Source organism: Perca flavescens, chromosome 13, assembly GCF_004354835.1.
Source record: "Perca flavescens isolate YP-PL-M2 chromosome 13, PFLA_1.0, whole genome shotgun sequence".
Taxonomy (NCBI): domain Eukaryota; kingdom Metazoa; phylum Chordata; class Actinopteri; order Perciformes; family Percidae; genus Perca; species Perca flavescens.
The window spans coordinates 5,210,603-5,271,550 of NC_041343.1; the positions used below are offsets into that span (position 1 = coordinate 5,210,603).

The following is a 60,948-nucleotide window of genomic DNA, read 5'->3' on the forward strand; positions in this document are numbered from 1 at the left end:
TTGTTCACTGTATCCTTGTATCAGTCATCACACCTCTCTCTCTCTTTCTCTCTCTCTCTCTCTCTCTCTCTCCACACATAGGCTTTAGACTTGTCACAACAGTAGGACTTGACATTATAGTGAAGGTTAGACTCTGCATGTTAAGGGTCTGTGTGTCTCCTGCTCTCTGTAGATCTGAACGTGTAATCTGTCCCTTTCTCAATATTTGTGATACACAATATAACCTCATATTTGTTTTATTTTATATTTTTCTTATTCCTCGAGATTTTCAGACGTATAAATAAACTGATCTTTGTATTTTCCAAATTTCTCATATTATGGTGGTAATAAATGTTAAAACAAACCAATGCTAGTTGGAGTTATTTATTTCACCGAGTCACTGATGATGTGTGTTAGTGGCTATCCAAAAGAGGTTGGACACATGAATGCATCAATAATTATAATCCAGTGAGATAGATAGATAGATAGATATATAGTATCTCACAAAAGTGAGTACACCCTTCACATTTTAGATAATATTTCATTGTATCTTTTAATGGGACAACACTGAAGAAATGACACTTTGCTACAATGTAAAGTATTAAGTGTACAGCTTGTATAACAGTGTAAATGTGCTGTCCCATCAAAATAACTCAACACACAGCCATTAATGTCTCAACTGCTGGCAACAAAAGTGAGTTAAATGTTAAATTCCCATAGAGGCAGGCAGATTTGTATTTTTAAATGTTATTTCATGGATCCAGGATACTACAGTGGGGAGAATAAGTATTTGATCCACTGCCGATTTTGCAGGTTTTCCCACTTACAAAGCATGTAGACATCTGTAATTTTTATCATAGGTACTCTTTAACTGTGAGTGACGGAATCTAAAACAAAAATCCAGAAAAATCACATTGTATGATTTTTAAGTAATTAATTAGCATTTTATTGCATGACATAAGTATTTGATACATCAGAAAAGCAGAATTTAATATTTGGTACAGAAACCTTTGTTTGCAATTACAGAGATCATACGTTTCCTGTAGTTCTTGACCAGGTTTGCACACACTGCAGCAGGGATTTTGGCCCACAGACCTCCAGATCCTTCAGGTTTCGGGGCTGTCGCTGGGCAATCAAGCTTTCAGCTCCCTCCAAAGATTTTCTATTGGGTTCAGGTCTGGAGACTGGCTAGGCCACTCCAGGACCTTGAGATGCTTCTTAAGGAGCCACTCCTTAGTTGCCCTGGCTGTGTGTTTCGGGTCGTTGTCATGCTGGAAGACCCAGCCACAACCCATCTTCAATGGTCTTACTGAGGGAAGGAGGTTGTTGGCCAAGATCTCGCGATACATGGGTCCCCATCCATCCTCCCCTCAATACGGTGCAGTCGTCCTGTCCCCTTTGCAGAAAAGCATCCCCAAAGAATGATGTTTCCACCTCCATGCTTCACGGTTGGGATGGTGTTCTTGGGGTTGTACTCATCCTTCTTCTTCCTCCAAAAACGGCGAGTGGAGTTTAGACCAAAAAGCTATATTTTTTGACCACATGACTTTCTCCCATTCCTCCTCTGGATCATCCAGATGGTCATTGGCAAACTTCAGACGGGCCTGGACATGCATACATCCATGATGGCGTAGTGTGTTACTAATGGTTTTCTTTGAGGCTGTGGTCCCAGCTCTCTTCAGGCCATTGACCAGGTCCTGCCATGTAGTTCTGGGCTGATCCCTCACCTTCCTCGTGATCACTGATGCCCCACGAGGTGAGATCTTGCACGGAGCCCCGGACCGAGGGAGATTGACCATCATCTTGAACTTCTTCCATTTTCTAATAATTGCGCCAACAGTTGTTGCCTTCTCACCAAGCTGCTTGCCTATTGTCCTGTAGCCCATCCCAGCCTTGTGCGGGTCTACAATTTTATCCCTGATGTCCTTACACAGCTCTCTGGTTTTAGCCATTGTGGAGAGGTTGGAGTCTGTTTGATTGAGCGTGTGGACAGGTGTCTTTTATACAGGTAACAAGTTCAAACAGGTGCAGTTAATACAGGTAATGAGTGGCGAACAGGAGGGCTTCTTAAAGAAAAACTAACAGGTCTGTGAAAGCCGGAATTCTTACTGGTTGGTAGGTGATCAAATACTTATGTCATGCAATAAAAATGCAAATTAATTATTTAAAAATCATACAATGTGATTTTCTGGATTTTTGTTTTAGATTCCGTCTCTCACAGTTGAAGAGTACCTATGATAAAAATTACAGACCTCTACATGCTTTGTAAGTAGGAAAACCTGCAAAATCGGCAGTGTATCAAATACTTGTTCTCCCCACTGTATGTATCCTGATAAAGTTCCCTTGGCCTTTGGAATTAAAACCCCCCCACATCATAACATGCTCATCACCATACCTAGAGATTGGCATGGGGTACTTTCCATAAAATAATCTCTCAATGCAAATCAAACCAGCTATTAGGCTAACCAACATAAAACCATGCCAATCTCTAGGTATGGTGAAGGGGATGTGATGATGTGTGGGGGCTATTTTAATTCCAAAGGCCAAGGGAACTTTATCAGGATGCATAGTATCCTGGATCCATAAAATAACTGGCCTTTAAAAATAAACATCTGCCTGCCTCTGTGGGAATTTAACATAGGGGTGGACTGACTTTTGTTGCCAGCGGTTTTAAAGATCCAATATGTAATATTTGTACTGTAATAAATCCAGAAATGACACCAATGCCTCATCAGATATTAAGGAAACATGTTAAACTGAAATACTATCTTTTCTGACAACAATGCTAATGTCAGTATTTTTTCATTTTGAAATTTACATTCCGTGACGGAATTTATGTTTATGTTTTTATCTGTGTGTTGTTATCAACGGCCCAGTTTGACAGGCCGGCCAGGTTGCCAGATATACCTGTAAAAACGTAAACCCAGCACGCTACAGCTGTAACGGTAGAACAGCCATGAAAGCAGCAAACAAACGAACAGGATCAACGGAGATAGATTCTACCTGACATAAAAAAAAGAAAACAGCATGTTTCTAACAGTTGCGTGACCAGAGACGTAACAACACCCTGGTAAATATTGGAGATGTATTTGAAAGATGGAGACAGCTTAGATCCCAAAAGGACACAGAGTTAGCTTATTTTCTCCTGAACCGGTAAGCATTAGCTTCAGGCTAATTTATCACAGCTACTAGGGACGGGCATTTTAGGTCATTTCAACATTTGTGTTCTCACATTGAATTATATAGCTAGAGTACCCGAGTTGGTTACTCATAAAAACAATTGAGACATAGCCAGTAAAGTGATCCCGACTGGTCCTGGCTAACGCCGCCATGCTAACCCTGCTAACTGCTAACGTTATCACATGCTTCCCCTGTCGGGGTCACAGATTGAAGTCCCAACATCACCTCAGTTTCCGAATTATATTCCTGTGGAATTGTGGGTCTCTGATTAAAGTCTAATTAAAGGTCTAATCACGTCTGGCCCTGCAGGGAGTGGCTCCCCAAAACCAGAAACAATAGTTACCTTTCCTGTGGGGACAATGAGTCTTCTTCATATGCTAAATGTCAGACATGACCTGATTAATTCTTTAGAAGCTAGGTTTTAGGTGAGACACTCAAATGCTGTATTAGTGTACCTTATTAAATTTAGCTGCAGGCCCCATTAAACATTGTTTTCAAAACATAAGCCGGGTTTTAACTTTTTAACTTCAACAATCCCTCATTTTTCACACCTTTGGTGTGAAAACACTATGAATGTTAATGAAAACAATGTCATTACATAAACATAAAAATACAAAAAAAATGTAGACATTAGCAAAATGTGTTTGATTTATACAAGAAATTATTTTTCATCTCTGACCTCATCTTATCTGACTCCATATCTTGTATCAAGAAGGTTATTTTCTCTTAACAAAATATGTTTCGCTGGTTTTACTCACAGTGATTAGTGACTTGCATTCCATTTGAAACAAAAACAGAAACACTTAATTAAATCAGAAGATATTAAAGCTGATGACCAGGTAAAGACAATGGGTTTGATCTTAATCTCAAAAGGAGCTAAAAAACTGATACACACACTTCAATATATGCTGTCAGTTCAGATGGAGTGAGCACAGGGAAACAGCACATCAATGACCTTTCTGTAATGAAAGATGCAGACTGGGGAATGTTCTGAAATCCAGATTTTGAAAAGTTCTTTGTTCAGTCTTGTCCAATCTGAAAATTTGGGACAAAATCTCAGATCGCTGCTGGTTCATTCTCATGCACCCAGCACAGGCGGCAACGTCACCAAAAACCTTAGCAGGCTATGGCGCACTCTTGACGTCACATTTGCGCGCCTAGCTTGGCTGCAGCTGCTGTAAAAACTGCTCTTATCCTCCTGAGCATTCTGGCCCTTTAACTGTTGAAACATGAAGGTGACAGATCAGAGGGGAGCCCAGGGTCTCCTTGTGGATTTACTGCTGACCCAATTCTCCTCACTCCCCTTGTTGGCGTTGGTGTCCATCTTAGTGTGCTGGCATTCAAGCGTTACATCCTGTAGGAAAAAGCCATCCTTAGCTTTTTTGGTGTGTCAGCAGGCCCAGGGTCAGGGGGTGGGATCCAGTCTCCTTGCTCTGTCAGGAAACCACCGCAGGAATTCAGCAGCAGTGATGCTCCATGCTCTCCGTCAGCGTCTGGTCAGATGAACTGGGTTCCTGTAGGCACTCTGCTGGGCTTGAAGTTGAAGTGTGAACCTGGTTCCTTGTGATGCGTCTCTCCCACTCCACTGCAGCGCTGGTGTCCAGCAGCACCTTGCATGAATCTGACCTGCATTCCTTGATCTCCTCGATCAGATGTAGTCATCAGGCTGAATGGCTTCATCAGCAGGAATCTGGAGGCTGCTTTCACCTATGAATAAAATTTCTGACATGCCAACACACTGCCTTGCGAAAAGTCATATTATTGATAGTTTGTCCTTGATTTGTCCATTAATTTCTCATAGAGGAGAAATTTCCTTTGTCATCTGTGTTTTCCAAAGTCCTTAAGACAATGGGCAAAAAGCTTTAGTCCATAACATAATAAATGATCCCAAAAAAATCATGAGTCCATTGTAAACATACAGTACAGATCATCAATTACAAAAACAAAAAATTAAAAATAAAAACTCCACAATTTTCTTTCTCAATGGGAGAATGTGGGCTGCGTGATTCATCTTTTACTATTACTTAAAACATTTTTGACAAACTTGGTAAGCAAATTGCTTTTTTTTTTTTTTTTTTTTTTTAAATCAATTTCTATGTCACAAATCAATCTTTTGTGCCACTTTTAATATTCTGAGCAGAAGATTTGCATAGCACTCTGTGTGGCCAGCACAGAGGCTTTACTAATCCTCTGATCTACCCCCATTTTTATTTATTTTTTAACAAAATATTTACAACTAGGAAATAAAAATAATAAAATAATCAACAAACCATAAAGAAATATCAATGGAATTACTACTACCTTGACTCTCTCAACCCTATGATTTCTCAGAGACATCATCAGAAACATGAAAAAGAATAAAAACTAACAAAACAAAAGATAATAGTGGAAAAGATTAGCTACAGTAAGATCAGAATGCTTAAAAATACAATTAATTCCATGTGCCTGTTATTTATCATTTTTAGTGAAAAACAAACCAATTTTTTAGTCAAAATGCCCAAAATGCAAAATGCATCTACCAAATGTATCCATTGAAAACCCCCTAAGACTCTTAAATTCTTTTTGTGACAATTTTAGCTAGTGTTAAATTGCTTGAAGTAGCTCAATTTATTTCTCCATACTGCTACATTTATCACCACCCCCTATTGAACTCTCTTCCCAGGTAGAATGGGGGATTCACATCGGTGAGAGTGTAAATTCAAACAAAAGCACCTTTTGTCTTGGTTTTGTGTGAAATAAAAGAATATGTGTGAAAAAATGCAAACAGCTGCTGTTTTGACTTGCATTGGGCTTATCAATCACTCAGACACAATTCTACTCAATGCAAAAACCAAAAAATTACAGATGATTCAAAATAAAATGCACTTATCTCAACTACCTGAAACATTGGAGCAACAAACATTAATTCACAAAGACTGAGTAAATTTACATGCAATCTGTCTGCTTGTGTTAAAATGAGGTGTGAAACCCCCCCTGTGTCTCCTAAACAGTCCTCCATTAACACAGGAGACTGATACTGTAAGAGTTTGTTTGTTGGAAGAATAACTGAAGTTTAGTCAAGGAACAGGAAAATGGATTTAAAGTTTAAAGAAATCTAAGACTAAGGTATTCCCAAGGTTGTCCATTTAAGACAACACTAAAAACAAACAGGAAATGTAATCAAATGAAACTAATCATTTGATTACATTTTAATTTTACTCAGTTCATATTCCATTCTGTTTTACTGGTAAAACTTTTGGTTCAAATCAAATGAGATAACTGTGGGACAAAATTCAAAAAGGGTTCTTGAATGAGTTTACCAAACTACCAGAAGCAATTTTTTCTGGGCGGCTGTGTCTATTCATAATTCATCATTATGCCAATCAAAACCTACTTTTTGTTCACAGCGTGGTCAAATTAGTTCTAACCTTTTTTAGTTTGGGAGGGGGCCTGTCCTGAGTTGGTGTCGCTCTGTGGTGCTCCGGGGACAGATTTGGACCTGTGAAGAAGAACTTGAGTAAAATTAGAGAGAGTCCTTATTATCTGCTGCTCTTATCTGCCACAAATCCAACAATGAGCTATCTCTGGGCAGCCCTGGCAGTTGTAGAATATCCCTTCCCTGTTAAGTATTTCACTTTTTACAGTTATTTAACAAATGACAGAGTTTTGCAGGAGCCACCACGCGGCCATCATGCGATCTCCAAAGACCTTGTTCTGACTTTTTTGCACCTTTTAAAAGCCACTGGTTTTGCTCACAGATGCTTGCCTGTTCCTGCATTCTCTGTATGTTTTCTTCAGTTAATTCAAGGCTCTTGTTTGTCTGTGGGCATACCAATTGTCTGTTGTAATCATAAGGTATTTGTGCTGGGGGACCCCTGATAGGACAATCTCTGGCCCAGTGTGTAAGCTGCCCGCAGATGAAGCAGCCAAAGAATTTTCTTGTTCTGTTTCTATGCTTTCCTTTTTTGTGGGGTTGCTGGTACTGCATGAGGTTTGGTTGTGGCAGGACTGGTTCTGCCATGATGTTGATTAGTCTATCCCTGACTTCTAAAAAAAAAAAAATTAAAAACAAAAACAAACTTGTAAACAAATAACCTATGTAATTTTGCTAAAATTGGTTACTTTGTCCACCTGTTGAAGCCACTGTTCGTTCTGCCACACAGGGACAGGCAATTTTTCTTTGTACTTTGCAGTGACAAAATGTGATTAATACCAAGTATTTTTAAGCCCTTTTCTCCACAGAGAAAAGTTCAGTTTTTTTTTTTTTTTTTTTTTTTTGTTTAAGAATCCACCCCACATTTTCAGAATAGGTGCTAATGGACACTTTTTCCTGTTTGAAACCACCCTGCTTGAGCTTGCACGCTCAATTCAACAACCCAATCTTATTTACCACCCTGCGCTTACAATTTCAAAACATCTTATTTACACTTTATCATAAAAACACACACTGCGCTTAGTCGCTGTCGCGGACTCAAATCCCAACACCACAATTATATTTAAAAAAAATATATATTTACAGTAGGCCTCTGTACAATTTCCTAAGTGTTTTTTACACAATTCGACTATACCTATATTAAATTGATTTTCCTATTTCCATGCTATGGTCACGAGAAAAAACTGGGGGGTCTTCCACTGACGCCTTTCTTCCACCGCCGCGAAAGTAGCTTCTCCAGGGCCTACGTCCCCACAGCTGTTTAAGCTGGCTTTGAAAAAGTCTTAATCTTTCCTCCGTGCCTTACAGAGACTTACTCTGTCGCCGCCCTCGCGGTCTTTTATTTAAAATTTTTCAGAGTCTAACTCAGACTTTTACTCATTCTTTTCAAGGTCTAATACCCCAGCCGACTCCACGGACATTTTAATATTTTTTTCAAGGGCTCCACCCCGGCCGACTGTACGGACCTCTATAGACTATGCACACGGTACCAACACTTTCAAATGCTTCACCTTCGGCCGACTTCTACAGACTTATTGTGTGTGCATTAGCCTAATAATACCATGGATTTCACAGGCCATTTAAGCTTCCCATCACCACATATATCACACAAATCACATACAAGTACTTTTGACTTATCGTTTTCAACGTGTTCTCAATTGGGCATTACTTTATCATTACTTTTTCAGATTTTAATAGACTTACCAGTTGATGCTGCTGAATTTTCACATCTAAAAACGTTTCCTATATAAGCTTTGCAGCGTTTTGATAAAACAGGTTTTCTGCTCACCTCTCAGTTGTCTGGGCCCATGTGAAAATTCAGCAAGTCACCATGATTCAGTCTTTCAATTTGCCTTTTTCCTTTTGTCCTCCAAAAATCACGTCAGGGTCACCATCTGTTGAGAATTTACTAAAAGACGTGTTCTTCGATTTCTGGAGGAGGAAGGAGAGGCTGTGGTCGAATTGAAAGTTAAGCAAAAGGTTTAATGAAACTGCATGAAAACGACAAGACAAAACACAATTAAACATAAAACATGAAAACACTGCAGCTGACAGCGGACTGATCTCATGCTTCTCCTTGCGGAGTGCGACATGACAAACAATACGCTGTAAACAGCGGACTTCAACGTGCTTCCCCTGTCGGGGTCACAGATTGAAGTCCCGACATCACCTCAGTTTCCGAATTATATTCCTGTGGAATTGTGGGTCTCTGATTAAAGACACACCTCTGATTTTAGGTTTACCCCAGGTCACAGACAAAGGTCGTTTCACATGGTAGTGCCGATTCTGTCTAATCACGTCTGGCCCTGCAGGGAGTGGCTCCCCAAAACCAGAAACAATAGTTACCTTTCCTGTGGGGACAATGAGTCTTCTTCATATGCTAAATGTCAGACATGACCTGATTAATTCTTTAGAAGCTAGGTTTTAGGTGAGACACTCAAATGCTGTATTAGTGTACCTTATTAAATTTAGCTGCAGGCCCCATTAAACATTGTTTTCAAAACATAAGCCGGGTTTTAACTTTTTAACTTCAACAGTAGTGCAGTAACTATTTTAACCGCTAGCTGCCAGTATTACATACAATATTACATATTGCACCTTTAATGGCTGTATGTTGAGTTATTTTGAGGGGACAGCACATTTACACTGTTATATAAGCACTTACACTTAATACTTTACATTGTACCAAAGTGTCATTTCTTCAGTGTTTACTAAAATGTGAGGGGTGTACTCACTTTTGTGAGATACTGTATATCAGGGGTCACCAACCTTTTCTAAACTGAGAGCTACTTCATGGGTACTGAGTCATACGAAGGGCTACCAGTTTGATACACTCTTCTGAAATAACAAATGTGCTCAGTTTGCCTTTAGTTAGGGCTGGGCGATATAGCGATGTTAATATCGATATCGTGATATGAGACTAGATATCGTCTTAGATTTTGAATATCGTAATATCGTGATATGACATAAGTGTCTTTTTTACTGGTTTTAAAGGCTGCGTTACAGTGAAGTGATGGACTTTTCTGAACTTACCAGACTGTTCTAGCTGTTTTATTATTAATGATTATTTATCTTAAATCTAAGCGTGAAGATATTTTGCGAGAGCACCAACTGTCAACTCTAGAATATATCGCCGCAATATCGATATCGAGGTATTTGGTCAAGAATATCGTGATATCTGATTTTTCTATATCGCCCAGCCCTATATTAGAAAATATGGGACGTAGAAATAAGCGCTGAAAATGTGTAGAAGAAAAATTTAACAATTTAAAATGTTGGAAAAAACTAAAACAAACTGAAAAAAAGGCGTCAAAAATATTGACGGGAAGACAACACAAGGGTTAATCAGAATTTATGTTTACATTTTATTGTTATTTGAACAGCTGAGCATTGAACCAGGTGAAGAAACCTGTTTTATTATTTATTCATTTTGATTTTGCAACTGTTCACTGAAATAGCCGGTTTCTATGAAACTACTTGTGACATGTCATATTTGGCTTTGACTGAACATTTGCTCTCACTTTGCGGAAAAAATATCGGGATATATATCGTATATTGATATTAAGCCAAAATATATCGGGATATGACTTTCGGTCCATATCGCCCAGCCCTACCTTTAGTTATATATTATTATTAATGATTAGTGATAGTTATATATGATTATTAATAATTAATGATACTCATCTATGTGAAGACACTGATCATGTTAATGATTTCTCACAATAATTATCAACAATGACTTAACAAGGTGGGAAACTGATGATATCAATATTCAATTTCATTTTTAGAACAGGCCTGAGGGCTACTCATGTGGTCCTTATAGCGTTGGTGACCCCTGCTGTATATATATATTTTACTTTTGGTACTGTAAGTTGTTTTGATGATAAAACATTGGTACTTTTGTTTAGGTTATGATTTTGAATGCAGGACTTCTTATACTGGTATTGCTACTCTACTTTTACTTAAGTAAAAGCTCTGAGTACTTCTTCCTCTTCTGGTGGAGGGAAAGAGGGCCTGAAGGCTTCTTCCTCCCGTGTGTGGTGTTTTCGTTTTGTGGCATTAACCTTCCTCAAGGTCTGCCTCGTGCTGCCATCCCCCATCACATCTGCTCCTCTGTGGGATTACAGCGCAAATGTCTGTCTGAAACTCTCCGTGCTCAGTGGGAAGATTACAAGTGCACTGCACCCTTCAAGAGAGGTTAACCAATCAGAGGGTGCAGACGCAGGGATTAACCAATCACGCCATGGAAGGGGAGGGAAGAGGGATTAAACCAGCGCAGAGTGGGATTAGGACAGTGTTGAGTGCAGAAAAAAAGCTCTGAAATGTCTCTCGGTACCCATTAACATCTCTCAGTGCAGCAGATCTCAGTTTATAATGAAAATGTTGTGACAGTTGACATGGTTGGAGACAGGGATCAGATATGATTTACACAGCCACAAAAATAAGAATTAGATTTGATCATTTCTATCAGAATTACATTAGAGATATCTCTAGGAGGAGTGATACTTTATCGAGCCCTTTATATTGCTTTAGCTGACGTGAAGCATTTATCACATCACTTGCACAAATGAAATCTGATTCTAAACAACAACACGTTTTGACAGTTTAGATGTGTTGGTCGTTAGGAACTGCTGTAAAATGACAAACCAGAGAAATTTAATTTAGCTTTAAAAAGATGGCAAATTATGTCATGGAATTCAATGGGAGGGTGGTCAATGCTTTGGAACATTAACAGAGAATCAGTCTTTTCTTACTGCCCTTCTTCTACACAAACAACACACACCTCCATAAAACATGTTGACATATTTGATGTCATGGGTAAATTTGCGTGGCAGTAACCGGGCCACGTGGAGATACCCAAATTGTCCGAAGAGTTCGGGAGATCGGTGGTGGGTGGAGGAGGGGTTGAAAGAAGGGGACTCACTGCTCTGATAGAGAGCTATCTCAGAGATGGGACAATTACTGAAAACAACTGAAGTAAAAATGCTTTATTAAACTGCATCGTTTCATTGATTTGGAACATGGGTTGTTTTCGGGGGATGCACAGGATAAGTGGGATACACGTGAGCTGACACAAAAGGCCGACAACCTGAGAGAAAACAGGCAGAGGTAAGAGAAAAGAGAGACTGCAGAGTTGAAGAGGGAGTGAGGGAAGATGGCTAAAGATCGAAAAAGATGGAGAAAAGGAAGGGGAGGATGAGAAGGCCAATGTGAGTGAGGTGGGTGAGAGACACAGAGAGAGACAGAGGGGGCACAGGGCAATAATCCTAACTAATTCACTTAGGGCATTGCTGAAGGTAGGCTAAGAGGATTGGGACACTCCCCGAATCAGATAAGCTAAAATAAGCAAGATGGAGCGGCGAGGGCCATGCAGGCCACATGACCAACGTGACGGGTCCAGACCTGAGCATGGCCACTTTACCTCCGCCGTGTCCAGTCTTCACCCGGGCCTCTAACTGTGGCCCAATAACTCTAAATGCATTAGAATCAGCCAAATTCCTATTGAGCTACAAACTATAATTGATTTCATACAATGATTGCCAGTGCACAGCGTGTAACGAAGAGATCACTTTAATATGTCACACAACTAAAAACAGAAGATCTAATGTTTCCATCAAACAGATTGGGGATGATAACACTGAAGGCTAACACTGTAATACGTAACACAAATGCTCAAAAATATCTAAACGCAACCAAACTACATATTTAAATGTAGCGTAAAATAATAAGAATAAATATAGCTCAAAAGAATTAAACCCTGACGGGGGGAGGTGACCTACAGGACTCCAGAGCTCCTTCCTGTCAAAGCAGCACTCCGTTCACTCTATGACAATGCACGTTTAAAACAAAAATGAAACACGTGTACGCCGTATGTGTGTGTGTGTGTGTGTGTGTGTGTGTGTGTGTGTGTGTGTGTGTGTGTGTGTGTGTGTCATGTTAAAAGAAGAGATGGCTCAGTGTGTTTCCATACATACGACTCCAGTATTTTCCTACAAACTGATTAAAGGCTTTTGCTCCCTTATTTAACTTAACATGAAGAAGACAACAGATCTGATTTGCAGTCTGGCAGCATCGATGACAGTCGCTGGTCCATTCATCTCCAAAGTCGTTCAGATAAAATGCGTTTCTACAGCGGTCCCCTTTAGAAAATAAAACAAATTCTTACAAACAAGAAACTGAAAAACCAAAGAGAACAAGTCCTCTGGCAGAACTGCTTCACACTATCTCACATGGGACTCGTTGACACACACATGAACGCCACCCTGTCTTGCTTTCTTAGAGGACCTGGAACTTCCAGGAGTTTTGGTCCTTGTGGTCCAGGCAGTCCATTGTGGTGAAGCCCAGTTTCCAGGCCTGCTGGTCCTTGTAGTCCAGGCAGTCAACAGAGGTGAAGCCCAGAGAGGAGGCCGTGCTGTAGCCCTGTGAGGACAGCGAGGCCGGGGACTGGCTTAGGGAGCCCCCCATCGAGGGCACAGTGATGGGGCTGAGGGCGCCCACGGTGCCTGACAGCTGCGAGTGCATGGGGGACAGGTAGGCGCTGCAGTCAAGGCCGGTGAAGTAGGAGGTGGTGCTGGCGTAGCCTTGGCTGTAGGCCGACGGCTGGCCGTAGCTCATAGGGTAAGGGGAGGGCCGCTGCATGCAGGGGGCCGAGGAGGAGGCAAGGGGGTCGGGCAGGGGCGAGATGGCCGGGCTCCAGATGGACACGGCTGCGTTTCCAGTGCTGGAGCTCGGGACTAGGCTGGGGCCCGACTGGACCGAGGATGGGCTGTAGGAGCCCGATGGGTTAGGAACTGGATCAGGGGCGCTGGGTTCCTGCACTGGGGAGGCCTTCTTTTTGGGAGGGCGGGGCTTAGACTGCCCAGTGCTCTGCTGCTGCTGCTGACGACACTTGGCACGGCGGTTTTTAAACCAAACCTGGAGGCACGGAGAAAAAGACACAACATGGTATTACAGAAAACAACTTTTAGACATGCAAATAGCTTGAGTTGTAAATACATTATGAAAAATTAAAATAAAGTGTGGGGTACAGAGGTGAGAATGCACAAGCGTGACCTATAAATGCATATGCAGAAGGTAGCATAAATACGCTGCTGTACTCTTTCTGTAGAAGAGGTCTGTCTGACTTTATGTCTAGTCTCACTGTTATAGTAACAAACACTGAGCAGTATGGCCTCCATCTTGGCTGGCCTACTTCTCCAGTACCTGCACACGTGACTCAGGCAGGTTGATCTTGAGGGCCACCTCCTCCCTCATGAAGATGTCTGGGTAGCGGGTCTTGGAGAACAACGCCTCCAGGATGTCCAGCTGTGTCCGGGTGAAGGTGGTGCGCTCTCGGCGCTGCTTCCGGGGAGTGGCTGCAAAGCCAAGAGACACAGAGGGGATTATTATTCTGGCAGCAACAGAGGGCTGACCTGAATTATGAGCTGGTATTTCACAGACAATGTGACATGTCATTTAATGATCATTTTAGGTTGTTTTTTTTATTTATTTTTTACCAGCTATGTAAAATGGGCACACATGCAAATACGAATGGGAACTCCACAGTACATTATGGTACTGTTAATAATCCTGACATGTTTTCTACGGTCTGCCTGTGACCACTATGAGACAAAGTGTAATTGCTCATTCAATCAATAGTCGCTGGGTCTTTCAAGTGTCAGTTTTCCCAGAGAAGGAGACACATTGTATTCATGTAACTATAGTTTGAACAGTCAAAGTCATATTTGTGTGGCACACGGCCAAATGCCTGTGCATATTTGTTTCAGAACAAGTACAGTGACTCCCCGGTATTTAGCATGTATCACATAGTGTCCCCATCTACAGTCAATCTATATTTATTTGAGCTTCAGCGACGTGAGAACATTTGAGAAGCCTTTTGGGGAAAAGTGAGAAACGTTAAAAAATACATACAAATCGTGTCTGATTCCTGACAGACTTTGAACTCAGCAGAGCGCACAGATGATCTGCGTTTCCAAAGGTTCCATTGTATCTGCGTATTAACTATCTGTACCAATACATTCTCTCTACGACAGCAGTGTAACCTAATGTAGAGATGAACTTTTCTTAAAATCATCAATCTCTCATAACGACACTTATTCTATTTCCCCCCTTGGTTAAATCAGTGTATTCATGATACTTTTTATATTTTACTATCTCATTATTATTATTATTATTATTATACAAACTTTGCGTCAATACATGGGCTCTTATGAAACAAATTATTTGTCATTGTTTATCCTTTAGTTCATTTCCTTCGCTACAGCGTTACGCACAGCCTGCGTGTCTTTACGCATCATTTTGGGTGCAATATATTCTAAATGACTAGAACAGCAGGAGGTAAATACGTAAAAGTAAAACAAAACCAAGATTTCTTTTTTTTTTTTTAAAGAGAACAGTTTATACTTACATGGATAAGCGATGGTTGTGTGTAGCACATCCATTCCGGAGCCAGGCAAATTTAACCCGTTCATGGTGTAATGGGGTTGCTTTATGTAGGACATCATCCTGACAGCAGGCTTTTAAGTCCTGTCGCTGACTTGTATGTCGGACACGCAACACAACAACCGAGGGCCCCCTCAGAGCTCTGCTGGGGCAACAAGTCCGTGCGTCGGGTCCAACCCGCTGCGGAGAGAAGTTCTCTGGAGAAACCTCAAAGTGTTTTTTTTCTTTCTTTCTACTACCTGCAGCTTCAGCTTTGGATTGTCTGTCTTGTCAGCTTAACAGCAGAGCACACTGTGGCGCTCTGAGCATCCGAACTGCCTCTGCAAGTCCTCTTTCCCACTGTTAAGTCATCACACAGGTGAAGTGGCCCCCGGATGCCTTTGCGCCTTGGGGAGGTCGATCTACTGAGTTTCTTTACCGGCACACGCTGCTAATTAGAGGGAGCAAGTGGTTTCGGCAAACCCCTCCCACCACACACACACACACACACACACACACACACACACACACACACACACACACACACACACACACACACACACACACACACACACACACACACACACACACTATCTAAAGCAACAGGCTACAAAATAAGACAAACCATTCTTACACAAAGTTAGTTCTTGTAAATTCTAAATGATTTGTCTGTTTCTAGTCTTTGATTACTCATTTGGAATAAATACATAGGTACAAGCTTAAAAAGAAAGTAGTTTAACTATATATAATAATATAATAATAATAATAATAATAATAACAACAACAGTAGTCCAAAAACTAAAATCTATACATTATATGACCAAAAATAGTTTTGAATGTTAAAATAATGAAATATTTCACTTTTTTAATGAAAGGTGAAAAATAAACAGCAATAATGTCTGTTCCAGAAATTACAATGTTGATGAAAATGACAATCTCCTTTCAGTTCTCATTTTGTCCTCCTTCCTTTCCCTTTTTCCCCGCTGCTGATCAATGAACCTGCTGCTCATCTGCTGCACTTCACACATTCACCCATAATTGACAGATTACATTTATCTCCAAAACAGCTGCATACACACACACATGCTGCCTTCACACACACACACACACACACACACACACACACACACACACACACACACACACACACACACACACACACACACACACGCACACATGCACACATGCACACAAACACCCAGATGCACAAAACCGACAAAGCTCATTTGATTTATCATAATATGCTTTATCTGAAAAGTAAGTATCTTATCTCTAGATAAAGGGAGGAAAGACAGAGCAATCCGTTCAGTGGTGGAGCAGGAAAGGAGGCCGGAGGGAACTATAGCCTCACACAAAGGGCCAAATGGATAAGTCAGTGTTCAGAGGGGGGAAAGAAAACACAAGAAAACTGCAGAAGATAGAGAACGTGGCGACAGGAGAGTCGGAGGTGGAGGGAGGAAGGGGAGAGAGAGAGAAGCGTGGACATTCAGAGGATCCAGAGCAAGCAGCTGGCACCTAGAATGGACACCTACACGTGGACACGTTCTGACGTAGAAATGGATCCATAAAAACATCCTGGAGTTCCACTTTGTTTTTGTGGACTACATTGTTGCCACTGAGAGAATATTGCTCAGGAATGAGTCTGAGATATACACATGTGCATGTATTGTGACTAAAAGGTGTGTACAGTATATGTGCCTGCATCGCTGTGCACGTTATAGATTTATATCAGGTCTTTGACACACTTTTTATCAATTCATCATCATCAGTTATCAATTGTTAAATTATAACTGCTTTTATATCTTTTAGGCTTTTAATGTTGAGCTTTATTTACAAATGACTTTTTCATTTTGAACATTAGGTCATTAGGACTATCTGCTATTTTTGAAATATTGTTGAATTATTAATATGAGGTATTGCAATTACTGGCCAAAATGTGGATTCTGAGGTGAGATTTGTTTTTGTTAAATGTGAGAACTTTTTTGTGACTTAGTTTTATCTGGTAACAAAGATCAAATATGTTATATGAACACTGTTTTATTGATGGCAATGCAGTCCAACCCAATAGTGGAAGGGCTTGCAGCTGCAACAGCAAATAGGGTTGTATAGAGAAGAGGACAGAGCTGGTGTAATCCCTGCCTGACTGCCCTCCCCCCCTAAAGCTGGACTCACAGAGACACATTCAGGATGATGCAAGCCAGCGCTTTTATTTCAGGACCGAACAGTTTGTGGTGAACATACTTTTGGCCGATTGAGGCCTGAAAAGTCAGGGAGAAGGGAAAAAAGAGAGACAGAACAGGTAGATAGAGTGGGAGGAAGAAAGGAGGGAGAGCAGGTACAGTGGGGGGAGGGGGGGGGAGAAGCAGGTGAAGGGGCAGAGCGGGGGGGCAGAGCGGGGGGGCAGAGCGGGGGGGAAGAAGCTCCGGTTCTCGCCGCCACTGACACACTGCTGCAGTTAATCCAGATTATAGCGTCTAAAACAGGTCGGCTAAATCTGCAGGCCAGCCAGCAATACAGAGGCTGCTGTCAGCCCCAATCACTCACCCTGCACACACACACACACACACACACACACACACACACACACACACACACACACACACGCACACACACGCACGCACACACACGCACATGCGCGTGCACACACACAAACAGACACACACACTGTAATAATCTCCTCTGTGCAAGCTAGGTGCCACCAGCAGCTCTGCACAGACCTCCACTACCCCCTTCCGGCCCTGTTAGGACTCATACCAGTTTGAGCTCCATACTGTCACACTGAACACACACACACACACACACACACACACACACACACAAAAGCACCGTATCCAACTCTCAGTTATATTGTGGTTTCAACATCACGTTCATGCCCTTCTGGTTTATCAGACAGTCCACATAGGAGCTAGACAGCTCTGTGTGTGTGTGTGTGTGTGTGTGTGTGTGTGTGTGTGTGTGTGTGTGTGATACCGGTCCATCCTGAGATTCTTCAACCTGCTGAGTCACCATAAAGCCCAATATGACCTGCAGATTTAACATGTCCTGTGTCAATGAATCGGACCCTCTGAGGGTAGCACTAGATCACAAGTCTATCTTCCAACATGATCCGTATGTGGTCTCAATGTTCTAAAGTAAAATGTCAAACTTTTATTCCTTTAAGATATTTTTAGGCTATATTCTACTTAGTTTTTTTTTAGTATCATCTGGAGTATTAAATGCATTATGATATTATTGTTTATTTTATATTGTACATGTGAACAGTAGATGCCATTACAGTCTCAATCCACTGCATGGCATAAAAACAGATTTATAAACCATTTTTCTCCCAAAAGATCATGACATATTCAACCCTCACATATATATATACATATATATGTTTTGAAAAATGGGTTAATACCATTGCTTTTGGACATAAGTACTTGAGACATATTTTCCTTCCCTGTTATACATTGTGACGTGTTTTGCCCACTGCAGATGTTTTATTTTAGCTCACATTTACAACATAAGAGTGTTCTATTTGTAACAGCAAAGATTTAATTTCATTTTTTTTTTTCCTCATGAGATAATATCTTCACATCACTTCAACGGCAACGCTGTGAAATGGCATTACAGAGAGAGCGAAACATTTGTATTACATATTGTCTTATATGACAAAACATTATAGTTGACTTGCTGCCTGTGGGCAACATTATAGTCTTCATAATGTCACAGAGTTTATCAGATCTCTCTCCCTCTTGGATGTAATGCATGCTGGGTGTCTGGCCATATCTGCAGAAGATACAGAGATTCTTTCCCAGGTGTATTAGAGTACCAGAGAGGACAGACACTGAAGACAGTGCTGACTAACATTGTTGGACTTCTATATCTGTAGCTGTCTTCTAACAGTCCATATAACTACAGCCATAATAAACTTCTTATGCAAGGTACATGAGCATGTGTGTGTGTGTGTGTACGCATGTGTGTGTGTGTGTGCAGGTGCATGTGTGTGTGGTGCACGTGTGTGTGTGTGTGTGTGTGTGTGTGTGTGTGTGTGTGTGTGTACTGAGTCAGGAGTTGCAGAGTGAGCTGAGGTGGAGGATGAGTGATTACAGTGGACAGTAATCCTGCAGATGGATTAGCAGGTGGTATTAGGGTAGGGGGGGTGGGGGTGTATTACACTGCCACCTCTGAACTGTCACAATATGGAGAAGCAGCTCGCAGGGCCTAACGTCCGTCTGCTTCACCCCAGCAACACACACTGGACATTGTAACACACACCAGTGAACCGGTCAACGGGTTATCAAGCCCACAGTGTTGAGGTTGCATCTGTTGTTATACAGTAGTAGTAGGGAGAAAATGTGGTGTATCTCCACAGAGGAAATGATTTATTTAGCTTGATGATGACCACCCATCCCCCCCCCTGTTTATTTACTTGGTTTTGAAAATGTAATATTTAAACATTTAAAAATGATGTCAGAGGCTTTCCACCTGTGGGCAATTATATCCTTTTGCTATTTCACTCTTACTGTCACTTGAAGGTGCAATAAGTAACATGTTTTACTGCCCCATACTTATTATGACCTCCCCAGGAGGTTGTGTTTCAAAGCCAGACTTACAGTTATCTACATTCCTCATTTGTAAATTATAACTTTGTAGAATGTATTACAGTAGTAGAATGGTTCTCTTCATTGAAACTGGAAATGAATGATATTTGTTTTGATGGTGATATAAGGCCTACAGGACGTACACATTTATTTTTTAATATTCATTTTAGTTTACATAACGGGGTCACACATTCAACAGCCTCAACAGTTTGTTGTTCAAATAAAGTCATGTGACAGGGTTTCCATGAAGTTGTCGTGAGAGATTATACATTTAAAACCAAGAGTGACAATGCTTCTGCAATAACAATCCAGGTATAAAGTATGTCATGTCCTAACATTTTAAACAACCTATTAATTGCATAGAAGAGTAAAGAAAAATAACCACAAAGCAAATAAGAACAAAAACTACTGATCAGGGGTGCTGATTTGCGTACACTTTTTATGCAACAATATTTCCTGCCCCTTAATAACTCTGATGTTGTTTTTTTATTGTGAATCTATTTGACTAATAAAAGTATGCAGTATGCAAGGGGTTCAGATATATGACCACTATAGCAAAGCCATCCTATAGAAACTATGACATGTATCATAAGTGAACGTGCAAAGACTTGATTTGATGTTTGGTCAATGTCTGGGCCATTCACCATGTCGAGTGGTACAGCATATTCCAGTGTGATTACTGACCTCCTCACAGGTGCTGCTCACAAAATGATAATTGTCTTTAATATGCTTTTTGTCTGCTTTCTTTGTCAAACACCTGGTTGGATGGTTTCTGAGTAGAAGGTAAGTCGTAATCACCTCAGAGGTCAGAGAATGGCAGCAGACAGTGATGGCTGCACCAATGTTTGGTAGAAGTCAGAGCCTGTCTATGGAGAGCCTGTTCACTCCCTATGTCACTCCCTATTAGCCCCATTGTACCAACCCGGAATTTTCCCAAGAGTGGAAGTTCTCCCCTTATTAGACATTCTCTGGTAGAAGTATTCAGGAGAAGCCAGACCCACGTGACGCATTCGTCCAATCAGCTGCCGGTTTTCATTTTTTGGGTGACAATACAGATTAGCACCGCCTGCTGCTATCGAGACGTATTACGGAACTTTTTGGACCTCGGGGAGACTGATCAGTCCGACTGGCTTTTCTGCCGACGGTCGGCCATCTGGTTGGTGTGTCAGAGCCTTTACTGATGCTACAGGGAAACATAAAAAGCATACTACAATAAAGGGGTGGGTCTAGGGGGTTGGGTGATGGGGTGGGGATTTGGCACCCGACCCCCCCCGAGATATGATTGCCCCCCCTCCTTGCCCCCCCAATCCATTGGTCTAGAGTGCTGTCAATCTGACAAATTTGATTTCCATTGGATCAGAGTAGCTTTGCTGCCAATCACTGCCTTTCCATTTGTTAAATTAATATATACTTTAAAACCACATTGTATGGCAGCTGTGTATTTTGTTTTTGAGGCCAGTTTAGAAGTAGGAACATATTGAACTCACTGCAGAGCACTTGTTGCTGTAAGAAATAAATTATGTATTGCACTTTATTTTCTTTGTTGAAGTTTGAGGCAAGTTTATTGTGAGTGTATTGTACTTTATTTGTATATGGTTCTGTGACAAAAAAAACCTTCCCAGCCCTGGTCACATGACCAATTAATGTTTCCATGATGACTATGTAAATTTTTGCCTCAAGAGCCTATAGAAAATGTGTATTGTATTTGGATAATACAATTTGTTTAAAATAAAAACAAATGAAATGTGATGTGTTTTATTTACCAAAATTACATTGTGTTGTTCTATCCTATCCAATATTTCCTATATTTCTAAGCAGATTTTCTATGCTGTATTCTGATAAATCCTCTGCCCCCCCCCCCGACTGACTAATGGTTCCCCCCTGTGCCACACCACTTAACAAATCCTGGAATCGCCCCTGCTCCAATAAAGTATTGGTCCCATTGTCAGACTTCCCAATCCATTTGATGAGAATTGCCTTTTTAGAGAGAAAGGTCTGACTTCAGAGATGGGAACAACCCTTTCTGCACCTCAATTTCACATCATTCATGAGTGTTTCTCCATGGCTGTCCTTTGGAGAGGCTGAGGACGAAAGAGGTTTCTCAGATTCACTGCAGCAGAGGAGGGGAAAGCAATGGCTGGTAAGGCGGGCATTAGGTCAAGTTTAGGCTGAGCCAAGATGACACTCGTCCCAGGCTTGGCATCAGACTGAGAGCACAAGCTTCACCCAAACCCTTTCGTGACACTATTTACTTATTGACTTACTTAACACTGGGTAAGAGAAAGCCTAACAGCTGAGGAGAAAGTGATGATATTGAAAAGTGAAATAAAACTGTGCATTTCTTCCTAATTATTTTGTCTGTTTCTTGATAAAAAAGGAGGGGGGAGGGGGTGGGAGTTCTCTCTTTGTGCCTTTGCAGAAATACAAGCTGGTGGTGACCAGCAGGAGGGCAACTACAGCTTCCAACAACTTGATGAGTGAGTTTTCACTGACATCTGGTGGACAAACACTATTAACCATCTTTAATGTGACTGGGCTGCAGCTATACTGCATAGTTTGGTTCAGTTTATTGGCACGAGGATATAAAGTACATACAATAGATGGAAAAAAGAAGAAAAAAGAAGCAATTTCAGTGCAGGAGAGGAAAGAAGCCTATTAGGCTTATTCAAAGTCCTCCCTGAATACAAATAAATAAATAAAAACTATATTATAAAAAAAAATTATAATTACTCTACAAAAATAAAACGAGCAATACAGCAAACAAACAAACATAATAGGGAAACATAACACACACAAAACATACATATTGAAAAAAAAAAAGCAAGTAAAAAGACAAGGCAAACAGACAAACAAACCATAGAGGTTTAAGATGAAATGAGAAACTTCTTTGACGTTATTCATTTTCATCTCAGTAGACAGAATGTCTTTATTTGGATGAAGTGAGACTGGGTCATACATTTCTTTCTGTAAATAAAGTGCATGAAAGAAGAGAAGACGTGAGCAGAGATAGATGCAACCACAATAAAACTGATCTTTTGCTAAAGTAAAAGTGGCAATACCACAGTGTAGAAACACTGTCACAAGTAAAAGTGCTGCATTTAAATATTACTTATGTAAAAGTAAAAAAGTATTGCCATCCAAATATGGGCAACTTAAAGTATTAAAAATGTAAAAGTACTAAAATTAAAGAATGGCCCATTTCAGAATAATGTATATGATATCATGAAGTTATAATCATTGATGCATTCATGTGTATGTTACTTTAAAGAGTCAGTGCTGTGATTTGGGGTGTAACAGACGGACAGTACCGGTAGGGGGCAGGATGATGAATATGATGCGTCGAGTCTGTCATCAATTTACAACATGAAGTAGGAAAGCCATGGTGCCTTTCAGAACCCCAGGTGGTCTCGTTAGGCCGCACATGTTTGTCCATAGAATGAATGTACCGTATTATAGACACGTAGTCCTTTAATGTGAAGAATTATAATGGTTTGAACTTGAAAATGATGACCAAATTCATTCTGTAACAGGATGGACGACGTTTGAAATCCATCAGCACGCAGCTCTACGTTTCAGCGACAGAATGAACACTAATTGCTACATTTCCAATAAACATGAACGCACCTCCTCCCAACCCGGATGTTTTGCTTCGTGACGTCCATGGCATAAAACGTCCATGCTTATTACAGTCCGAAATATACCAGAAACTTTGAATTTCTGTCTTTGAAATAAAATAAAAATCGTTATTACTGAATCAAGCGTTACATATAACAGTTTATCGTAAGTGTTAGCTATATTTCGTTAAGAATGGCCGGAAATGTCTAGTTTAATTTGAGCTAATTTACATTGAACGTGAATGGAGTTGGAGAACGGAGCAGCCACGGACCCACAGTGAACACACTTCATTCTTGGCATTTCTGATAAAACTAAACTAGTGAGTTCGGCTTCATCCTGCAGCATGCTGCGAGAGTCGTATCCCTTCGCGGAGGACAGTTTCAGCCGCTTCCCGTCGCAGAGCAACATTTACGGACTGTGTCAGGCCGGGGAGCAGGAGCTGCTGGCGGCCACCCTCAAAGGGAAGGTGCTGTGTTTCAGATACCAGGAGCTGCAGCACAAAATCCGGCCGGTGGCCAAGGAGGTTCAGTTCACCTACATCCCTGGTACTCAGCACTGTAACATCTACTTAAAGTACACATGGAGGTCCACAACAAACCCATATCCGAGCAGGATTCTGTGTAAACTGACTGTGAAGTTTAGTAATAGCACAGATGAGCAGGGGTCTTTAACATATTTTAAGCCAAGGACCCCTTAGTAGAAAGAGAGACAGAGCAGGGACCCCCCACTACATATATTGTATAAAATTAAATTGCATAATAAACTGGGCCTACAATAACTTGTAGGGTGGCCTAAAACCATTATACATACCTTTTTTAGTGCATAGAATTTTTACATAGAACTATTACAATAATTGTTGCCATTATTTTATAAATCATGTATTAATGTTAAACGGCCCAGTGAACCCTTAAGATTACCTGTATCTGTGGATGGCTACCTTAGTGACTACCTTACCCATTAGGCCAGTAAGAATATCATCAATGTTTAAAAATAAAATAAAATAACTTTACAATTATTTGGTGGCCCCCCTGCAGTAACTCTGACTCTGGACCCCACCCCTGTTGAAGATCCCTGCTCTAGAATATTATAGGGCTTTTTCGTGATTCTGTGAACCCTAAGCGACGTATCTTTTCCAATACACATTACATACAGGGGAGTAGTGAGAACCTAAATCAGTGCATGCCAGCACACATGCTCATATACAGTATGTTCACTACATATATACAGTGGCGCAATGTAGACAAGCACACTCAAGTACTGTACTTAAGTACACATTTGAGGTACTTTCACTTGACTTGATTATTTCCATTCGAGGCTGCTACTTCTGACGTTTTTTTGCTCTATTTTTCTATAAACTAAGACAAAAAAGTGTCTTTCGCGATTTGTCGCAACCTTTCATGAATTGTTGATTGCCCCAGTTGATATCGCGGTGATTTTCTTTTAGTAATGTACTTTTGGAACTCTGAGTGATTTAGTCCTGAAACTTGTGATGCAACTTGTCTTCCATACATACATACCATGTCTTCTTTATGTAGTCGATGCAGAGATTGTCTCAATTGATGCCTTCAACAAGTCTCCGCCCAAAAGAGGCCTGGTGGTGGGCATCACATTTGTAAAGGTATTTGCATGCTGTATATTGAAGTTGATATGTCATAGCATGTGTACACTCTACTGTTTGAACCCCTCCCCTTTGGCAGGAGGCTGCGGTCCATGCTCAATAACCCTAACCCTAACCCTAACCCTAACCATTGCCTAATCCTAGTGCCTTCCAGGCAGCGCTGCCGACGTTAGGGGCTTAAAACACCAAACACAGTGGTCCATCAGGACTCTGCAGTCAGCCTCACCAACAAGGCCCCGGCCCCCCCACTGACTGACTGCATCCCTAGCTACTACACTTGCACTTACCTTCATCCTGGACTTTACATCTGCCCATTGCATATACTAAATATTCTTTGCACATTTTGCACTCAACCCAGTCAGCCTTTTTCTTATGCAACTGTTACTTTGTACAAACCCCAATTCCAATGAAGTTGGGATGTTGTGTAAAACGTAAATGAAAACAGAATACAATGATTTGCAAGTCCTTTTCAACCTATATTCAATTAACTACACTACAAAGACAAATATTCACTCATTTTGAATTTGACGCCTGCAACACGTTCCAAAAAAGCTGGGACAGGGGCATGCTTACCACTGGCTTACATCACTTGTCCTTTTAAGATTTAATTAATTGTTGAAGCTTTGTAGGTGGAATTCTTCGCTTCCGTATTTATTTAATATTTAATGTTTGTTTGTTTGTTTGTTTATGTATGCACCTTTCACCAAGGCAAATTCCTCATAAATGTACTTATTGTGGCAATAAAACCATTTCTGAGGGTTGTAAAAAAGTTCTACATTATAGAAGCATTGTTGGTAACGGCTGAACTCCTGCAGGACTCTGGTGACAAAGCCACGCCATTCCTGAACATCTACTGTGACTACGAGCCGGGCTCCGAGTTCAACCTCGAGTCTATTGCACGTGAGTGAAGCCGTGTCCTGCAGCATGCAGTGCTTCTCTCCACTGGTTGCCTGTCGCTCTCAGAATCCATTTTAAGATTTTATTATTTGTTTTTAAATCTTTAACCCCTTGACGCCTGAATTTATTCACAATTATATAAACAGAATATTATGTGTGTTTCTGGCTCCAAGCTGATGCTAAATTAAGTTGAGATTGTTAATTTGTCTATAGCATATGGAATAGATATAAATTTAGGTATGATGCAAATTAGCGACAACAGGCATTATGGTAAAATTCTTTACAAAATGGTAAAATTAATAAAACACATAGTAGATTTCATTAATGTCACAAAGTTGTTAGAACTTCTAAACTGTAAATGACAAATACATGGATCTTGACAACGGCAAGAAAGAAAACACTCTCCTACTCCCTAACATTGACAGTAGTTTCTTTAGGGTTAGGGGTAGGGTTAGGTTTAGGGGTAGGATTAGGTGTAGGGGTAGGGTTAGGGTTAATTTCGCTTACGTGAACCGGATGTATCTCCCACTCCGACCGGTCCTACGAGAAACCAGTGCATGCAAAAGGTTCCGAGGTATGTATCGCATGTAAACACACCGGCATTGGGGGAATACACACGCTATCTCGCCTGCAGTCGGAATGGAAGGGGTTTGATGCAAATTAGCGACAGTCGGCGTTAAGGGGTTAAATGGTTTGGCACCTTCTTATTTAACTGATATGTTGAATTTACATACCCCAGTCAGAGCACTTAGGTCAAATGACCAGTTTCTTTTGGACTGTCCCAGATCCAGACTGAAAACCAGAGGGGACAGAGCTTTTTCAGTTGCAGGTCCTAAGCTCTGGAATGCTCTTCCCTTCAATATTAAAGCAGCTAGCTCTATTGAGTCATTTAAATCACTTTTAAAAACTCATCTCTTTGAAATGGCTTTTAACACAAGCTGAGCTGTGACATTGTTAATACTGTTTGTAATCATGTTTTTCATGTGTTTTAATTATTATTATTTCGGGGATACTATGTTTTTAATGGGTTTTTACTTTTTCTTCTTGGCTAATTGTGTTTTGTGTAATTGATGTTTCCCACATGCTGATGTGTGTGTGTGTGTGTGTGTGTGTGTGTTTATGTGAACAGAGAGCTGCCTGAATCTGGAGCTGCAGTTCACGCCCTTTCACCTGTACCACACAGAGTAAGTAGGGAACTAGTGACGCAACGATACACTCAACTCACAATTTTGATCCAGTTCACGATATTAAGTTCACGATCCGATCTTATCACAACTTTCTGTCTCAGTAACAGAATGTGCTGCAGACAAATGACTGAAAATGATTCCTTTATTAATATTAAACTGTCATCAGAAGTGCAACTGTAATTGTATCTTATCTTAAAAAACAAACCTTAAATACAAAATGAATGATTAGATTATTAAAACAAACCCCACATCAAAATAACGAAATAAATAGAAACAAATCTCTTTAAATAAATAAACTAAGAAGACGTAGTGACGTCTGAAGTCAAACAAGTGAAATCAAACGTACAGCATGTTTACGCCCCAGGCCGTTTAAAAATTGCATCGTGATACATTTTTTTCATCTCAACCGGTTGTAATCTTTACACATTTCTGTCAATTTGTAACCGATTCACTGATGCATCGTTCCATCCCTACCGTGAACCAATAAATAGTACATGCTAATGCCGAGGCTTTCCGCGGCTATCTCTGGGCTTCCCCCTGGCTTTTCAGTCCCACAAACATAGCTTGGGTTCACACTTCAGTCGGCATGGTAACCACTACTGCCGGCCAAACCAGCGGGTAGCTCACATTCAGGAATACTAGAACCATAGTCCAGTCAGTGTCCAACTATGGTTAGAAAGCATGGCCTCTATAGCAGGTAAAATATTTGATGATAAATCAAATTTACAATTGAACTTTAGGAGGCAACTTTCTGAATGGAAAATGTTTTTTTTCGTAGACTCAATGATATGACAATATAAAAAGTAAAATGTGCCCCCTTTTGTTTTCTTTAACACGTATCCATTATCTGCAGTACTCGTTTCTACATCAACAGCACTTCATGGTTATTGATTATAATAGATTTAAGCAGCTCACAAAAGCTTAAACACCAAGCCAGCAGCATTCCTTCAAAAAAAAAAAAATATATATATTCACACTGCTTTTAGTATTTCATAACCTCATTTAATATGTTGCGCTCTGGATCTGTTTTATCCTAGTGTTCATGAATGGGTTATAGTGTTGTTATGGGGACCATTGTCAGTCAGCAGCTTCTGTACAGACAGGGTGTGTCAGAAAGCATGACACAGTGTGTCTGCATGGCAAATGTCAGCAACCTGTTCTCTCTCCGTCAGAGTGCAGTGTGACGATGGAGGCAGAGAGACGGTGTTCCTGCTCAGTGGACATGACCAGAGGATCCACCTGTACAAGGAGGTCAGATCACAGAGTGTGTGTGTGGGCGTGGGCGCGTGCATGCGTGCGTGCGTGTTTGAGTGCAAATGTATGTTTGGAAATCAATGTGTGTGTGTGTGTGTGTGTGTGTATATATATATATATATATATATATTGAATGAAAGTCTGAATATATTGAATGAAAGGCGTGTTGACATTAGCCTGATGAAAGGGACCTGCTGACCAAAGAGGTTCCTTTCATTTGGTCTTCCACGATGAAAAAAGTGAATAAACTTCTTCATTGGGAGAACGGTACTGGACACGGTACTGTTACCAGTGTTTTTAGCCCGTACATGCGTTCGCCAGTGAGTTAATAAGCTCTTCATTGCTCAAAATTGCTGACACTAGATTTCTTCCTGATTCGCACATAGTGTCACACTTCGGTTAGGATTAATCACAACGAAAACACAAGATGGTGGCAGACAATGACGTCAGATTCCATTTCAACTTTCATTCAATATATATATTCAGACTTTGATTAAATATAGTCAGACATTCATTTAATATATTCAGACATTCATTTAATATATTCAGACTTTCATTCAATATATTCAGACTTTTATTCCATATATTCAGACTTTCATTCAATATATTAAAACTTTATATATATATATATATTTCCTAAACTGCATGCCATAATATATATATTTAAAACCTTCAGTACCAATGAAATAATTGCTCTATTAACTTACATTGTAGCTTGTTTCGCTGCTGCCGACTGCAACGGTCTCTCTTGATACTGGACCAATGTCAAAGATTGTTGTTCCCATCAGTCACTTAGACACAAAAACATTCGGTGGCGAGAAGTCCTCCACAACAGATAACGGGCTTCCTTCCTGTGTTTCCGTGTTAGCTGCTGTCATTCTGGTGGGGGAGGGTGGCGCAAATGTCCACACAGTGCCTTTGACTACTTTAAACGGCATTCAATATGCAAAACAAGTCCCTCCCCAGCTTTGTGTTTTTACCGGAAATACGTAAATACGCTGAAACAAATGGCGCTCTGACTTGTTTCATGAGGCCTTGAACATAACTAATTTTAGTATAATTATATAATTTATCATAAGATATTTCTACAATGGCCTTTAATTGCATTTATTTATTCAAGTATCTATGAAAATGAAATGGTATTTGTCCTTTTGTGGAGATATGAAATTGAAACATGAGAAATCTATAGAATGTTTTTAATCCGACATTTTCTTTAGGGATTTTACAGGTAATTACGCCAAAAGACACTCAAAATGTCTTCTCTTTTCAATCAAAGTGTATAAAGTACAAAACACCAGATTCATTTGTTAAAACGGTCTCACCTCCGTTTCAGAGCTGTTTTCCATCATGCGATCTTCTTTAGCAGATGGAGTTTTCCCTGTTGTTATGGAAACGTAGATGCTCATTTGAAGTTCTCCTCGTCCACGTTGGCTGAAATGAGTTTCAAAGTTCATCCTTGACCTCGGAAAGTTTGGTTCTGTCAAAGGAAAGACTCAACACTAAGACACTAAGGCTCCTATCTTGCACCTGGCGCAGCACAAAGCCCGACGCAGGTCTCTTTGCTAGTTTAAGACCGACCCAGTTGTCAATTTCTCATCCAGCGCCCGCGTCGTTTAAATATCAAATGCACCTACGCCCATCTGTGGCCCACAGACGTGCTGGTCTTACAGGGAGGTGTGTTCAGGTGTATTCTTGGCATCTTGAGACAGCGGAAAGTGATCGCGCCATTTCCTTTAACCTGGTCTAAAGTCAATAACGCAGCGTTTCATTGTTATTTTAACAGCAAATGAGTAAAATGTGCCTAGGCTCATGCACAGCGTGCGCACACTATGCTTTTTACACACACAGGGACGCACAGCAGCACACACACATGCAGAAGATTACAAATAAAAATATTACGGTGCAAATCCTCCATCATAATAGCAATGCTCCAAGGTCCAAACGCGCCTGGCTTTTAAAGGGAATCGGAGATGACCCTTTGATTCGTTTATTGCATGTTATGCCCAAAACACACCTCTGATTAATGAAGACACTAAGTACAACCCTTTTGAATTTTTCCGCCGTTAAACTAGCCCGAAACGCACCTGCGCCATGCGCTTAGATTGTTAAAATAGGGCCCCCAAAGTGATGAAACTTACAGGAAGGCTTTTTTTTTCCTAGCAATAGAGAAAAAACAAGATGGTGATGAGTTTTGCATATCTGTAGTAGACGTTGACTTTGATTCATCATGTGACATCAGAGCATAATCCAGCCTGACTCTGGTGTTTCCAACAGAACGCCTCCCTCCACCAGTTTGAAGAGCAGCCAGTGGAGAGACTCTTCCCTGAACTACAACAGCTGCCCAGCAAGTCAGTCTCAGCTCCCTTTGGCTCTGCTAGCTCTGTATATGTTATTGTTATTTTTTTGGGATTAATCATTTTTTATTTTATAACAAAATGTACCATTCGCAACATGAACATATCTCCCCCACCCCTTCCGTCATCCCCACCCACCCAGACAAAAATCAAGAAAAGATGACACAATAACTACAGTATTCCAGACCATTCAACACAATAGTAACAAAATAGATAATAAACCAAATAAACATATGTATTTGTGATATGAAATGGAGCCCTCCAGAAAGTTCAGGTACTTTCCCCATTTTCTAGTGTAGACATCCAATCTAGCAAACCGTTTTATATGACAATTTTTCAAACTGTATCTGTTATGTTTTGTTTGTGTGTGTATGGGGGGAGGGGGTGTAATTGGGTCATTGAGACCATTAGTAACATATTATTCATTCTATGTTTCTGTGTGTTCATCAGCCTCATGATTTTTCAGCATAATCCAATTCACTATATCCTCCAATCTTGACATAAAACACTATTCTGTTCACGCTCAGCCAGTGGGTTTGATATGTAAGCGAATGTCAAAGTTAAAACCCCCTAGATCTAATATACAAAGGCTTTCTGTAACAGAGAGAAGACGTTGCGAGAATGTCTGAAGACAGCAACAATGTCATTAATAATATGGAAATAAAAGTAACAAAAGAGGACAGCAGCAATATAAAATGCACCAGACAGAGAAAAGAGAAACGAGTTGACAGCATTCACAATAACGCAGTGAGATACATGGAGAGTAAAGACAGTGGAAGTCTGAAATCCCCAGCGTCAATGTTACATATGCTGCAATCTGAAGGTTTTGTGGCGTTTCACTAATGTCCTATCAAAAAGCAAAAACCGCATGTCAACACATTTGCTGAGCTAAATGTATGTTATGATCCCTAACCCTCTGTGTGTGTTGGTTATGTTCCCCTCCCTCCATGCAGTGTGCTTTGGCTGGATATGTTGAGTATAGCTGGTGGCCGGCGGCTCTCAGCGTTTGGCTGTCAGAATGGCTGCGTTGGACTGGCTCTGGTCAACCAGACAGGCCCAGGTGAGGCAGACCAAACACAGAGTAATGGTTCATTTCTATACATTCTGTGTGAGTTATGTGGTCCACTGTGGTGTTTATTCTTTCTTTTATTCTTTCTATGTTTTATATATATATATATTTTTATGTTCTGAGTCTTCTGTGAAGCACTTTGGAAACTTTGTGTTTGTAAAATGTGCTATAGAAATAAAGTGGATTGGATTGGATTGGATTACAACCAACCTTTTTACTCTTTTTAACCTTTTAACATGCATGTGTTGACAATTGTGTATGTGAGTTGCATGTGTGTGTATGCAAGATGTTTTGAAGAGGTATATTTAATGTATTTCATTTTGTTAAAAGGATATTTTTGAGCACCGTCTCAGGTAGTGCACCTAAATCTCATTGTATGTAAATGCAATGACAATAAAGCTTATCTTATCTTATCTTATCTTATCTTATCTTATCTTGACGACTTTTCACAATGTTTTCCTCCGAAGTGTGAGGAACACAGTGAAGCCCCCGCTTCCTTCCTCCAGGGGTGCTGAAAACATCTGACTCCTATGTTGCATTATTTATGTGGCCAGCATGGATATACCTTAAAGGCACTGCACACCCACACAGGTGTCACTTATTGTGGCTGATTAGACCTCTGTGGAGCTATGCTGGGAATTATGTGGGGTCACTAGACTCATATACCGATGTGATGAAGGTAACATTTGTCCCACCCTTACAGAATTAGATTTATTGCCAAGCAAGTCTGCACTTTGAAGGAATTTGCTATTTTATATTAGGTGCATACAGTAAACAATAAATCTAAAACGGGAATAAACAAAGCAAAGTGCTGCCACAGTCAAGATAAATATAGAATAGATATACAGTATATAAAAAAAGAAATCATGTAAGGAGTAGGGCGGCTCCCTCTTAGTCTCTTAGTCGAATAGTCAACTAATCGGTCATTTTGGTCAACTTAGATTTCTTAAGTCAATTAGTCATGTTTTATGCTTTTTTCATGCTGAATGACTTATTTCCAAGAAACGTACGAGCACATCTTTGGTAAACAAGAATTAATGTGGTGCTTTTGCATGACTCTTTGCGGAGAAACTCAGATTTACAGATTTTTCGATTAAATCAACTAATCGATTAGTAGATACAATTGAATGAGTGTTAGTCGACTAAGAATTTCTTCAATCGAGCACAGCCCTAGTAAGGAGACAGTATAACTAATATGTGCAATATAACTGTTGTAGAAAGGAAAAGAAGGCTGTGAGGTTTGTGCAAGGTGTGAAAAAATATTATTCAGGAAATTACACACTATACATAATATGTGCAATGGTCCCATGGCTTATACACACTCCCACAGTGCTGAGAAGAGGGCTGCTCCCACATACACTTTGTGTCACTCACACCGTAGTCTCGCTTCGCCAGACCCTCCTCCAAAGCGCGCTGAAGGAAGGGTCTGGCTACTCCACACAGCATTCGGGGATGGGAGGAAAACATGCTCTGCTTTAATGGCATTTCTTTAAACCAATCACAATCGTCATGGTCGGTGCTAAACTCCGCACAGAGCCACTGCGTCACGACATTGCATCCGAAGCGGAGGGCCTCGTGTTGCCAGTGCTCTGATTGCATAGTACACTTTTGCTAATCGTCACTAGCTAACAAGCTGTGGTTACATCGTGACTTGCAATCTAGTTTAGCACTAGCTTGCAATACTGCTTCCCTCGCTGTCTCACTTGACCGCCGTCAAGGTAATCTATGTTCAGAGACGACTTGAAGAAGCACGGTTTACTGCACTGCACTTAAGTCTTTCAGTGGTAATATATATGTTGATTGGAGGCATCCCAGCTGGGATGGGGTTGCTTCTTCTATTTCCCTGACTGAGGTGGGGTGAATGAGGGGGAGACTGCCGGATGTGTGCAATCCCCAAACAGCCTCTGGAATCTGCTATTCCCTCCCACATGCCTCATTTCACCAGTAAAGAGCAACCTATGCACTTTGCATTGCTGCACTGATACAAAGTCTGTTTCAAGTGCATATCATAGTTGATTAGAGCTCCCCCATCTCTGGGTGGGGTTGCTTCTGTCTCCCAAACTCAAGTGAGGCGAATTCAGGGAGATGTCTGATGGCGTTCCCCATCTTTATGTTTTCTCTGCCATAGCCCAGCGTGTCTGGGCTGGCTGCGTCTTGGTCTTCCACGTTACCTTTTGTACAGTCACATCTCAGGGATGTAACATCGGACTCTGCGTCTCATTTGATGCTCAGTGCTACAGGCACCTTCCGGTTCAGGTTCATGACCTGACCATGTGACCTCTTTCACCCAGTCACCCGTTGGGTCCGAACTGAGTCTGGGCCCAGCTGTGAGTACATCGCCTCTATTACCAATAATGAAGACCATTAAAAGGCGTAGCATGTACGAAATATAATTAGTAGTTACTTGATGTAACTCCAGTTCTGCGAGTACATGCATAGCCCTAACTACAAACCTAGCTGGCCCCTGTTGTATTGCTGTTGCTGAGTAAAAAAGGCAGATGAGCAGGAGGTGTGCTGGTGTTTAAAGTGTGTGATTGCTACCTCCTGACTGCAAAGATCTGTGTCAGGGTGCCAATGCAGAGCCTCGATGGGGTTAACCAATAGTTACCTCCAGTAACTACTATTTTCCTGCTCTTCGCATTCTGCAGACATTGTGTGAAATCACACCCTCTTTCACTCATTCACTGTAGGACTTTTTCACAGCAGACATTTTGACTAGTCATATTAGGAAAAGCATGTGTTAATAATAACATTACCAATGGCTCTGTTCAATTCAAGAGCCCCGTGTGAAAAAATGCAGCCCTTTTATTCATTTGATTGGAGCCAGTCCTGTGGTACAGAGGGGGCTTTGTCAAAACAATGCGGAGTTACCTCACCTGCCGAAAAAGCTTTGCTGCTAAGCTGCTGATAAGCTTTTAAATTATTTCTGTTACTCCAACTGGACTCCAACTGATACTCTCACTGGTAACTTAAAAACATGCACCAATCAACGCAATGCTCTGTTTTAATGCAGGGCCGTGACAGTGTAGCAGTGAGCTAATACCAGGACCCTGAAAGCTACATGGAATTGAGCCATCATTCATTGTATCATTATTAAAGTTATTATTTACACCAATGTCATGGCTGTACATTCTGTATCTATGAGATGCTATGCATTGTGGGATTGCTAGCAGAGACGAAGTTACATGCTATGGATGCTACTGGTTTCATTCCATTGTGGAAACTGTTGAAGGCACTACGTAGTGAATACATTTCACACTCATTCAGGCACTGGTGGACAGTAAGAATAGTGCATATTAAATAGGGAGTGATTTCAGATACAGCCAAAGTCTAATCATATCACCTGTGGGTGTGCAGGGACTTTACAAATACTATCTTCATGTTGGAAGCAAAGATCTTAGTTTGTCAATTTGAGTATAAAAACTGATCCTATATTCCTCTCTGACGGGATTTTCAAAATCTATCTTTTGTATGATTTCCATCTTGGTTCAATGTTGAATGACTACAACATGCTACTGTTTTAAGGCTATATAATGTATCCGTTTTTATCAGAGGTTTTGCAGAGCTGGCGGTTCCAGTTCGACAGTCCAATCTCTTCAGTGCTGCTGTTCCCTCTGAGCTGCCAGACTGAGCCCAACCAGCCCGGCGGAGAGCAAAGTATGTTCCTGCTCCTTCCTTTTTCTTCAGTTTGCTCTTTTTGGATAAGCGGTGTAATTTATGTCTGGTCGTCACTGTGATACAAAAATCAAACATTTTGATTGTCTGTGTCTTTCCTTTTTCAGGTGTGGAAATGGAAAGCTACAACCTCCTAGTAACCAGTAGTATAGAGATGTCAGTCGTCTACAGGTCAGAATCTGATAACTTTATCAAGACATCAGTGGAGTAATCACTTGGTTTTGTGCATTTTCACTCTGACTGGTTGGCTCCAGGCTGAGTTGAGAACAGTGTGTTACAGTATTTGTGTGTCTGTATTTCCTCAGAGATGTCCAGGAGCGAGGTTTGTCTCGTTCGGTGTGCCTCTCAGAGAGTGACCAGTGGGACGCTGTGCTTTGTGCTCTGGTCATTGACCTGGATTTTGACGGGCAGAAGGAGGTGCTGTTGGGAACATACGGGCAGGTCAGAGCTCCTCTTCACTAATAGACTTTAATAATAGGATAGTCCATATCCACGACATTCCACTTCAGGGATTGCTCCGTTGCCGATGGAAATTCCACATGATTTCACTCATTTAGGCCGGATATCCATTACCTTCCTCTTCCTTTGTGTTGTCGTTCTAACCTCCGGTGGATTTCTGAGGACTATGGTTAACTGCTCCTCAGATCTCTGCAGGGTAAATCCAGACAGCTAGCTAGACTATTCTGTTGCACGACTAAAACTACTTTTGAACGTACACGTTCCACCAAAATAAGTTCCTTCACGAGGCTATTTTGCAGAGGCACCGTTGCTCCGTCCGGCGCTTAGCACCGCCCAAGACGATTGTGATTGGTTTAAAGAAATGCCAATAAACCAGAGCACGTTTTTCTCCAATCCCAGAATGCTGTGTGGACTAGCCAGAGCTTCCTCCGCAGCGCTGTGGAGGAAGGTCTGGCAATGCGAAACTAATAATAGGATAAAGCTGGTCATATTCTAGATTTTTTTACTGTCAATAAATTCCATGAAAAGATCAAAACCTCAGTGGTTCCTACTGAGGATGTAAATCTTTTTGATAAAATAAAATACATCCTACAATCCTAAAACAGCTGGGCACTGTAGTTTTTTTTTATCAAACATTACTAAAACAGGAGGAAATAGGGCATTTGTTGGGTACTATTCCCAGCCAGGATTACCACACATTTGGTGCTCTTGTGAGTATTTGTAGGATGGTGTGTGTGGAATTAAGTCAAAATAAACTACTGTGTGTGTGTGTTCATGGTAATAAGGGAACATGTCACCAGTGCAACAGTGTGGCTCACTGATGTGTTTTTAATAGCTTTTGGACAACAATGGAGCTCTATGGTACAGAGAAGGAAGATATGTCAGGCTTTGATACACACACAATACTTGTTTTTTTAACACACATATTTATTGATTTTCCATCCATAACAGACTTATTTTACCTGTATTGTAGAGACAACATTAACCCTTTACCCTTCTCCACTACAACATTACATTGATAATAACAAAACCTAGGGGGCTTTAACAGCAAATGCTCAGTCACCTTTGGTTTCCAGCCGTGACAGCGGGACAGATAACAGAGTGCTGCCTGAGGATCTCAGGAGGTGCCAAACCAGACAGGGCCTTAAAAAATGACATACAGTAGGTCAAGAGCAATGGAATGTCATGGAACATGACACAATATGCCACGTTGATAATTAGAATGGCCGACTGATGTGGCGAGATCTTGATGACGACTGTGTTATCTGCCTGTGCGCCATGCAGGAACTTCTTTGTTACAAATTCCAGCCGGCAGGGAGAGGACGAGACGAACAGTTTCAGCTGCAGTGGAGGCGGAGCTTCAAGAGTCCTTTGCTGTCCATCATCTACTTAGACTTGACTGGGGATGGTTTGAGAGAGCTGGCCGTCCTCACACTGAAGGGACTGCATATCTTACAGGTACGTAGCAGAAACTGCCTCACAGCGATCCAAGATACTAATAACAGATACACTGTAGCTTCCTGCCAGGGCCGGTGCCTCTCTGCTGTTGAGCCTACTGTTGTTCTGCATATTGCCATAATAGCTAGATAATCTGCTCACTAGGTCAAACACAAAAAGAATACCCTCTTGAACTGGGAAAAGATATGATTTCTATTGGAGAAGAGACTTGAAGCATCAAGTAGTTGCTGACCTCCACTGGCCACCAGAAGAAATTGCTGCAGAATAGAACTGATTTTACAGGCCCTTTGCATGTTTTGTCTCCTCTGTTCTTTTGATCTGTGGTGGCCTGTAATTGTCAAAATCAATACATTTTTACGTAAAAAACAACATCCAACACAAATATCTACTTAGACAATGAAAACAACGCTTTTTTATTTGCTTTTCTACATTGAAATTGTGTTTTTCAGTGATTTTGTGATGCCTCTTATAGCATCATTCTCCATCGCAACAACAACAAAGCCCAAAGAAAACTGATTCCCATTAACTGCATAAATATCTCACTTCATGTTCCTTTTCAGCTTTGTCGCCCTCACACGTCCAACACCAGCTCAACACAGACCCAACCAGGCAGCTATCTAGGGCAGAGATCAGTGCTGACATTTCTCTTGCAGATGAATTCAACTGACTTCCTCAAATCCGTCTTACATACTGTATATCTCATTTGATGTTGTGTTGTTTTGCTCCGTGTCTTTTCAGCATTCTCTCACCAGCACTGCTGATTTGGTCCTGGAGCGGCTTGCCCTCAGGGTGTCAGCCCTCTCAGCTGGCTCCGAACTGGAGTCAGCCAAAGCACAAGACACTGAGGAGAAGGATGCTCCGGCTAAGACAGAGGAGAGTACAGCTCCAACACCACCGACATAAGAGAAACTGTGCATTGTGTTTCCATGTGGAAGTCCTGACGGTTCGGACTCAGGGTTTCGCCCAGAAAAGTTGTTAAGCCTTAGGCAAGTGTCTTTTTGATTTTTTTTTTTTTTTACAAGGGCCCGGCTGGGGCCAGTCACAGGCTGATGGCAGCATTAATGTAGAGCCCAATAGTTTGTGTGATAACCGAATCGTGGACAGAATCGCGAAAATTGACAATTTAAAAAAGCTATAAGACAGATTCCACAGGGCCCTACATTAAGTCAGTGCTAAAAGCTAACTGGAGATTTGAAAATATGACTGTCTAAGTTTCCAACCGTTTTAAAAACGTCTTAAAATATATTAAAAAATACTTCCCAGTGGCTTAGGCCTGGTGGGGAGAAACTTAGGCCCACCAGGCTTACAATACACTGGGGGAAACCCTGAGACTGAAGTGTTTGCCTTATTTACATGTGGGATGTGAAGGATTTTCTCAGGGGTGTGTATTCCTGAACAGTTACATTTTAGTTGTGACGCTAGTTACAAAATCCAACATCACATTAGCCACCAAAAACAGTACCACTCTGCTTTGTGGTGGAATACTGAACGTAGGTGGCTGTAAAAGGAACCGTGTGAAGAGCTGACATTAAGCTGGGAGCTGATGTGCTGTAAATTTGCAGATAATAAATCACATCTGGGTCTATACACTCACTGTTGTGGTTGTCTGCTGGGTATTTATCGCCTGTGTTGTCACCGTGTTCTTCCTTTTTTTAATTTGAGTTAATGTTGACTTTCAGAATGTTACTTTAAACAAGTCAACACTGATGCAAATGGCGTGGGATTGTTTACTCCTTTCCAGTTCATCTTCATGAGACTCTCATGTGGCTCAGGATAGCGACACCTGTTACTGGAGAATTCCAGACATACCTGCACCACTTTTCTTTATTCATTTTCTGTATCAATAAAAATCTATGTATATAATGAAGTAGATTTTAATACTGAACATGGGATCAGATGACATTTTTTTCCCCCCAGTCCTTAGTAGAGCTGGGCGATATGGAGAAAATCAAAAATCACAATATTTTTGACCGAACACCTCGATATCTATACTGCAACGATATTGTAGGGTTGACTATTTGTGCTTTCACTAAATATTACACTGAGATTTTTTTATAAAAAATCCTCAGTAATGTGGATATAATGACTAAGTGGGTAAAGGCAAATAATAGAACAGTTACAACAGTCTGGTAAGTTCAGAACATGACATCACTTTACTGTAATGCAGCCTTTAAAACCAGGAAAAGACAACACTTATGCCATATTACAATATTACAATATCCAAAATCTAAGATGATATATAGTCTGCTATCACGATATCGATATAATATCAATGTATTGCCCAGCTCTAGTGCTTAGTATATCATTATATACATAATCATGAAGTTCCCACTGCCGCTCTCATTTTACCTTAGGTGTTCTATTTTGAGGTTCAGAAAAAAGGAAAAGGAAAACCAAACTAGAAAACTATTGTAAAAAAAACCAAACATTTAGGTAAGCAAAAAATCTCTTCAAATATTTTTTTTTCTAAAGATATAAATGAAAAAAACTGCGGCTTCGGTGCATATTGCTTGCCACATATGGATCTTTGCCTTATTGGCCTCGTCTTTCAGCCGGTCAGTGGCACTGCAGTCCTCCCCGGAGCTCTCCAACTCTATTCCCCCCCGTCCTGCACTACAAAGGCAACAATAACAACAGCTGCACGGAGAAACACGGCGTGGAGATGACTTAAGAAAGCTATGTTCCAGCGCCTTTTCCTCTGCGTAGCTGTTGCACTTGTCCTAATGGCCGATCGGCTCTCACACCGTGGTGCTGCTTTATTTTAAGCAGCGGGCTTTGCTCTGCGCGTCAACAATAAGGAGCATGCTGTCGGAGCGGCGGCCAGCGCGTTAAATGAGCACCTTTCACTCACTGGGGCTTTTTCAGATTTAGCTGTGAGGGACGCACTGGACGAGTAGCAGAGGAGACTCTGATCCCGGGTTTTTCTGACATTTTGATCCATTTGAGACCGTTTGAGCCCCCCCAAAAAAACTTGTCGTTCATATCGCGGTGCGCGTTGTCAGGCTATGTGGTGCTGAGTGGCGCCGTGTGTGTGATTGTGTGTGTGTGTGTGTGTGTGAGTGAGGGGGGATACCGCAAATCTATCTACAGCTCCGGGGAGAAACGATGATGATGATGGCCGGTGGTGTCGGAGCAGCCGTGGACCATAACGGGATCTACTCTAACCCTAACCTCCACAGCCTGCAGCAGCCCCTCATGGAGGCTGAGAACCCGGACTCCCGCAAGCGACCGCTGGAAACTCCGGCGGAGGAGGCCGGCTGTACCAAGCGCACCAACACTGGAGGTAAGAGAGACGCACAACGAAGAAGCAACTCATCCACCTTGTGTCCTCCGCACGAAGTCCAATCTGTTGTTTTGTAGAAGCCTTTTCATGCACTTCTAACCGCAAAACCACTGGCATTACTATGAGCCCCACTGCATGTGTATGCTGGCCGCATGTTCGAGGCTCTAACATGGTCCACCTGTGCAGTTGGCACTCTTGAAACCCTGGCTGTGTTTATGGCTGTTACTTCACATCCCAGCAGGGAGAGCAGCAGCCTGACTGAGTGAGTGGCCTCCTCAGGTCAGCTTTGAATTATGAACCCAATCACCTCTGTGCTCCACATCTGGAGTTATGCTATCAAGTCCTTTCATTCAGTGGAGAGATGACTGTGTGGAGAGGCTTTAATAATCCAAAGGGGATAAGTATTTACTGTTGGTGTGGATTTCCTTTACAGAGGCCAATGATAAATCTGAATATTTCTTGAGCAACACTATGGGAGGAGGCCTTTGTTGACCGATCACAGGGGGAAGAAACTGAGAGAACATATGGCAGACATGGCATTGCAGTTTCTTTTACTGCTGATAGCCTGTGAATCAGTTGTGGCGTCCAACATCTTGCCCGTGAGCCCTGACTCCTAGCGTTTGGGAAGCACACACCGTTGTGTCTTGGTACAGTGGGCAACAAACATGAAACAGCGTCACTTAGCTTCATAATGTCTTAATGGCCTAAAAACCCTGAATACAATGCGGACAGTGTGGCTGTTTTACGGCTGCGCGACATATGGAGAAAATCAAATTATTTTTGACCAAATACCTCGATATTTGGGACAATATTGTCGGGTTTACTATTAGTACTTTCACAAAATATTTCCACAATGAGATTTTGGATTAATAATCACCAATAACGTGCTTATTAAGTGGGTAGAGGCAAATAATAGAACAGCTAGAACAGTCTGGTAGGTTCAGAAAATCACACGACTTTACTGTAATGCAGCCTTTAATACCAGGAGAACCACATGTCATATTACAACATTATGATATCCAAAACTAAGACGATATCTAGTTTCGTATCACAAAATAAACATGACACCGATATATTGTCCAGCCCTAGCCGCCGTTTGACCTTAGAGGGAACGCAACTCTCTGATCCTGGATGGTTCAGTGCTGACTAATGAACGCTGACGTGAAATAACCGAGCTCTCGCGTTCACCTGAGGTCCGTGATGGACTGTAGGTTTAGTATCGGTGCTCTGGGAGATTCTGCTTCAGGCGTGAAGTGACGCTGATTTAGATTTGAACACTGTCAGGAGCTGTGTGTGCGTTTCAGTGTACAAACGTTGAGGTGAGCTAAGCAGGAAGACCGTCTAGTGAAAATCATACAAGCCTATAGATAGTCTCAATACCACTTGTAGCCTAGATTCCTATCAAAGTCAGGTTATTTATAGGTTGCAGCGGGGTGAGCCAAATCTCAGCATCTGTTAGCCTGTCATGATGTTGATGCCACACCAGCTTTTAGGCTGTGTGACCCGTTAGGGCACTATATAATGGTACAATTACAGTAAGTGTTCGAGCAGAGCTGGGCCGTGTAGGTGTTGACAAATTAGGAGCTTTTTTTTGTTTTTGTGGGACTCGCACGTTTTAAATTGAAGGATAACAACAGATTGGAAATGTAACAAGCACATCACAGGAAACGGGGGAGTAGTGAGGACAACGAGAGCTACTTGGTGTGGGGAAGGACTGCAGAAACACTGCAGCGCCATTTTAAGCTAATTGATCCTGATTTCTTTTTGTGGAGGAGAAATAGTGGCGGCCAATACAGAATCAACCAGGAGGTGTGTGTGTGTGTGTGTGTGTGTGTGTGTGTGTGTGTGTGTGTGTGTGTGCACACTTGCTTTATTACTCATCAGTAAGATGTCGGGGTGCAGTAGCCGGGATGACGGCTGATTCAGTGTGCCAGCTACTGTACATCTTATTTCAGCTTGTGATTGTTATGGTCTGCGGCTCACAGGGACCACTTATTCAGGAACTTAATGTTAATTAGACATCCGTGGAGAACAGGCAGTCTCTTCGCCATATGTCACTGAGATTTGCTTTGTCTGTCTTTGTGTCTGAGACACCCCACCGTTCCATGATAGCAGCAGCATTATATCCCATTTCTAACAGAGTGCGTCTTTACAGCACCTCACTGCCCTGCAGAAATGTCATTTCAGCAAGGCACATAAGGACCCTTGTACCACCAGACAGTGTTTTTAGATCAGATTCAGCCCCATATGTCCTCCATCAGCACCCCTAAAGCCACTGTAGAATAGGGCTGCACGATATGAGGAAAATATGCAATACCGTTGTTGAATATCGCGATAACGATATCACTTGTAATAAATAAACAGATATTAAAGTGTAGGCCTACTCAGTTCTGCTGTTTTCAGTATTCTGCTAAGACACAACACATTGCTTGCTTAAAACAAATGAAAGGCAATCATTTCCAACATTATTTTATTGAACAAACTAAACATTACATTGAACATTAAAAAAAGACAGATAGTGTAAATGTACAGTTTTCTACTGATATTTTTTTTCACGATATGTCGCAGCCCTTCGCAATGTATTTATTGTGCCTGTTGATATCACGATGGCGATGGAAAAAAAAGATAGATTGCGCAGCTCTGCTGTAAAACGGAGAAGTCACATAGTGCTCCCGCTTCCTCCACTTCACCATGATCTCCCCATCCAATATCCAGGGGATATGAATTGCATTTGGAAAATCGTAATAAATGCACAATTCACACAGACAGCTCTGACTTTGTAGTGCTGTCATTGCACACCATTTTACCAGCCTGACTCCATGTTCTTTTCAAGGCATCTCTGTATCACAGCCCCGCTTTACCTCTAGAATCTGCTGCTGCACAATGAATCCAGTCCTGATGATGGGCTAACGCTGAAGAGGCCGCCTCGTTTTCTCACAGGCAAAGGTCTTCCACACGGCTTCCTAAACGAGATCCTATCTGTGTAGAATACCCCATCACTTCATCAAGGAAAACAATGAGAACATTCCATTAGTAAGCATCAAGGTCTAACTGCCCTTATTTTGTGCATTTTAGAAAACCAGGTGGACACGCAATTCATAATGCAAATTATAATAAAGTAGGTAAATACTTTCTGTCTCCACAACAACCTATGGTGACCCATTTTAAAATAAAAGATTTAGGTACTGTATGAACTGAAAATACAAAGGAATAACTCATTTTATGGGACCTTTCACGTGGTTGAAGTACAATTTATTTCATGTATAGTTTAACCTGAACAGTTGAGCCAAGCAGCATCTGTGTTCTGTGAAAACACTCTGCAGGCCCTTTATTGCTCTCCAAAATCAATATAAATTTATTCAAGGAATTTTATTCTAAAATAAATGACATTTATGTGGTTCAACTCAGCCCGGCATTGTCTCTGTTAGCATATAAATACAGCAGCTTACCAAAATTAGATTTACAGAGGTGAAATGGCAGCCAATCCTCCGGCCATTCTGATAAGTATCTGAGGCTAATTTGGACCATGGCGCTGCAGGCTGAGCTCAGGAACCGAAACGCTCTGTATATGTGCACATGAAATGCACATTTAGACCATTTGTGATGACTCCCACACAAAACAGATGCTTTTTTTTTTTTTTTTTTTTAATAAATATCTTGTCACCCTGTGCTTTATGTAATGTGTTTTAGCATCACCTCCCGTTTCATGTGATCTACATGCATCACACTGCAAACCCACAGCCTTGTCTGCCAGTAGTGGTAGACTGCCTGATAATCCTCAGCCGTCCCTGTAATCACCAACCCCTCGACTACGTCTGATATTGATCACGTTATTCCTACCGAACTGATCATTAACATGACTGGCAGTTCCAACAAAGGGAAGAAAGCCTGTGCTCTTTCAAAGCTGAGCCCCCTCGTTGTGCATTACGAGCCGTGGACACTGAATGAGCGAAATGACTCCTCTTTTATCAGCATTGCCCTTCTCTCCTCAGAATGAGCATCTTTCATTCATTTCTCTCCCTAATTACCCATACTCTGAGCCCATGTCGCTGGCAAGCATGTGCCTTCCAAAAGGTTGTGTGGCTGAGGGATTATGTATGATCTTGTAATGTTACTAATGGAAAGGTTGGCACAGGAATGTGGGCTGTATTTATTTTTTTTAAATATTTTTTGGTGGGAAGGACACAGGTGCCCTTGCAGAGCGATGTGACGTGAGTGGACTGTGAATTTGCCAGGTGGCAGTGAAAGAGAGAATGAGAGAGAGCGATAGAAATGAAGACAGAGCAAAGCGGAGAGAAAAGGAGAGCTAGATAGACCGTGAGAGGGAGTGGAGTCTACAGGGAGGCTGTGTCTATATACTAGAGCATCTCTCAGTGAATAGTAGAAATTTCTGGAAGCCATTCGCTCCAAAACCAAACGGGCCACAATGTTAGGGTTTGATTTGTGGATGAAACTAATCAGCAGCCGGGATAAAAAAAAAAAGAGTTCCCTTTTTACAGGTTCCCTGGAAAGCACTATCAAATGAAGCTGGACATCCCATGTCCACACACATGCACTTACACATGCACATTGCAGTTTTTACACACATTCAGTCGCTTAAGATACCTCTCGGCGTAAGATTTATAGGCGTAGTGATTGGCTTCATCACCCCCTCCACCATTCTGCGGCACTGCCATTTGCAATGGTTGATGAGCCCCTCCGCCCTCTCAAACATGGCCGTCTAAGGGATTGGGGGTGGGGGACAGGAGGAAAGAAGGGTGGGTGGCGTAAGGCACGCTGTCTCGGATCACTCCTCCTCCAACTCCTTCATCATCTGCTTATGTTATCCGTAGACCTCTTCAGCCACTGTTGAAGGTCACTCTACATGCTTCCCCATTCAGCTCTGAAGCCCGCTCCCCAAGCCACTTCACCTTTGTCACTTTCTACTAAAGAAAGTGAGTGAATGGACTGCCATACTTTATAGTGCTGCGTCAAAAGAGGCGGAGTAGAGGAGAAAATTCAATTTTTTGGGACCGGCATCAGGGGGTGGGGACATGACGTGCTTGAGGGAGGAGGCTACCCATTGGCCGAGCGAGGTGTCAGTCCTGCGTGCTGCTGCAGACGGACAGGCCACTCGATGAATATGGATGAGAGCAGTGAAAAGGGTGATGCGGCAGGGAAGACCCCCCTTCAAACCGATGCAGGCTTGAACAATGCGTGCCGTCTTTCACTGAAAACACTGAGAGCCTGCATTAGCATTTTCTCAGACAATTGAGGCTCTGGCCAGCTGCAGGCATGGCTCGGATGCTGCGGTGAAATCTCTTTTTCTGCACCCACTGATGAATTAGACCTCGGTGGAAAAAGTCGACCGGCCGCATTCCTCAACACTACCATTGCACCTATGCCGAGGCTAACGTTCAGATCCCCTTTAGAGATTTTGCCCCGGCATTGATGGCGATCTGACAGAGGACTTGAGAAGCAGCAGATCTCAGAATGGGTAAGCCTCAAACTCTTTTTGTCTGACTTGTTGAATTTATCCATCATGATAGAGTGCGTGCAATTTCTAACACCTAAGGCTCATTTGTCCGTTATTGCTCATTTTTGTTCCATCGTCCTTGCTGCCTGTCAGCAGCAGGTTAGTCCATTGAAATGCAGAATGGGTACTTGGAGGGGTAGTGAGAAAGGAAGGAGGACGGTCACAAGGCATTTCCTCCTGACCCACCCCCCTTGAGTGACTTAACTAAACACATTTGGCTCAGCGTCCGTGCTTCTCCTCTAAGCCATCCTTCCAGCGTTGGAGGCAGGGGTTTGAACTAACACCCCACTGGCTGAGCTTCCCAGTGTGCCCCGACTGCTCCCGTTCCCTGGCGGATTGCAGCAACAGATTGCCATGTTTACTCTACCACATGACGCCATTAAAACCTGTTACTGTGATCTCAGACACTAGGGCAGAATTAATTATTGACTAATGACAGCCACCGTGGCTGTGAGGGCAATGGAGAGAATCTTAGTGGCTTCCTCTCCTGCTGGGTTTACTCTGGTTGAAGAGGAGTAGAAAGTTACGCAGTGGGTTTTTGGCTTGCCTGTCAACAACAGGTCTTTGGATGTTTGGATTCTGCAATCAGCGTCATTCAAATTAAATTCTTTGTGTAGCTACGGTATCGGATATCTTGTGATTAGGAGTGAGGGCTCAGAAGCTTTATGGCCACCGTGTCAGACATGCATGATCTTTTTTTTTCCACCAAGGTCATTTTATTGTTATTCATCGTGAGAAAAGCAAAGAGCTGACTGCAATATAGCCTGAAATACAAAGATCCGACAATGGCCAGAGATGAACATAGCTGGTTATGTGATGTCCATGTTCAGGTTTATCTCCTATTTCTCTTTCTAGGATGTTCTCAGAAAAAAATGACATATTGACCAGCACCTGACATATTTACTAGTTTTCGATGGTGATGTACATTTTCATTTCACGTCTGTGCTCTCAGGTAAACGCATGCGGGATATGTTCTGGGATTTGGGATTGTCTCCCCAACTATGGCTAATTAATCTAAATCAAAAGTGAAATTCCATTACCAATTGTGTCATTGTCCGCATATTTGCCAGAGCCATTGATTACGCGTGATGTGCACGAAAACAAGCCTGTGTCTGAATGGAACATGAGGGGCATATTAATGCAATAAGGAGAAGAGCTCCTTGTAGGCTGTGAAATTCCTTAATGTCACAGTGCCATGTTCATTCACATCTGAATCTAATGAGTGCATTACTGAGGCAACAGGTTGGTCTCAGTGCAAGGCGGTCCGCCTCCATCCATCCGTCTTGTCTCCCCGCCATGCCGGTCAAGCCCCCACATTCGATACCCTCCACAAACCATAGGATGCAGTGACATGTCGGCCGACCGTGTTGCTTTGGCATCTGCGATCCGAAATCTCTTATCACGCTACACCTGAAAACGTATTAGAAATCTGGCCGTACAAAGATGGACAGTGCCTTTTTACATCTCTGCCCGCTCGAGTGACGTCACCCTTGAGGCAGCTGAAAAGGATCGAACATGACGTCATTGCATCGAAATCAGCATGCAGAGGAGATCATTAGTACCAGTGCTATGAACGCACCTGAACCAAGTGTTTACCATGATGTCACCGATATATAATATTTGGAATTCAGTGGGGAATCAAAGCCGCTCCACATCTATAGTTATATTACTTTTGATGTTGTCAGGTTTTTTTATTATATTTGGGCCAAGTGCCATATACTGTATATGGTTGATTGCTTTTTACTAGATTAGCACACTTAATGTGATCAGGGTTTTCTTGGACGTACACTGCCCACTTTGGTGCGGATTAATTCTTAATTAGCATTGCAGGAAAAGGAACTTCCACAACTGAAAAGGAGAAACATGTTTGCCGGCAAATTCTTCCAACTGACGGGCTGTCAATCACTGACTGCTACCAGCCACTGTACAGTAAGCCACAGAAGCCCCTTCCAAAATGGAGGAGATTTAGACCATCTTGGCAGTACACCCTTTGAACAAATCTGTGGGATTGGTTCCCATATGTTCTTCTCACGTCTGTTAATTACAAGGGATCACTCTGTATTGGCATTCATGAACACTTGTGTTTGCATTTAACCCTCCGTGTGTAACTTTCTTTCTTAGAATAGACAGGCTACCTTGTGCAGTCAGATTGGACTGTTCATTCTACATTCCTTTTATCCATGTTTAAAGAATTACTAGTGACAAAGGACCTGGCTTTGTATTTAGTCAGAGGTTTTCTAAAACTCCTTGAAAACAGTTAAAATTAGACCTCTGCAAACTGGAAAGGAGGTCATCATTTACTCTACAAGAAATCTGGGACAGGACACAGAACATGTCACAGTCTCTGATAAAATGTGAATACACTGAAAGCAACCAGGAACTCAAAAGGCAAAATCTTTTTCCAAATACCTTCCTTCACCAGAAGGAAGGTACAGACACAAGATTCTATTATTGCTTTTCCCCGTATATGTCAAAGCTATGTTTCCCCATTGTGATGTATTCGCTTGCTCAGGATATTGGGGGATTGGGCACCAATATGGTGTATATGCTGATGTACAGAGCTACTTCACGAGATGTGACCCTTTCCCACTTTGTGCTTCTCTCCGCCAGAGGAGGGTGAGTACTTCCTGAAGGTGCTGATCCCCAGCTATGCAGCCGGCTCTATAATTGGCAAGGGCGGCCAGACCATCGTACAATTGCAGAAAGAGACGGGTGCCACCATTAAGCTGTCCAAATCCAAAGACTTCTACCCAGGTAAGAATGAACGCTCAGTTATTAAAATCGATGAGCATTAAGGCTGAGATATATATATATATATATATATATATATATATGAGAGGAGTGGTCTGACTCATTACCCAGCTGAAGGAGTTATGCTTTGGTGCAAGAGAGTATTTGATACTGTATGTCCTCTTCATTTGGCTTCCCCCAAGTAATTGCAATCTATTTTAATCACAAACCAATCATAAACACTTTGGACTTGATTCTTTTTATGTCATTGAGGGATCAAACATGCATGTAGATGTTAACGTAACTTTTTCCATGTTCGGCCATTGGCCATATCCGGACAAGTCTTTTTGCGGTGCTTTTCCTGGGCGACGTCCTAAAAGTGCAAATAGAAGTAATTTATACACATCTAAGAATATATGTGTGGATTTTCATATATGTGCGTGGAAATTTACATGTGTAATTTTGATGAGAGAAAGCAGTAAGAATGCATGGGCCACGCTCAGGTGGCGGTATAACTTTACATTCAAAGTGAAAATTTAAGGAGCTTTTACTGCGTCATTTGGAGTTGTTGAAGCATGCCATTTCATTGTGAAGAACAGAAGGACCGTCCTGGATGTGTTGACAGGATTGATGTTAATTTGGACGACTCGTTATTTAAAAAACCAGCCCAGTGAGTTTTTACAGCAGGGAGATAGAGGTGCCCGAGTATGGCCAGGGGTAGCACACAAATTCACCGGTATTAGCTTCATTTTGCGGATTCTTGTAAAGACAAAGCTAAAGTAAAGGGTTAAAATGATATTCTGTTAGAAAGGTAAGAAGTTACACTTTAGTTTGACATGACTAAATTAACTGAAAACATTACAAGGTTATTTATATTCATATTTAAACAAATATTCTAATTGATCATTAGCCTAAAAGCTTCGGAGCATGGACAGTGCCGTTCCAGCTGTCAGACGCAGAATTTAAGTCTGCCACAATTTCAGTTTCAATTAAGGTGCTTGCTAGCAGGTTGCAGGGTTGATTTGCTTGTACAGTATTCGCAGTTTTATGCCAGTGCATTCACTCACTTTTCTGGGGAAATTGAATGAACGGGGCATCCATTTTATTTCCCCCCAAAAATAGAGCACAAATACCGTGACGCAGAAGGCACGGCATACATCGAAAGCATTAATTATGCCGGAGAGTTTCACGGGCAACAGGAGAAGTATGGTTGTGCAGCTCGGTGACCCCTATCACATGGAGGTTAAAGCTGAACCATCTTATCCTGCAAACACAAGTGGCTGAGCCGTAGAGGAGTCTGGGTGTTCGTCCTTCATGCCTCAGAGGAGGCTTCAACCTGCTGAAAAATAACAGGTGCTGAGCATCTCGCTGCTTATTAGGTCCAGATGTTTTGTGTGATACCTGATGCAAGCAAATAATCCCTGTGTAGTAGTACACTATTTACTGTATACATAGTATAAAACAAAACCCTTACATAGGAAATAGGTAGCAGTGCATGTGAAAAAATATGCATGTGAAAAAATACAGATGTTTTTAAATGAACGGGTTCACGGTCAGTCCTCTTTGACGCAACTACCACTATAAAGCAGCAAGAGCAGAGAAAGATTTTTCCCCAGAACTCAATTTTGCATCCTAACGGCTACCTTCATTATTGAATCCGTCCTGTGACATCTGCAATTTCAGCTGATCCTTGGATTATTGAGAACGCAAGATGTTACACCTACTGTACAAGGAAAATGCACAACGTGGGTTGAATTAGACCGGTTCTGTTGGGAGTTACATTTGATATATTGGACTGACAGAATCGTGGCAGAGAATTACTCGGCACTGGGGGAGAGGAAAAAGAAGGATGTGCGGGCAAATATTTGTTCTGTACTTTTTCTTCCACCTTGCTTCTGTTCTGGTCTGCCACGATGAAAGGATGCGTGTTCGGAGGGCACGGCTCGAAATTCTCCACATACGAGGCCGACTATGTTTAAGGGAATGAAGTATGGCTACTTCACTGGCATAGGAACAAGGAGTGATATGTATCCTTATTTCTCTCTTTGGATTGTAGATGTGTTCATAGGCCACCACCTGCTCTGCCCATCCCCCTACTCATTATCGTGATGAGTGAGAAGAGGAGTTCAGGGAGAGGGTGCTGGCAAGGATTTGATTGGGTGCTTGTTCTGGCCCACACAAGTAAAATGAAACGACTGCTACTGTACACTTCACAATAGCTGAGAGTGTGGCTTTCTGAGAAGTCAGTACAGGCTAAAGCTTTAAAAACCTCTAACCGTATTCAAAGTCCAGTCCTGGATTTTTACAGGCGAGCAATTCCGCATTGTCAAACTTATCAGCTACATCGGTTTTCCCTTCCTTCATTGTTGAATCAGCTGCAGTTTGGGCTAATATAGCATGCTAATGCCATTACACACAGTCCAGGCCCTCACCTCTCATCCTGCGGCAGCCTGGGCACACTCCAACTACAGCACAATCGCACACTAGAGAAATCAAGGGACAGCAAGCGATGCAGCCATTTTCTTCTGCACTCCTTTCTGTGATGGCTCAGTCTGAAACTCCCACCCACCTCACATCTCCCATCCGTCAGTGTAAGACGCGAGACCCTGAATTCAAAGGTCTTGATAGGAACTGTACAACTGGGCCCTGTTGTGGCCGACTGAGATGGATGAGCAGAGATAGTGAAGGGTGTGGATGATACTTGATTGTATGTGAGCGAGGGGACAGGGGGGGGGGACGGGGGGCAGGCCCAGAAATAGCCTGTTTCAATCTCTCTCTGTGGACATGACCCCTCTCCCAGCTGTAGTCAAGCTGCTCCAACACTTGCCAAGTTTCCTTTTTCCTCCTCCCCGCACACGGTTTCTCTCAGATTTGGTTCCTGGTAGTTGGGAGAGTTCAGGCCAGATAAGATGACATCATACTTCTCTTAAAAGTTTGTTTGCATGCTTGCCTCCTAACACATGGGCAGCGACCGTTTTCTTTTTACTATTTGGTTTGAACCCATCCGAACGGTTACGTGCTCAATTACTCGAGCCCCCATAAATGCAGCACGCCGTGCATTCGCCCACTCGCACAGCGCATTCAGCACATACACACACCTACTCACACCTACTTACACACATCCGCATATTTAAGCGGCTGCAGTGAGAGCCGTGGGAGTTCACGATTTGAAAACAAACTTAGAAACAAAACTTCAAACCCTTTGCTTGGTGCTGCTGGCCTCCGGCCAAGATCATGTATTGAGTTACTTTGTACAGCACAAACAGATGAGGCTGTTGTGATGTCATAGTAACACTGGGTGTATGCTTTCCATTATGTGATCATTTTAATCAGTCACAATATGTGACCTCAAACTGGAAAACACCACTATTCCATTAGGTGAGGTATTTCCCTCAAAAAAGTCAAAGAAAGACAAAGAAACTACAGCAAAGGCACAGATAGTTGTTTTTCAACTGTAGCTTCATACGCAGTATATTTACTGCACTCACTAACGCTCCCTATAGGACAGAATCCCTTCTGTCTGGGATGACATCATGGGCTTCAAACTAATGGAAACCGTAGCCTTTTTCTTTCTCCAGATTGATGGCTGTGCATCCAGTGAACAACAGCTCTTCCTGGTGACCATCAGGAGCAGTTGTAGTACACTGTAGTAGTCTGAAGTATGGTTCTGCTTTATGGTGCTGTATTGGAGGGCAAGCCTCTCTGTTCGCACAATATCGGATGTTATACACAACAACCGAACAGCTGCCGCCATTGTTTTGTGATCGGCAAAGGTCAGTCAATTCAAAGGGTACTCCACCAATTTTACACATGGAGGTCAGTTTACTACACCAGGAGTAGTGCCCAGCCTGTGGAAATAGTTGATGATGCAATCAGGGTTATCAGCTTGTTGTCATAGACTATACATTTTAATTGAAAGCCTTCATTACAAACTGGAGGTGTGGCGTTTTAAAAACATGGACATTTACCAGTCTGGGGGAGGGGGCATGGGGTCCTAATGACCATTCAATCATTATTTTTGTATTCTGTCTTTTGCAAGTCCCCAAACCTTATGGAAGTCAATTACTATATTGCCGAAATATCCCTTTAAATAATAAACTTCTCCCCCAAACTAGTGGCTAGCATAGCTGCTAATCGTGACTAGTTAGCAGCTAAGCTAGCAACTAGTTTAGGGGAGAAGTTCATCATTTAAAGGGGTATTTTGGCTATTGCTATGCTAGCCACTTTTAGCAGCCATAAGTCTTGAAGTGATAGCCTACAGAATTAAAGTGCTAGCCATTTGTAAAAGTAGTGACTTAATAAGGAAATGAAATGAGGCAGAGGCAGTCATTATGTAGAAAATATATATTTTCTGCTTCTCTTTTCTTGCCCACTAATGAGTTAATATGTTGCCAGACATTGCCTGATTTGCTTTTAATTACTGCAAGCTGTTTTGCAATTCCATACAAAACTAATGCTACCAGCTACACATTTTTACTAATCACGACAGTGCAGTATTTTGGTAGTAGATATTTATGTGCTTTATAACAGGAAATTATACAAGATGCAAATTTGGCATCAATAATCGTGACTTAGAACCTTAGAGTCAGGGTCACATTTTTAGAAGTTCACCGTTAGTGGTAGCATTCACCAAATGTCCCTGGATTTGTGTAGCTGCTCCTTTTATGTTGTACATCATGCTACATGGCATCCATCAACACTATAATCAGAGATCTAGTCATTTTAGTCTGCAAATGTTGTCATTTCTTGGTTAGAATTAGCATGGAGCTGAACTCGCTGAAATGACTGTACAGCCTCATTCACCGCACAGCAAGATGTCCTCACATTAAATTGGTTTACAGTGTCACGTGACCAGCCGACGTTTTCCAAGTTCACATCTTGTTTTAGTTTCTTATTGCTACTCTCAACTCTCTTGTAATTTATTTGATGTATTTAATTAGTGTTTCTGATATGTATTTCTGATACATACTTGAAAAGTCCATTTTAGTAAGGATAACTGGTGCTATTTTCTATTTTTGTTATTGTCGACAAATCCCACGTAAAGACCCAAACCAACTATGATGTATGTTACAGTACTAGCAAGTATTGTGTGTGAATCTAAAGTCTATTTTTCCTCTATGCCATATAACTCCAATGAGAAACTGTTACAATAGGTAACATGTTCCTTCATTACCATGTACACACACACACACACACACTCTGTAGTTTACCCCACATACACCAACCTGCTGCCCCAGATACTCGCTAAAGCACCACATGTGTATTAATTCACCGCTGAAAATAGTCCCCAACAAATGCAAATGTCCTCCTGTTTTAGTAATCTTTACTAAAAACTACAGTGCCCTGCTGTTTTAGGAAATCACTGAGCTTTTTCAAAAAAATGAAACGATACACTTGTGACCTGTTTTTAAAGATTTAGTAGGAACCAATGGTCTTGGGGGTGACTGGGGAAAGAAGTGAACAGTGGACTAATGTGTTGCTGGATTTGGTCTTTTCAGGAGATTTCTTGACATATAATAATAAAAATTTAGGATATCGCCAGCCTCACCCATTAACACCCTTAAAATGACAATTGCAGTCTTTAAGTCTTCCTTTAGGTCCAACCCTGGAATAGAGGATGGATACCCAAACGGAGCCCGCTGGGACCCGACGGTACCCGACGGGCCGGGCTGAGTTTGGACAGATATTTAGAAATGATGTTCGGGTCGGGCTCGGTCACAGCGCGATAAGGCATTGAACATTTTAAATTTAAAAGCTTATTATGTAGGAGCACGCCTGTGTTAACGTGCGCTTGTTGCCCCGTGTGCGCTGATGCCTCATCTGTTGACATTTCCAAATGCCTTCCTACAGTTGCTTAATAAAAGCTTTCCACACAAACAAACATATGTGTCATTAGTATAAGAAAAAAATTAGATTTTAACTGTCTCAGGCTTGGATCGGGCTCGGACAGAAATATCTTAATGCCTGTTGGGCTCGGGTTCGGTTACTGCTCTTTCAGACGCAGGCCGGACAGAAAAATGCGGCCCGATCGCACCCTACCCTGGAAGACTGAACTTGATGTCAGTAGTCTCTAATATTAAAATCCCTGGTGAATTGGAATGCGACAGACATCAGATCCTCCTGCATCCTCCTACTATCTATTATTCCAAATGTCCCACAGTATCCGGTTTCTGCCTACATTATCAATTTACTGGTAAAAAAGCATTACTTGACTGTCTTACAGCATGTTAGGACCAGGTACATGACAGTCAGTAATTGAATGGCTTATGTCTTTATTGTAAATGCCAGAAAAAGTCTATGATAAGCATGGTGTGGTTACTGTGTTTTTTTACAAAGACGGCAACAGGGCTTGTTGCGAACGTGTGGTCAGGGTGTCATGTCATGTAAAAGTTGTCCAGCACACTGATTTACTGGATATAAATAGCATGCTACAAAAGATCCTTAAAATCACTGTTTACATTTTAGGAAAGCAAGCCATATGGCAACAACGTGACAAAAGAATATATTCAGCACTGGGATTTCCGGAAAAAACAACAACATTCCAGCTTAATTTGTAGTGTGAATAATTACTTTAAAAATCTGCTGATGTGTTGACAGTAATTATAAGTGATACTTTATGTGTGGCATGCTAACAGTCTGAATAAATCAGAAAAAGTCTCATCACAGAAAAGCTCAATCAACAAGACAGAAGTATTGAAACTGTCTTGCTTCAAGATCAAGATAGTCATTGGTGTCTTGGGGAAAGCTGAAGCCTATGATGTGTGCTCTCAGGGGCACTGACACATTTCTCCCCCCCCTCCCCTCCTGCCAACAAGAGGGCGAGCCAACTCTTTCTGCCTTCCCAAACCCAGAGCTTTTATTCTGAAATCCATCACCCTCAAGGTGAGACGGAAGGCAAAAGCTGATGCAAGCAATTAAGGAAGTGAAACGTGTTGCGAATAACAATGTAACATTCAGACAGTTTCATGTCCTCTTTATGGTGTGGACAAAAGTTGTAGTGATGGCCTCTGTCTTAGGATAAACTCACCTGGATGCAGCACTGTCCCTTCCCCCTGTAGGACTGGTCCTTCCAAACCTTTCTAGATGTAAATTAGATTAAATTAGATGTTTATTGAGGATGCTGTACCAACAACGAAATGCAGAAGTAGAGTATTCCAATAAGTCAGACTATGGTACAAAATAGGCAGGTGGTGGTGCTGTCAACCTCTGTTTTTTTAATACTTGACCTCTAGTGTGATTACAGTCTTTTGCATATTAAAGTCACATTTTGAACTTCCAACCTCCTCGTATTTAAAAAGGCATAATATGCAGTTTCCGTTTTTGTCAAACAGCTACCCCTAGAGTCGCTGTGAAAAAAGTACTTACAGACATATCTAATGTTTATCTATAATTGTCCCGTTAAACACCACTTCTCATGCAGAGCTGTCTCAGCACTCACGTCCTCAGTCCTGTCCCAGTGGGTCCCCTAGCCCCATGTCGGGACTGGTTTCTTAATTATCACGAACAACAATTGATGAATCAACAACGTTTTTGTAAATTGCGATTATGAAAGATTAAATTAGATTCAACTTTATTGTCATTGTGCAGAGAACTGACAGTAGTAAAACAAAGACAATTTGGCGGGCGCCACCTACCAAATGCAGTTTTCTTCCCACCCCTGCTCTGCTATCGGGGTGATTCGCCCAACCAGAAGTTTACCATCAAAATGACCTCGGCTGTTAAGTGCAATGTGCAAATCTTACAAAGCCTTTAATAAGGCATGGTGGTGGCATTTAAAAACAATAAATAATGTTCTTTTACAATTTCCTCCAGCAAAGACACCGTTAATCGAAACAATGGGAAACAACAGTTTTTCCTGTCTGTTTCAACATGGAACGACATAAAAATCTCTAACAGGTCAAGCAAGCTTTTACTTGACATGTTGATACCTGTGCTTCTTCTTAACCTCTTAGAGATTTCATGTATGGCCTGCTTGTTTATCTTTCAGCGGGATTTGAATTTTGCTTTATTTTGGTCACTTTATGTAAAAATATAAGGTGACAGTCAGAATTATGGTAAAATGTTCAGAAAAAAAATCTGTTTTATTTTAATGTTTTTCATGCATTATGTAGGCCTTTAAGTCTATAATGGTGAACTTAATAACTATGGCAATAAGTTGAGGCAGATCAGGTTCCCTTTCTCCAATTTTTGCCCAATTAGAAATTCCTACTGCTTTTCCTGATGTGCTTGAACCGACCTATTGACTTTTTACATCCATTATTATACATGTCTGTGCCATAAAGCCAATCAGGTCTGACTTTGACTTATTTCCCTGGATTGATAGCATTTTCTCTGTTTTAATAAATGGCTAGGAGGACCTGTGTGTGTGTGTGTGTGTGTGTGTGTGTGTGTGTGTGTGTGTGTGTGTGTGTGTGTGTGTGTGTGTGTGTGTGTGTGTGTGTGTGTGTGTGTGTGTGTGTGTGTGTGTGTGTGTGTGTGTGTGTGTGTGTGTGTGTGTGTGTGTCATCCAATCTTTTAATTTGAGATTCAATTGAATTAGAAATGGAAATGCCAACAATGAAAGTAAAGCAGTGCCTCTCAGACACTCCAGAGAAACCCCTTATCAGCTGGTCTTCCCATTTACACATTTTACTCAATCAATGGGAAAAATGTGACATTTTCCTCTCAGTAAAATATTGACCTTATTCAGATTCATGCCGTCTGTTAAGTCATCTAAGAAAATCAGGAGACATTTCATATTTACTTCAGCCAAAGAACACTGAAATGTTAAAGAGGCAGCAAGGCTGATACAAAAGGGAGAGTGTTTTAAAAAACGTGCAAGCAAGTATAAAGGACTCGCTGTTGCATCACCTGTTTCCACGGCTTGGCCCCTTTACCATGGCAACGGAATGCCGGTTGGGTCGTCAATGTGGGTGTAGAAAAAAAGCCTAGAGGAGGAACAAGCGTGTGTTTAGTCTATTGGAGCTGCAAGGCAAGGACGGGCTCGGTATTATTATCTGAAAGAGTTACATCATTGAAGAGGAATCCTTCTCCCCCCCCCCTCCCCCCTGTGGCTCGCTAACCAAGCACGGTTCTGTCTTTCAGCTGTTTCTCTGTTGATTGTGTAAATGGAGGAAGCGAGGAACAGCTTAGTAATTGGTTCTCTTTGTGAAATGTCAAGAAACATTTTTCATTGCCAAGACATCTTAATATAAATGTAGATTTTTAGTCCAACCCGTTGCAAATCCCTCAAATCTGCTCGCCAAGTACCCACTCAGAGCACATTACAGTAACAGATCACTTGTGTTTGTCCTCTTCCTCCTTTATCATCGCAGGAACAACAGAGCGTGTCTGTCTGATACAGGGTACAGTTGAAGCCCTCAATGGTGTCCACAACTTCATTGCGGAGAAAGTCCGCGAGATGCCCCAGAGCGCCCAGAAACCTGAACCAGTCAGCATACTGCAGCCACAGACCACCGTCAACCCCGACCGCGTCAAACAGGTGAGCTAGTGTGCGGTCGGTAAAGGTCATGAGGATGTGTGGTCACTATGTGGTACTAACAGTTCACTTCCAGGACACCTTGTTTATTAGTCCGGAGTCTTATTGGTTCTCTGGGCCATGACCCGCAGTCTGGTGGGGTCAGGAAAATGTGAGAGTATGTGGTTATTTTTACCTTCAGTCTTTCATAGCGAGACAGAGCCGTGTGGCAGCTGCAGCCTAAACCCCTGGGATTAACAAATCGCTGAGTAAAGCGGGGGCTGGTATAGTACTCTGACTCAGTGAGAGATAGCCCTCTTTCCGTCAACCATTTATGCTGTTAAATCCTTCTCTTGTTGCCTTGTTCTGCTACTTCAATCTGTTTTTTTTTTTTATTTCTCCACAGGCCAAATTGATCGTACCCAATAGCACAGCTGGGCTGATCATTGGCAAGGGCGGAGCCACAGTGAAAGCAGTGATGGAGCAGTCAGGGGCATGGGTGCAGCTCTCCCAGAAGCCAGAGGGCATCAACCTCCAGGAGCGGGTGGTAACCATCAGTGGGGAACCCGAACAGAACCGCAAGGCTGTGGAAATCATAGTACAGAAGATCCAGGAGGACCCTCAGAGCAGCAGCTGCCTCAACATCAGCTATTCCAACGTCTCGGGCCCCGTGGCCAACTCCAATCCCACTGGCTCCCCCTACGCTAATACGGCCGAGGTGCTGCCCAACGCAGCCGCGGCAGCTGCCACTGCCTCCAGCCTCCTGGGCCAGGCCGGCTTGACAGGAATGGGCGCCTTCCCCGCTACCATGTCCACCTTCTCTGGCAACGATCTGCTGGCCATCACCTCAGCCCTCAACACGCTGGCCAGCTACGGCTACAACACTAACACCCTAGGTCTGGGCCTCAACCCTGCTGCTGCTTCCGGGGTCCTTGCTGCAGTGGCAGCTAGCGCTAACCCGGCCGCTGCGGCTGCAGCTAACCTACTGGCCTCCTACGCTAGCGATGCCTCCGGCGGCGCTGGCCACCCCGCTGCAGGCCTCGGGGGCTTCTCCCTGGGTTCTCTAGCAGCTGCTACAGGGGCATCCAATGGTTACCTAAATGCTTCGTCCCCACTGATGGCCTCCTCCCTATTGGCAACAGAGAAGCTGGCGGATGGGGCCAAGGACGTGGTTGAGATTGCTGTGCCCGAGAATCTGGTTGGCGCCATTTTGGGGAAAGGAGGGAAAACGCTGGTAGAGTACCAGGAGCTAACGGGAGCCCGCATCCAGATCTCCAAAAAGGGAGAGTTCATTCCTGGTACTCGGAACCGTAAAGTTACCATAACAGGGTCGCCGGCCGCCACGCAAGCAGCGCAGTATCTGATCAGCCAGAGGATCACTTACGAGCAGGGCGTGCGCGCTACCAACCCACAAAAGGTGGGCTAAAAAGGAAAAAGAAGAGGAAAGAAGGAAAGGATGAAGACAGAGATAGAACGGAATTGAGAGGGTCACAATGAATAGAAAAAAGAAACGTCCAAATATCTGTTCAATATTTCAGTCTCAAATGAAAGAATCACAAAGGAGGAGGTGGGGGAGACATCCAAGATAAGTGTGTGTGATATGTGAATGTGTTTTTAGGACTGACGTCCTGATGTTTTTTAAAAAGTTTGTGTCGAGTCCTTTTGACGATGGTGATCAGAGTAAGCTGAACTGGTCCACTGCCAAGCTGCAGATTCAAGGGTGAGGCCGCAGGGTTTCACCCTCCTCCAAAACCTCATAGCTGTTTCTTTTCTTTTGGGTTTGGGTTTTGTTGGTTTTGATTTGGGTTGCAGACCTCGGCTCCCGGTGAGTTGAGCGGTTCAGATGAAGTTCCAGCCAGCTGATAGAGCTGTTTTACAAACCTTGCTCTTTGTATACAATGCAGAAGGCATTGCTAACAGGGGAGAGGTTTTACGACTAGCGCCTGAGGTCATCTCAGTGTATGGGGAAGCAATCTGAGTATCATTTCTTTAAAGAAATCACACCTATGTTGACATGTGTTGAATTCTGGCTTGTATCATAATTGAAGTTTCTAAATTTGGGTATTTTATATTTGTTATCCTTTTTATTTATTGACATGGTCTCATTCAAACACAAATAGATTATTTAAACCTGCAAATGCAGGTTGATCTGAATGTAAAAACGATATTAGCCTATCGCTATTTTTTATTTACAGGGATCAAATATTGTGTTGCAGTGAAGAAAAAAAAAAAAAAAAAGATGTATAACTCAACCCCAGTCTGAACTTCACTGTTGCTGTCTGCAATTATAGTTCAGGGGTTAAATAATCAATGTGAGAGGATAGAGGAGACACACAGGAATGTATGAATATATTTCACACGAACACGCTTAGATAACGCTCCCACAAACACTGGAACACATTTGCATATTCAGTCACAGCTACAAACACACCGAAATATGTTGTTTAACCCGTTCTTGGTGCTATAGGATTAGGTTTCTATCTCCTTTACCATGAATTCAAAATCTCTCTGGCGACTATTCTCTTGGTTTAAAAAAGCTGATGTGTCGTCCAGCCATTAGTAGCCCATTGGATCTGACCCAGCCTCTCACCTACTGAAAAAAGGATTGATTTCAGCCTTTCATGATAGAAAGCAATCCAGTCTTAATATTTCAAGTCCATCCGCGTTCCCAATGCAGGTCTTTTTTTTTTTTTGTTCTTTTTCTTCACAAGAAAATTGGCCATACTCTTGATTTTTACCTGACAAAGTGTTTGCCTTAGTCACACATTTGTAACTCCCAAGAAACAACTTAAAGCTCAGACT

General features: G+C 42.0%; 4 protein-coding genes across 6 annotated transcripts in view; 3 read left to right on the forward strand and 1 right to left on the reverse strand.

Moving 5' to 3' along the window:
* h3f3c (H3 histone, family 3C) overlaps positions 1 to 343 on the forward strand; it is a 3,683-nt gene extending 3,340 nt beyond the window's left edge. Inside the window, exon 4 of the mRNA XM_028594826.1 lies at positions 1 to 343. This exon is cut by the window's left edge and continues 1,066 nt beyond it. The gene's annotated coding sequence lies outside the window, so the exon portion shown is untranslated.
* Positions 344 to 12,346: 12,003 nt separating this feature from the next.
* On the reverse strand, positions 12,347 to 15,094 carry crx (cone-rod homeobox). Of its 2 annotated transcripts, none has more exons than XM_028596121.1 (3): positions 14,979 to 15,094; positions 13,775 to 13,926; positions 12,347 to 13,486 (listed from the first exon to the last, which is right to left on the reverse strand). In XM_028596121.1, exons 1-3 carry the CDS (start codon positions 15,073 to 15,075, stop codon positions 12,848 to 12,850), a joined length of 888 nt encoding a protein of 295 aa, XP_028451922.1. In that variant the 5' UTR covers positions 15,076 to 15,094; the 3' UTR covers positions 12,347 to 12,847. The 2 variants fall into 2 exon arrangements, with proteins under 2 accessions (XP_028451922.1, XP_028451921.1); XM_028596120.1 differs by having other exon boundaries at positions 13,775 to 13,935; positions 14,964 to 15,094.
* Positions 15,095 to 23,218: 8,124 nt separating this feature from the next.
* kptn (kaptin (actin binding protein)) lies at positions 23,219 to 38,751 on the forward strand. Of its 2 annotated transcripts, none has more exons than XM_028595290.1 (12): positions 23,219 to 23,735; positions 24,726 to 24,808; positions 25,624 to 25,708; positions 26,835 to 26,889; positions 28,065 to 28,143; positions 30,421 to 30,494; positions 31,454 to 31,560; positions 35,122 to 35,226; positions 35,352 to 35,415; positions 35,550 to 35,685; positions 36,988 to 37,161; positions 37,900 to 38,751. In XM_028595290.1, the coding sequence occupies exons 1-12, from the start codon at positions 23,534 to 23,536 to the stop codon at positions 38,062 to 38,064; spliced, it is 1,329 nt and encodes a 442-aa protein (XP_028451091.1). In that variant the 5' UTR covers positions 23,219 to 23,533; the 3' UTR covers positions 38,065 to 38,751. The 2 variants fall into 2 exon arrangements, with proteins under 2 accessions (XP_028451091.1, XP_028451092.1); XM_028595291.1 differs by having other exon boundaries at positions 37,012 to 37,161.
* A 1,590-nt stretch (positions 38,752 to 40,341) lies between these two features.
* Positions 40,342 to 59,826, forward strand: nova1 (NOVA alternative splicing regulator 1). The gene is made up of 4 exons (XM_028596182.1): positions 40,342 to 40,444; positions 48,570 to 48,713; positions 58,004 to 58,170; positions 58,553 to 59,826. The coding sequence occupies exons 1-4, from the start codon at positions 40,357 to 40,359 to the stop codon at positions 59,570 to 59,572; spliced, it is 1,419 nt and encodes a 472-aa protein (XP_028451983.1). The 5' UTR covers positions 40,342 to 40,356; the 3' UTR covers positions 59,573 to 59,826.
* Positions 59,827 to 60,948: the final 1,122 nt, after the last annotated feature.

Bases quoted from the DNA above. Each gene is read 5' to 3' on its own strand.
- nova1 (XM_028596182.1), top strand. From the start codon at position 40,357: ATGGAGGCTGAGAACCCGGACTCCCGCAAGCGACCGCTGGAAACTCCG. The intron at 40,445-48,569 runs GTAAGAGAGACG...TCTCTCCGCCAG, and splicing joins CAAGCGCACCAACACTGGAG to AGGAGGGTGAGTACTTCCTG. The intron at 48,714-58,003 runs GTAAGAATGAAC...TTATCATCGCAG, and splicing joins ATCCAAAGACTTCTACCCAG to GAACAACAGAGCGTGTCTGT.
- crx (XM_028596120.1), bottom strand. From the start codon at position 15,075: ATGATGTCCTACATAAAGCAACCCCATTACACCATGAACGGGTTAAAT. The intron at 13,936-14,963 runs TCTCTTTAAAAA...CTGTGTCTCTTG, and splicing joins TCCATGTAAGTATAAACTGT to GCTTTGCAGCCACTCCCCGG. The intron at 13,487-13,774 runs GTACTGGAGAAG...CCGTGCCTCCAG, and splicing joins TGCCTGAGTCACGTGTGCAG to GTTTGGTTTAAAAACCGCCG.
- kptn (XM_028595290.1), top strand. From the start codon at position 23,534: ATGCTGCGAGAGTCGTATCCCTTCGCGGAGGACAGTTTCAGCCGCTTC. The intron at 23,736-24,725 runs GTACTCAGCACT...TTCTTTATGTAG, and splicing joins TCAGTTCACCTACATCCCTG to TCGATGCAGAGATTGTCTCA. The intron at 35,227-35,351 runs GTATGTTCCTGC...TTCCTTTTTCAG, and splicing joins CCAGCCCGGCGGAGAGCAAA to GTGTGGAAATGGAAAGCTAC.